Source organism: Arachis stenosperma, chromosome 6 (assembly GCF_014773155.1).
Source record: "Arachis stenosperma cultivar V10309 chromosome 6, arast.V10309.gnm1.PFL2, whole genome shotgun sequence".
In the NCBI taxonomy this organism is placed as follows: domain Eukaryota; kingdom Viridiplantae; phylum Streptophyta; class Magnoliopsida; order Fabales; family Fabaceae; genus Arachis; species Arachis stenosperma.
The window spans coordinates 122,280,819-122,352,907 of NC_080382.1; the positions used below are offsets into that span (position 1 = coordinate 122,280,819).

The window sequence follows — 72,089 nt, forward strand, 5'->3', positions numbered from 1 at the left end:
TGGGCTGCATTCTTTGTGTTGGACCATGCTTTTTGTAGCACTTATATTTTTGGGCCACTATTTTTTTTATTTTTTGTATTATCATGTTTTCAAAGATTTGAGCTGTAGTTGGGCTTTACTTGACTCATGTAAATAACATTTTAAGTGTCTTTATTCTGCCACTATGACCATAACAACAAATATTATGGTTAGTCTGACTTTGTATGAGCTATTTGGTTGGATTTTTAATATCATGACTTATATTCTTACATGCATCCAAAAGTGTTGTAATTTTTTTTGGTGTTTTGGTTCTGGGGCTATTTTGTAATTAAATGAGGTGAATGTGATTTAATTTGTCTTCGAATTAGCTTTTGAAAGCTTCCATACTGCTGATTTTTTATCGTGTATTGATTGGATGTGATAGTTTTCTTCTAAATATCACAGGCCTGTTTGGATCGCTTTATGAGTTATTTTTAAGTACAAGAACCTGTATTGTTGTTGGGCTATCTTCATCCTCTTTGGACCATGCTTCTTGTAACCCTTATATCTTCGGACCAATATTTCTTTTGTTTTTTGTATTATCATGTTTTCAATGATTTAACCTTTATATCCACTAATTATTTTTGCATTACTAAATGTCTCTATTCAACCATTATCAGTATATCAACATTTTTTATGATACTCTTCTATGCTTTATCTGTAGGCAAGTGCACTAAATAAGGTGATGAAGGTCCTATTTCCTAACCTGAATGTTTTAGGCGGGAGACCACCTCTAGCTGAATGGTACCCAAACTTTGTCCTTAGGGATTCCAAATATCAACAATTGATAAGTCATTCTGACAGTTATTGACTTTTTGTTAATATTATCTTCATTGCATCATGATGGGCTCTATAATATGATTATCCATGCATATATTATGACAAACTGTGGATGCTTCTTTGGCTCCAATTGGAGCAGTTGTTTACTTTAAATCCTGTTGGGTAGCGAAAGATTTTCTTCCTCTTAATTTTTTTTGTCTTCCATTATCTAAGCCTACTAGAGATGGCATAAGTGAATATAATATTATCTTAATTTGTCACTCATTTTTTTAGAACAATATTGACTGTATAGCTAACAAGATAAGGATGGACACTATGCTTGCATTGGCTACGAAACACTTCAATGAAATGAGAGATGAATTTTTTCAGTGGTCTTTGGTTGACTAAAATTCTCGAGGGACTACAAAAAATTTGGTCATGAGAACCTATGCTTGTTACATGCATGCCCTTTGAACCTACTTATGCCTATCTATTATAAATGTTTAATATTTTGGCTACTACCACGTATTAGTAGAAGATTTAATGTTATTAGTGCACTCTATGCTAACATGATCCGTGAACAATAGTCCCAATTAGATGCTCATTTTTTTGTTACCCAATACATTTTCAACATCTATGATGGTCATCTAAATTGGTTGAACTATGTCAAGGGATCCTTAGCATGCAAGTGCACATGTAGGTTTTGGAATTTATTCCATGTTAGTTATGCATATGTCATTGTTATTGTGATGACTATTATCAACAGCTACTAATGCTAAATATTCATATCTACATGTTATGCTAGTTTATGATCACATTATGAGACATGCATGATATAATGGATGTAGTCTTTTTGCTTATCTAATTATCCAATTCACAGAATTAGGTCAAGCATCAGAGTTATATACCATCACAACTATTGAAAGAATTATATTTGTAACCAAAGAGTGGGACTAATAAAAGCCTACGTAATTTAACACTAATACATTTAAATAAATTCATTTGGGAATCTATATTTATAATTTCTCCAAAACACATCAAATTATTATCGCTCTTATACTTATACACACAAATAGGATTTTTTTTACTTTAATTGTCACAAAAATAAAGAATCAAATGGTCCATGATTAAAATGATGCACACAAATTACCATCAACATTAACAAAGTAAAATTGTATAGTTCATTCTTCATAGAGTAAACCCAAATAAATATGAAAATAAGTATAAAGTATATCAACACATTACCATCAAAGTAAGCATGGACAATAACATCATAGGGGTACATCAAATACATAATATTACACTACTTTAAAGCTAGTCTCAGAATTCTCTTGTGGTAATCTAGGTACCATGAACAACTGTTTGACAAGGAGCTTCTTGTTTATTATAATCCTCTGGCAGTAATTCTACAAATGCATAGCAAAATTGGCCCGGGGAGGGGGGGGGGGGGAAGGGAACTCAACTTCAGTCCAGTGGAACTACACATATAACTAATAACCACACCCTAACCCACTATTTTTTTTAACTAACACAACGACAAATACTAATTATCCAGAGCATCCAATGAAATTTAGACAACATTAAAACAATAATGCAACATAAATTAATACCCCTTCACACTCATTTAGAAGCTTAGACTATCGTATTCCATCTGCTGCGTAGCCTCAGCTTCTTGTGATTCATCCATGTTACGCGATGATCCTAAGACATCTAATTTATGCGTGGTGTTGTCACGATTTTTGTTGATGCATCTACGAGCGTTATGGCTAGCCTTGCCACACTTTTTGTATCGTTTCACATGTCGGTACCTCCCACGAGCAATCACAATATGACGACCACACCCTTTATGCCTGGCTCTCAGATGATCATGTACGGACGCATCATCGCCCCCGTCTTCGGCAGTGGTGGCCAACCTTTTCCAGATCTTTTCTCTCAATGCTTCTCGTTCATTAGGTATTTTGGTCTTCACCTCGAAGTAATCCTCAAAGTAACTACAAGATAGCTTTACTAGTTCTCTACAATCATCGAGCATTGCCGCATGCATACTCATATAGGCTACATTAGGAATCTACCACTCAAAATATGGTTATTTATCGGCAGTTGTTTTGCCTTCTTTGTCCAATGACCTAGTATAAGACTATCTGGAATAACAACTATGTTAAGTCTAACAAGCACACCAACTATGTGCACACAGGAAATTTCAAAGGATTCCATGTGCAGGCAAGAGCATCTAAATTCATCATCTATCTCACCCCAAGAAACGTTCCATGATCTACCTTGATAACACATGGCCACCTCAAATAATGTACACGTGCTTGTCTTCTTCGAAGAAATTACTCTGACATTGCTAGCTAGTAATAACACCTCCCGAAATAAGACAAAGATCTCTTGTATGTATACTGTTGCTGCAAACTGCTATAACTCCTCCAATCTTGTTTTCTCAACCGGATCTCCATAAGCAGATTTGTAGTCAACAACCACTACTCCCCTACGCATGAATTCTAAATATTATTGGAAATGCTCAATAAATTCTCTCAAGTTGTAGCTGTTGTGTATAAACTACCCTATCTATATATTCAACGCCTCACACCTTGATGTTGTCTTAAACCCAACAAAGAACTTACCCCAAATGTGGGCATTCAACTACATATGTTTCTTCTCATACATATCCTTGACCCGGGAATTTTGTTGCAACCTAAATTCTTTAACTGCATCATTCCATATATCTTCAAAGTCATCGACCTCCAAATCCCCCATTAAACAAAGACGAAACTTGGTCAAAAACTATGGAATACCTACTCGAGTGGTTGCATTGCATAGTAAGTGCCAGATGCACAACCTATGATGTGCTTCTGGAATACAGCTTTGATTGCACTCTTCATGGCTTGATCACTGTCGGTAATAACGAACTTAGGAGCCTTTCCTTTCATGGCCTCGAGAAATGCCCGAAGAAAACACACATAGCTTTTCTCCCCTTCCTTTAAGAGAACTGCGCATCCAAACACAACAATGCGCATATGGTGATCCACTCTAGAGAATATCACAAGGGAACATATGTACTTATTCCTCCCATATGTCGCATCAAACTCCATAACATCTCCGAAAATACTGAAATCATACTAACTTGTGCCATCACACCAAAATATATTGTGGAGCCTCCGCTGTTCATCCAACGAATACTTTCAAAACATACAGGGGTCACGACTCTTCAACATTTGTAAATATTTTAGTGCATTATCTGTGTCGCTGGCTCCAACTCTTCTTTGCTTCTTAATTGCATTATAGATGTCTTTTTTCTCAAACCCAACCATCTCAAATCCATTATTTTGGTTTGCAAAAGCCTAAAATATTGTCGAAACTCACAAGATGGAGCTTCTTATCGTATTAATCTGGTGTAAATCACCCATTTTTATTATCCAGTGAGACCGTATCATCCCCCTAAACTTTTCCTCCAACATGTCATTGTTATGTTCATCGGAGAAGAACTCCACGTACCATCACTTGTTTCTCATGTCAACATGGACTTTTATCCACGCATTACAACCACATCGCATTATTGGTCTAGGATCCATCTTTCTATCAATTCTATGAACATGATTTGCATCTCGTTCACCTTGTCGCGTGCACATAAAAAATTGTCATATAATTTCTTCCTAAGATCCTACCTTCTTGCAACGCCCTACCTTCAACCACCTTATGAAAAATCCCTTAATTTGACCGTACTCGTTATAAAAGTCATAAGAAGTTTTCGAATCCATAAACTTTATCATCATAATCTCCTCAACTTCTAATGCATCAAAATCAGGTGCACCAAATGAACTTATTCCGTCGAGAACAATGACATCTCTTTGATCGTCTGCCTGACTAGCACCAATCGAAATAGATTCCGTCTCTACAACAAAGGTATCATTTGTCATCGGGTCCTTTTCCACATGAAATAATCCATTACCATAATAATACATAGTTGATACCAAGAGGTTATCCTAAAAATACCCTTTTTTGAATTTCGATTAACTTTACGATGATATGCTTACCTCTGGAATGACATTCTCCTAAAAATTAGATGAAACCTCTTCAGTCTCCTCCATCGTTACTCACCAAATCCCAAACCTCTAAGAACTATCTTCTTAGTTGTTTGATATTATCAAATCTGAAATAAAAAAATCCAAAGATAAGAAAACAAAGAGAAGACAACATAAATTGATATAAATAATCTAATGCCTTATCAATCCTTTTTTTATAGAAGGAATGAGAAAGGCATTGGGGCCATCATCACAAATCACAAGTGGTTGTGTTACTTATCACTATCTACAAAACCAATATCACTTATCAACTAAGAATAAAATAGATAAAAAGCTTTATTTTAATACAAATTCACAGTTACAAATAAAATTAAATATATTACTATTGTTGGATATCATTACTCAACAATGGGTTGCATCTAAATTAAGAGTTTTAGATATGTGTCATAATAAAATATTTACGTGTTATTAGGCAAGTTTAATTTGTCCAGGGATCAGAACCCTTTTTTTCATTCTCTCTTTCTTTTCCTTTGATTTTCCTTCATGGCAAGCAAGGAGCATTGTTCAAATTCGGAATCCACTGGATCAAAGCTACTTAAGAAACTCATGATTTTGTCGAATGCCAAAAGCATACTCAGAAGTTTTAGCTAAATTAGGGTAAACAAAAAGCGAATGCAAATTCGAAGCATTTGAAAGAGAATTTAAGAAAGTGGGACTTAAATTTTATTTCTCATCATAATTCATCATAACTTTTCTAACTACTATTTAAATTATTTCTAATTATAGCTAATTACTCCACTAATTATGCTATGACCAAATTATAAGTGTTACATACATAAACTTCAATAATAAAACTCAAACTTGTAAAAGTTTATTTGTAGAATCATAAACTTGTAAAATTGAGAGTTTTAATAACTTCTATAAGAGATTACCTCAATTGAAAAATTTTTCATGGACACCAATGGATGCAAGAATTTTATACTATGAAGACTTCCTATGAACCAAATTTATTGTCTCAACACTTTTAAAAGACCTTCAAAATTGGTCACCACCATCAACTACTACTATTACTTGAAAAACAACTTAATCTATGTGATCTTAATTTCAAGAAAACAAATAAGATTTGTCTTCTATTTATCAGAAGAAGATAAGGGCATACTCTTTTGTTATTATGTGTCTGTATTTATCCACTTAAATAGTGTCTTATGTATCGTTATCTCATGCTTCAATTTCATTTCTAATGTAATTATCGGTTATAGTTTGACAACTTGAGATAAAATTTTATGTCCAAATATAACTAAGAATTTATCCAGTATGTAAGTTTTACCACCCTTGTCCAATATATTGAAGTAGAAATTCGATTGCATCAAACTTAACAATTAACAATTTTTCCAATATAACTAACAGAGTAACATGGCTTTTAGTTTTAAGCAATTTTTTTAGTTAGCAAAGCCAATTCTTGGCCTAATATATCTCTTTCAATTAAATAATAAAAAAAATTATAATAAACAGTTACATTTTACAAGAGCTTTTGGAAAAACAACCCCAAACATGTATGTTTGCTCTAATAAAAGAAAGAAAATTAGGCTTTAAAGACTTGTTATCCAAAGTGCTAACCCTATAAGTCTGAACAGAATTTGCCATCAGTCTTGGATTTTTAAAATAAACAAGTTCTAAACTTAAATTTGAAGTACACAATAAAAGATACTAAAGCTAACATCAACCTAAAACATAGATAGTAGTGGGCAACGTCCTTATACTGTTGGATTGGTGACATACAGAGCACTCAATAAACATTAGGGGTTATCGTTATAAGCTTTCCCAATTCCTAGCTAAACATTCATTCACAGCAAAAAATTGCACTAATCTCGTGGATTTGAATCACTGGATCTGGTGAATGGAATGCGCGACAGAGAGATGTTGATATTAGTGTGCTAAGATTCGACCCTCGTCTGTCACAGCAAGCGGCCGAAGATAGCCATTCCTTATAGCTCTGTCGAAGCAACTTCTCCCTGTAGTCGCTCCTTTTCTTGTTCTATCATAAAGGGCTCCTCACACGACGTCGTTTTTTTCATTTTTATGTTTAGAATAGTCATCTAATTTATCAGCAAATCGATCCCTAAAAATTTTTCTAAAACAGAATTTGCCAAGTAAATTAATATTTACAAATTAACCCCTACAATTTTTTTATATTATAAAATTTCTCAGGTCCTTAAAGAATCGCATTATTCTTTTTCCACAGTAGAACCAGCCTTGTTTGTGTTACATGTGACCCATAAATTAACGTAATTGTAAATCGGATTAAATAGGATTAAAGGTTAGACCATAATGTTGATGAATGGGAATTAAAGGTTTAGTAGGTCTTAGTAGGCATTTTTTATAATAGGCTCTTTTAGATAGAAAGTATCCAATTATATTTTTATTGGCTTAGACTATTGTAAAGAAATTTATTTGATCTATTTTTTTAAATTTTTTATTTTCATCAGATGATTAAATGGTAGTTGTTTAAAGAATATATTTATTCATTGACAAAAGAAGAATATTTTTATTATAGTTAAAAAAAAGAGAAATATATATTTATAATTAAGAGTAAAAAAATTTTCGGTAAAAAAAAGAGTAAAAAAATTCTAAATCCTAAGAAAAATAGGAAAATATTTTTTTTAATCCATTTGTTATTTTGATAATAGCCGTGAAGTTACAAATGTAATATCCTCTCTTCAATGAAAAAATAAGGTTATTATTTAAGAAAAAATGAATTATTAGAATAAATCAATAAAACCAATTTTTATCACCATAAATAATATGATATTTTGTAGTGTCACTAGTTCTTTGTGCTTTAATTCTCGAATAAATAAAGAATGAAGTAATAGTGAATAATAAATTCTTCATTAATTTTATTTTGGAATAAAAAACTAATTGTAAGAAGAACACTAATTCTTTAAGAATTTGAATTAAAAGCCGTTCTAAATGTATTAGCTAAATAGATAAATATACAAAATAAAAAAATAATAATCATATTCTAATAAAATAATAATTTTTTATAAAAAAATTAAATATACGTCTTTGAAATAGGACTTAGATTACGATTTTCGATTTTGATATTTTAGAGTCATTATGCTAATTAGGCCTACAACCTATTATTGTTATTGTTGTTGTTGTTTATACCTTGGCCCAAATCCATAAAAGTCAGGCCCAGTAAGAATAAAAGGCCCAACCTAAAGAGGTGGCCTCCACCATATACTCGATCTCTTTGAAGAGGTCGGACATAACCAAGGGAGCTTAGCTCTACTTATTCAAACAAGTAACTATTTCCGCGAATCTCTCCAACTATCTCTATCTTTCGCGAAAGATAGATCCCAACAAACTCCCAAGATAAAGGAAATAGTTATTCATCAATAACGGTAGAACTACTTTAACAAAGGTGGGTATCATCTCTACTATAAATACATTGACACCCTTGAGGTATATACACGTTCTAATCTACTAAAAATCTGCCTAAAGCCCTTGCTAATTTAAGTATTGGAGTCTCTTGCAGGTACCACCCACACCTCTTCACGAAGAACCCAGATGGCAGCACCTCGGTACTCGAACAAGTCAGACGCTGCCTCAAAAAGAATCTGGATCTCACGTCTAGGCCCAAATCAATATTTCAGGTAATCCTCAGAACATTGGCGCCGTTGTCGGAAACTTGGAATTCAATCATTGACAATGGCAGATGGTCGCTACAAAGATAGTCACACGGCATCTGAGTCAGAATCAGAGCCCCACTGTAATGATCTCACACTTGCAATACCTCCACCACGAGAAAGAACACATGTTCCCCATGGAGAAGAAACGTCGTAAAATTCCCAGCCCAGAGGGATTCAATCAGAGGTGCATCCACCCGAAGATGAAGAACCTCCATATCTGACGAAAATACTCAAGTTAGTCCATGGTCATCATGGACGACTAGAACATCTTGAACAAGAAGCTGAACGACAACAGGAAGCAGAACGAGAACTATGGAGTGAGGTGCGACGATGAAAAGAACTAGAAGAAAAGCTTTTAAGATTATAAGTTAATCTTCGAAGATGGAGTAATTGAGTAGACCGAGAAGAAAGCCCACTAGGGGGAGAAGATCCATTTATAGAAGAGATCATGCGGGCCAAAGTTTTAAGAAATTTCAAGACCCCCGACATGGATCTCTATGACGAGACGACCGATCCAAGGCACCATCTCAGTAACTTCAAAAGTAAGATGTACCTAGCCGACACCTCTAATGCTATCCGTTGCAAAACATTCCCGATTACTTTGACCAAAGCTGCGATGAAATGGTTCGATAACTTACCCCCAGGTTGGTAACGTGTTTTGATGACATGAAAAGGAAGTTTCTTACCAGATTTTCAATTCAAAAGGATAAGGTAAAACATGCCCCGAGCTTGTTGGGAGTTAAGCAAGAGGTCGGAGAGACGCTTTGAGATTATATGAAAAGATTCAATAAGGCGTGCTTGAAACTACAAAACTTACCTACTGAAGCAGTTATAATGGGATTAGTTAACGGACTTAATGGGATTAGTTAAAAGACATTGAGCATCGACTACATCATGGTTGACGTCACTTCGGCATACAATGCCTTAATAGGTCAGACAACCTTGACCCGACTTGCAGCTGTCATCTCTACACCCCACCTATGCATTAAGTTTCCCACAACATAATGGATTGCCACCATAAAGAGAGACCAAAAACTAGCATGTAAGTGTTACAATGAAAGTCTTAATCTAAAAGAAAATCTTGGGAAAAAAGAGGTCAACACTATCGAATTTGGAGGTGTTCGAACTCAAGAAGAACTACGCCCCCAACCTAGGGGAAAAGTGAAAGAAGTACAAATTGGAGATCACCCTGAAAAAACAACAAATATAGGGGCTAACATGGAAGAAGGACTAAAAGAGCAACTCATCGACCTCTTAAGAAGAATGCCGACCTCTTTGCTTGGAAAGCCTCCGACATTCCTGGCATAGATGCCGACCTGATGTCTCACAAGCTCGCCGTCTACCCGGGTTCCAGATCTATTCAGCAAAAGCATTGAAAGCTTGGGCCCGAAAGGACATAGCTCGTGGAGGAACAAGTTCAAGCCCTATTAGAAGTAGGATTCATAAGAGACGTAAAGTACCCACTATGGCTAGCCAACGTAGTTTTAGTAAAGAAACAAAATGGAAAATGGAAGATGTGTGTCGATTACATCGACCTCAATAAGGTTTGTCCTAAGGATCCATACCCTCTTCCTAGCATCGATGCCCTGGTCGACTTAGCCTTCGGCTATCGATATCTGTCATTCATGGATGCCTACTCGGGATACAACCAAATCTCGATGCATAAGCCGAACCAAGAAAAGACCTCATTCGTAACTCTAAAAGCTAACTATCGCTACGTGGTAATGCCTTTTTGGTTAAAGAATGCCCGAGCCACATACTAGAGACTGATGAACAATGTGTTTTCCTCCTACTCAGAAAAAATTTTGGAGGTATATGTAGACGACATGCTTGTTAAAACCAAGGACGACTTGACACTTTTGTCCAATCTTTCCGAGGTATTTTCTACTATAAGGAAGCATGAGATGAGACTAAACCCCTCAAAATGCACCTTTACAGTAGAGGCAGAAAAATTTTTAGGCTTCATGCTAACTCAAAGAGGTATAGAAGCAAACCCAGACAAATGTAAAGCTATATTGGACATGAAGAGCCCAACCTGTTTTAAAGAAGTTCAACAACTAAATGAAAGGTTGGTAGCTCTATCCAGATTTCTAGCAGGGTCAGTACTAAAATGACTACCCCTGTACTCAATTCTCAGAAAGGAGAAACAATTTGAGTGGACCTCAGAGTGCGAGCAAGCCTTTAAAGACTTCAAAGCCTTCCTGGGACAACCCCCCATACTTACCCGACCTATAACAGAAGAAGAACTCATCCTCTACCTAGCCATGGAGAGTCGAGCTATAGCTTCAGCTCTAATTAGAGAAGAGGAGGGCGAAGAGCAGTTCGTCTATTTTGTCAGCAAAACCCTACAATGAGTAGAGCTAAAGTATCAAAAAATAGAAAAGTTCGCATATGCTCTCATCCTTACCTCCAGAAGGCTCCAATCTTACTTTCAAGCTCATACCATGAAGATCCGAACTAATCAACCAATGAAACACATTTGACAAAAGACGGACTTGGCAGGGTGGATGTTGCAATGGGTTGTAGAATTGTCTGATTTTGACTTGAAGTACGAAGCTCGGACAGCGATCAAATCTCAATATCTCACCGACTTTGTAGCTGAATACACTGAAAGTCGGGGAAGTCCAACTACATGGAGCATGTATGTAGATGGGTCATCTAATAAAGCCAGCAATGGAGCAAGTGTCATTTTAGAACGCGAGCAAGAAACTCGGATAGAACTCTCGCTAAGGTTTGAGTTTTCCGCTTCTAATAACTAAGCAGAGTAGAAGCCTTACTTGCTAGCTTGAAGCTGGCTAAAGAAGTGGGGGTAGAAATGCTGATAGTGTTCAGTGACTCTCAAGTGGTAACTTCATAGATAAACGACGCCTATCAAGCCAAAGATCACAACATGAAGAAATACTTAGATGAAGCACAAGAACAACTAGCACAGTTCTCATAAGGGAAGTCCGACATATAACTCGGGAATCAAATGCTCGAGCTGATGTCCTCTCCAAATTGGCCAGCACCAAGCCAGGAAAAATAATAGAAGCCTTATCCAGGAGACTTTACATACACCATCAATATTAAAGCGAGATGGGGGACGTCGCTGCGTGGATGTTGCGAATGTCTTCCTTGATGTTTCTTCCTTCGCGAGCGCCCTTGCGTGAATGCCAGGAAAGGTGGTTTCTTCAGCTGATTCCGTCACAGAGGAGGGGCGATAGATCTCTGAATGACGCAACAACAGCTTTCTTCCCTCCACGATAGCTCCTGCGTCAACAATAGCGTGGCTGCGGCGGACTACAATGAGAATGACGAGTGAAGGAACTTTGGAGGTTGCGGCAGCGACGAATGGCCCCACAGAGAGCTTAGGCTAAAAGGTGATGCGGCGCGGGGATTTGAGAGAGAGAGATTAGGGTTGGTCCGATTGTTTTACTCATTTGTGTACTCTTAATGTATGTGACGGCGAATTAGGTTCAAATTTTAGGTGAATTTTTTATTTTTACTTTTTTTTTTTGTAGAACTAGTTTTATCTTAAATGACTTTAGTTGGCTGGACCATTAGTGATCTCCTAAACTTTCTCTTAATTAATTAGCTAATATGTTAAAAGATGTTAAAAGAGATCATTGTTAATAGTTTTTTATAAATTTATTATTTTAAAATATAATTTATAAAACTTAAAAAAAATAAACAAATATTTGTATTCATAAAAATTGCCTATTCTAACATAATTATCTATAGAAAAATAAAATTAATTTTGTATTTATAAAATATGAAATTCTTTAGATAAAACTATCCAAAATCTAAAAAAAAATCAATATTTTTTAAACTCTCCTTTAACCTAAGTTAAGCTAACTCCAACTCAAATCATTGGCAACCCTTTTCATATTCTTTCACGTTCAAAAATAATAAATCTTGAGCTTTTGGCCAACATTTGTGGCCTCAACTCATGTCATTTTTTTCTTAATCTTTTTCTGATTCTATTGGTGGAGTTACATTTAGGTTAGAAATGAAAATTAATTATGAGTATGTTGTTGTTGCTACTTCATTTTCTACCTCTTGTGGCAGTTGTGAAATTGCTGGAGCAGCTGTATTTTTCTTCTTCCATTGAAACTCTGTTTATTGTGTGCACAAACTTGAATAATTTCCTTTTTTTTTCTTCTTTGTTACCTACCGATAATAACTAAACAAAGAAAGAAGTTTAAACTAAAGTAAAATAAATTAGCCCGATATATATAGTAGTATTTCTATGGTTATTTTTTCATCTTTGTTTCTTTTAATAATATATATTTGAATCTGTGGTGGACATATTTAGTTTTTCATAAAAATATTTATTTTTTTTATTTTTAACATTTTTTTGAATAGTAAGTTTTGAATTAGGTCAGGACTAAGTTCTGCATCTTCTCCTCCCTAGTACGACACTAGCTGTGAGTCGGTTTTTAAATTGGTATCTAGTTTGAGATCGGATCATGTGAAGTCTATTGTGAGAGAACATGGTAGCTCGCAACTAGGATCTTTATTTTTTCGCTAGCGTCTTTGTGGAAGAAGAGGTTAGATGAGTAATGGAGGGGAGGGTCCATGTTAAAGGATTTTTTTAACATGATGGAGGAGTACTAGAAGGAGATAAAGGAGTTGAGGATGAAGATGATGAAGATGGTGTGAGGTTAGAGTTGAGTTAAGCTGGCAGAAGATAATTTCAAAAACTTTAGTGATTTTTTAAGGTTTGGATAATTTTGTAAAAAAAATTGTCTTTTACAAATATAACATTAGTTTTATTTTTTATAAATAGATTTATCAGCATTTTACATATTCGTAAATAGAAATAATAGTTTATCCATTTTTAGAAGAAAAAAAAATTCTTTTTTCTTCTTTAATATATGTCTTCTGAGTTTGGATTTAGTTTGTGTATGACCATTTATATAAATATAAAGACACATAAATTACACAAATTATAAGTATTTATATATTGTGTTTGAAAATAATAAATAAGATTTATATTGTATTTGACAAAATAATAATAAAATACAAATTATAAGTATTTGATAAAATAATATTATATTTGAAAGTGGACATCATGTTCTACTACATATCAGTTCACTCACACGTAAATTAAATGGTCTAATTTTTAGATTTTTTAAGAATGAAAACAAGTTAGGTCAAACCAATCTTCATTCTTAAGAAGCTATGCTTGTAATATATTTAATTAGTCTTAGCCTCCGAACCAAGCTTATAGCTTGTTATAGACTTTATTTTAAGTATTAAGTCGATCTATTATTAAATCTGGCATGACCTAAAATCTATTAAAAAGCTTAATATATATAATTTTTTACTAAAATAAAAAAATATTTAAAAAGTTAATTTCTTTTTAAAAAAATATTTATATATGATATACTAAATTTAATTCTTATAATAATATCTAAACTTTTAAAATATTTAATATATAAAAAATATTTATAATAAAATATAACAAATTTAAAAATTTTAATAATTATTTAATTATAAAAAATATTTTTACATATTTTTATATTTTAATATATTCAGACAAATTTAATAGACCTATTAAATTATTTTATAAATTTAAATTTGATCTATTAACAAAATTAAATTTTTAAATTAATCTAAATTTAAAATTATTTTATAATAGATCAGGCCAACCCTAATTAATGTATATCAAATTACAGGCACTTAATAAGTCACTGGCCTATTTTTACTTTTAGATGTCTCAAATTGCAATGTCCTTTTGTTCAGTGACGAAACTTGAAACAAAATTTTGGGAGAAGGGGTCAGATAGAAGATAATTGTCAAAATGGTTTTGATATGGACCCCATTTAAGATAAGTCCATCTAATCTCATCTCTCTGATTTAGGTGATATTGACAAATTTGAAACTGTTTTCCAGGATTTCGTTCCAAAGAATTAAGGTCAAACTCATCAGATGCAACTCTTTGAACTTTTAAAGGTTGTATCTCACTTTTTTCGTGATTCATTAAAGTAAAAGAACTATCTACAGGTGTTGATATTGTAAAAGTTATATGTTCTCCTTCTTGAATATTAGCCTTCCTCTTAAAAAATGCATCAATTCTTTGATTTTTTATGATTATTTTATGTAAAAATTTGAATATATATCATGTAAAATATGTAAAAAAGAAGTTAGAAAGACAAATATTAAAATTTATATTATTTTATATTTTACTGTTGTTTTAATTTAATTTTTTATATAATAAAAAATATTAGAATATTCAATAAATATTGATATTATTATATTTGTATAAATTGATAAAAAAATTAAATTACATAAATAAAAAATACCTAATTTTTTATATTTAAACTTAAAGGTAGTGGGAGTGTTGCTTATTGAATAGAGAGTTGTGAAATACGAATACACTCAGTCCAGTCCAAATCCAACTGTTTTGAATGTTTAAAATTAAAAATTAGAGGAGTCCTAGGGGGCAGAGCCATCAATTAACCATTATTGGTAATTTTAATGATATGAAATTTCATCCAAAAATGTGAAATTACTTACTTTACTTTTGTTGATTAAGTGTTGGTCAGATTTCAATAAAACTGTTAGTTCTTAGACTCTTTTTTAAAAATTATTGTGCAATAAAAACAAAAAATAAAAATTAAACTTTGATATTTTAAGTTATAATAAATATTTAAACCAACTAAATTATTTTTTATCTTTTAAAAAAATACTAATATTTTTAACAAAAAATTTAAACTATGTCCTTTGTCTTAACTAAGTTCCGCCATTACTTTTATTTAAGGTAATAATATCGATTGCTTGTTGAGCATGTAAATTATGTGAAAGTAGAATACTCCAAATTGGTTGGACCGTTGGACGATCCAATTTTTTTCTGTCCTGCCCTAATGTATATCACCTCTGCAACCAAGTATGCATTTCACCTAACCCACCCCAATATTAAAAATTATTTCCGACCACTTAATATCACACTAATAAAGTTCTAATAATTTTATATTTGGTCACTTGTCTTCAAACTTTAATTTCCAACGTAAAGACAACCAAATTCCAATCATTTTGTTTCCATTATCAGATAATAATCGTCTACTCAAATCAAAATTTTTGCATTCCATAATATTCAGCTATTCTTCATTTATCTTTTTCTTTTTTATTTATATTTTTATATATATTTTATAAATCAACATTCTAAATAAATATGAATTAATATTTTTGCATCGATTCTCACTTAAAAATATTTTCATGATGATAGTCAATATATATATATAATATATATATATATATATATATATATATATATATATATTATTTAATTAAATATATTAAATTATAAGTAAAATATTATTTTTGTCCCCAACATTTGAAATAAGTCCTAAAGTTGTTCCTAACGTTTCAATCATTTTATTTAAATTCCTAACATTTTAAAATTGACTCAATGTTGTCCTGTCGTTAGGGATCCGTTAACGAAATTGACGGCGGGACAAAATTGAGACGATTTTAAAATCTTAGGAACCTAAATAGAACGAAAACATTGGGGACAAAAATGATACATAGAAATAAATTTTAGTTTTATCCTTTAATAATATCAATTTTTTACTGTACATAGTATTCAATTATTTTTTAATCACATCTAAGTAAATTACACTTAATCACATTACTTTCACTCTAAATAAATATTTTTTTTTATAATTTTACACTTAAAATTATAAGTTAATATAAAAATATAAAAAATTTTATTTAGAATGAAAGTAGTGTGATTAAGTGTAATTTATTTAGATGTGATTAAAAAATAATTAAATATTATATTCAGTAAAAAATTGATATTATTGAAGGATAAAATTAAAATTGATTTCTATGTATCATTTTTGTCCTCAACGTTTTCATTCTGTTTGAGCTCTTAACGTTTCAAAATCGTCTCAATTTTGTCCCGCCATCAATTCTGTTAATGAATCCTTAACAGTAGGAAAACATTGAGCCAATTTTAAAACGTTTGGAACTTAATAAGACGATTGAAACTTAAAAACAACTTTGGACGAACATACTTTACTCTTAAATTATTTAACTATTATGGAGTACCTTAACCTTTAGCTTGTTTATTTTTAAATTCACCTTGAGAGAGAAAGTGAAACCAACTCTTGAATTAAAGCATTGAAAGCTAAGTAAGAGGATCCATTTTCTTCCACAGCCTGCTTTGCCAACTGAGCAAGAACCTTCACTTTGTTCCTCATTTCCTCTGCTTCCTCCCCAATCATTACTCTCTTCAAAGCTTTCTCCAATGCATCGCATCCAACACATTCACCCTCCAACCTAACCCCTTTCACAGCTTCCACAGGCACTCCAATTTCAAGAACCTCGGTCACCAACTTCTCGTTAAAAAATTGCTCGGCGACAATAGGCCAAGTGATCATCGGCACCCCTGCAGCCACCGCTTCCAACGTCGAATTCCAACCACAATGCGTCACAAACGCTCCGACCGCTTGGTGCTCAAGAATCAAGATTTGAGGCGCCCAACCTCTTATAATTAGTCCCTTACCTTCCATTCTCTTCTCGAACCCTTTCGGTAGCCATTCCGCCCCGTCTTTCTCGTTTTTCTTCACCAACCAAATGAAATGTTGGCCTGAGATCTCAAGACTCAATGCAATTTCTCTAAGCTGAGAATCTGGCATGCTTATTAAACTTCCAAAGCTAACATAAACAACTGAATTTGGTTTCTTTGTGTCAAGCCACTTTAAGCACTCAAACTCATCAATTGTAGTTTCTTTTGCCCGGTTTGCCTTCTCTCCTGTGTCCTTGTTACAGAGAGAAACAGGGCCTATAGGCCATGCTTTTCTCCCGAATTCGTTCTTGTAGAAATCTGCGTACACATTCTCGAGTTCGTAGAAGCTATTGACAACAACACCATAACTCCTGGCCTGTGCTTCCTTTGCATCTTCCAAGAGCTTGACAAACTCCGTGCTGTTCTCCTTGTTGGTTATGAAAGCCGGCACGTCCTTCCTTGTCATTTTAATCTCGCCGGGAAGGCGAGGAACCAGGAAGGAATCCGAATCGGACGAGACATTCTTGTGCGGCTCGTAAAGTCCCATGCAATCGGAAGCGCACAAGGAGAAGAAACAAGTGCCGTGGAACACAATCCTCGGGATCCCAAACTTGGAAGCAGAATCTGTTGCCCAAGAATAAAATGCATCTGCAATAACACAGTGTGGATGTTGCTCAAGAAGTAGTTCTTCAAAGGGTTTTCGCAACAAACTAGTGGCATGAAAAAACGCGAGGAACAAATCTTGGGAAGGGACCGAGTCCATGTTTTCACACCCCTTGGGTAAACCTGCTTCCTCACAATGGAACTCAATGGTTTGGATTTGGATCACTTTGTGATGGTGTCGTTTTGATTTTTCTATGGCTTTGGAGATGAGTGATGCGTTGAGTGGGGTGGTGACTATGGTGGACTTAACCCCTCTTGTGGCAAATAATTTGGCCATGTCAATGGTAGGAATTATGTGCCCATGTGCTAGGAAAGGGAATAACAATATGTGTAGGTTAGGATTTGAAGTATTCATCTTTTTTCTAATTATGGGTAGGAAGATTCAGACTTATGCATATACGAGAGGAAGAAGGAAGTTGCCGTGGCTATTTGCATTGGCTATGTTAGATACTTCGTAATCCATTTATAGAAGAAAAAAGAAATAATAGTTAAAGATGCGTGGGAAGGGTATCAAAATTTATTATTTTTTTATTATTAATTAGTTATTAATATTTAAAAATATGAGATAAAGTATGTTAGATAATTAAATTAAAAAAATTAAGTTAATGATTAAATAATAATTAAAATTAATAAATTCTGATAATCTCTTAGTATTTTTTATAATTAAAATAGTCTTTGTTAAAAGTTGACATTAATTTAATTTGATACTAGAAAAAATAATCTTGTAATTTATGTACAATTATCTTTCTGTAAAGTTAATATTTTGTCAGATGATAATTAAATCAAAATTTTTAATTATTATATAAAAATAATTTACGTGAAATATACATTTAAAATTAAAAATAAAAAAATAAAAAATAAAAATCAAACCAAACACATCCTAAACGTTTTAAATTGATCTCTCAACAGTAAATCAAATTATTTATCCGTCAGTAAAACGATACACATCACAAATCAATTTATATTATATGTCATTATCATTTATGAATGGAGGAGTTGAAGGTAGGACATGGTCTTTGTCTTTGATAAGCCATACATGTGAATTGGAGATGAGCATACCCATTAAAAATAATTCTAAGGTATTTTGTAAGTAATTTTGTACTTATTTAGATGTTATTAAATTGATAAAAAATATTTTTTAATAATTTTTTTATTTTTTAGTATGTTTAATAAATTTTTAGTAATAAAAATAAAACACTAAAAAAAATATCTTTTTTGAGAAGTTAAGATTTATATTTTAAAAGATTTTTTTTTGAAAAAAAATATATTTTTTATGTAATAAATAAATAAATGAGTATTTTTATATGGTTATACCCAAATATAATTGATAAATAAAAAGATCTTTTTGTATGAGATATTTAAACATAAAATTATTTTTATTTTTCTATAAAATATTTAAAAAAAATAACTTAAAAAAAGATCTTTTCATAGAAACTCACCCAAACAAATCGTTAATACTTTTTACTCTCTAATTTATTAATTTTTTTATGTTAACATTATAAATTTATCATATTTATTGTTTAAATTTAAATATTAATAAAATAAAAATTAATCTCAAACTAACCCATATTATTGAGAAAAAATTAAATAGATTATACAAAATAAGAGTATTTATTTTCTCATAAAGTACAAAAGAGATTATCTTTAGTTACTAAATTTATATAAAGTATATAGTATTATGATTAAACTCTCTCTCTCTCTCTCACTTATCTTCTACTTGTATAAAAATCGTAGGTTTTAATCCCATGTGGCATATTCTTTTCTTTTAATTCCAAAAAAAAATTAAAAAAAAAGGAAAACGAGAAAAGAAAGAGTTTTTCAATCCTTCCTTGCATTATAACATTAAGAATATATACCCATTTTGGTCCTCAAAAAATTTTAAATCAGACATTTTAATCCTTAACTAAAATTAATTACTTGATTGGTTCCTAACAATTAATTTCGTCAGTCATTTAGGTCCTTGACTCCGTTAACTCTAACGGAAGACAAAATGGTTCCTGAAAACTCTAACATGGGACAAAATGATCCCTGACAACTCTAACAAGGGATAAAATGATCCCTAACCCCTTTATTCGAAAACGACAATGTTCTTCCCAATTTTTATCATATCTCGCATAACCTTAACATTCATACTCTCCTTCTTCACCTGCACAGTCTTCTTTTCCATCTTTTTCTTCCTCCTCTTTAGCTCCAAAATTAAGCCATGGTGTAATTGTCACACGTGTCGCACCTACTTCAACATGTCATGGACCACACACTTCCTAAATCTTTGTGACTGGTACATCCACCTCCTCTGCACTTCACCCACCAAAAGCATCCACTTTCACGTCTTTGATAACATCATCTCCAACCCCGACAACGTCCACGACATCCTCAAGACCAAGTTTCACAACTACTCTAAGGGCACGCCTTTCCCCACTCTCTGTTAAGCAATATAGATTGTTGGACATTAGGACATCATGAGAAGATTCTCCTTCGACATCATATGCAACTTCTCATTTGAAATAGACACCGAGTGCTTCATTCCTTCCTTTTCGAAGTCTTAACTAATGACTTACTGTCTGGATTCATAGGATCCATCAAAAACGACAACTAGTTTAGAGACATAGGCATTAGTTTCCTAAGTATGAATTGGTTGAGAACAAGTTAATGATTTTTTTTCTTTTTTTTAGATAATTACATCTCCACCCAATTCCAAACAAAGTGAGCATAGTTCCAGAAAATAGTAACAAAAACAGAACAATAACTACAAAGAAAACATAAAAACTAGCATAAAGCAACAAACAGGGAGCAAAAAAATATAATGATTTTAGCTCCTCCAAAGACACTTCAAGATGAACCCGATCAGTTATACAACATCAAATTATGATCATTCTCCTTCCAACTTTTACTCTGCAGAATTATTGTCCTTTTTCATAGATCAGTAAATCATGCATCAAAGATCAACTTCATATGTCTTCTTATTCACCTTAGACTTGATATTTGCACTCATAAGTACATCAATTACTCCTATATTGTCGATCTTGACACCATCAATTTGTGCATTCTACAACTTTCTCCTTTAACTTCTCTAATACAAATACTCTATTATTAAAAACAATGTTATTTCTACATCTCCATGTGCATCATATTACAGAAAAAAATAACACCATCCAACACTTCCTTCATATCTTTCCTTATCTTTCTATCCATCCACACCACAAAGCATTCTTTGGTGGTTCCTGGCCAAACCCAAATCACACTTCAATCCACCAAGATTGATCCCCACAACTTTCATATACGATCACATGAAAAAAACAAGGGATGTACCGTCTCCAATCTATCCTTACATAAGACACAAAAGGATTCCGCTTCTGGTACAATCTTAAACTTACATAATCTATCTCTAGTATTTAATCTTTTTAAAATTACAAATCACATCAGCAACTCAACCTGTGGAGGATTTTTTTCTTATGAACATTAAATTTATAGAGTGTGCATTGTGTAGTTTGAAGTTACAGTCTTAGATTGTTAATGTTATGCGAGATATGATGGAAATTGGGAGAGAACAGTGTCATTTCCGAACAGAGGAGATCAGGGACCATTTTGTCCCCTGTTAGAGTTGTCAAGGATTATTTTGTCCTCCGTTAGAATTAACGGAGTAAGGGATCTAAGTGACTGACGGAGTTAATTGTTAGGGACTAATTGAGTAATTAATTTTAGTTGGGGACTAAAGTGTCCAGTTTAAAATTCTTTGAGGATCAAAATGTGTATATACTCTAACATTAATTGCGTGAGAGTCTCTCTCTCTCTTGTTGTGTCGCTCTCACACCCAAACCCAAATTCTTCAACCCCGTTTTCCTTTCTCCAGTTTGTATTTCTCTTTAAGTTTGGTTATTCCTCAATGTTGTGGGTCTGGTCTTTATCTCTAGCAGACTTTGTGTGATGCGCTCTCTCCCGGTCTCTCCTAAATTCTAAGTTCTCAATCTCGGTATTCACATTTTGGTTTGTATTTATTTTCAATCGTCGCCATTTTTTCTAATTTTCGTTATTTCATTCAATTTGACGACAAGAAGACTAATTTGATTGTGTTTATTATGGCTCCCGTCATGAAAGATACAAAGTGGAAAAGAAAATTCAATAGAACCAATCCTAAATAAGTATTGTTAATGTTTGTTCCGTTGTTGGTTACTCTATCTTCTTTTTTAATCTAACTCGTGTTTTAGGGTAAATTGAACAAAATAATTAGGATTTAGGGTTTTTCAATTTTGAGATGTAAAAATTGTAAAGATAATAAGTTGATATAAAATTTAAGGTATTGGATATTTAGATTTAGGTGTTCTATGTGCTATTTGTGTGGTGCTGTCAGATTTTCATGATTTAAGTGTTCAATGACAATTTGAAAGTAATGAGGATATCTAATTAAAATTTAGGATAGACGACCTCTATAGTTAATTATCTTAAATTTAATGTTCTCCTTGAGAATGAAAAGGATGCTCGAAGACTCATAAGGGAGGCACAACATTACACGTTGGTCCATAATATCCTATATAAAAGAGGGATATCAACACCTCTTTTAAAGTGCATTCTGACATCTAACACAAAGTAGGTCCTAGAGGAAGTAAACAATGGCATATGTGAAAACATTTGGGAGCTCGATCACTAGCCAAGAAGGTGATTCGGCTCAATTTTTTTTGGCCAACCTTACAAAGGGAAGCGGCCGAGTTTGTTAAAAAGTGTTTACCTTATCAGAAACATGTCAACTTCCATGTTGCACCCTCTGAAGAGATTATTAGCATTATCTCGCCATGGCCATTTGCAAAATGGGGCTTTGATCTCCTCGGACCATTTTATAAAGTTCCGGGACAAGTCAAATACCTTATAGTAGGGATTGACTATTTCACTAAGTGGATCGAGGCGGAGTCACTAGCAACTATCACTGGCCAAAGAAGTAAAAAATTCCTCTACAAGAACATTATCACAAGGTTTGGCCTTGATAAAGCACCAATTCACATCGGTGAAACATCCTTAGGCCAACGGACAAGTTGAAGCAGTAAACAAAGTCATACTAACTGGGCTGAAACGCCAACTACAAGAAGTAAAGGGAGCACGGGCAGACGAGCTCCTTCAAGCCTTATGAGCATATCGGACAACTCCTCATTCCACAATAGGGAAGTCACCTTTCCAACTTGCCTATGGAATGGAAGCCATGATTCTCATAGAAATCACTGAAGAATCGCCCCGGGTTATATTCTACAATGAAGGACTAATACCCGGGCACACAAAGAAGAGCTCAACCTCCTCCCTGAAGTTCGAGAATAAGCTCAGATTAGAGAGGAAGGACTAAAACAGAGGATGTCCCCGAGATATAATCAAAAGGTGATCAAAAGAAGCTTCGCTACCAACGACCTCATACTGATCCGAAATGATATTGGAGTCTAGAAGTCAGGCGAAAGGAAGTTAGCAGCAAATTGGAAAAGACCCTACAAGATTATTGAGATCTTAGAGAAATGTTACTATAAAGTGCCCGACCTGTAAGGACGGGAGCTCCCGAGGTCTTGGCACGCATGTAAACTAAAGAAGTATTATAGTTAGGAAGTAAGCCTTGTTCCTTAGTGTACTCTTTTTTTCAACCTTAAGATTTTTTCTTAAAATGGGTTTTTCCTAAAAGGGGGTTTTAACGAGGCACCACAACAAGGGCTAAGGGCAAACAAAACTGTTAGTAGTAGGTTTATGTAAAGGAATTTCTTATCCATTAATAAAAATTCCATTTTCTCTTAAAGAAAAGTTTCATATAAAATGCATTAATTTAAACTCGACAAACCGCAAAAATCATTACCCGACCTAAAATGAAGCGACGTGGTACAAATTAATGTAACAAGTTATGTAAACAACTCGTGAAAACTGACCTCAATTATAAGGCGGAATAAAAACGAAGTGTAGAAGTAACTTCACAAAGTCTAACTACACGAAGTCGGAACTTCAAAAGGAAATCCATATAAACGAATTCATTTCTTAAATTCGGCAAAGAAACTGCATCGAAAATGTTGCTAATGTAAACCTCGGATGATTAGTAAATAATTAACCAATAAATTAATTATTATTCAAAGGAATTAGAAAATTAAATTTGATAATTTAGAAAGGTAAAAATAATTAAAATATAAATTTTGACATTAATTTTAAAGGTTTTGAGCCCAAAAATGGGCCAACAGGCCAAACCGATTAGACCGAACCCAAGGCCCAACATATAAAGCATGCAATGTCAGCCTCCTTCCCTTTATAATTGAAGGAACACGTTGGATTGAGGAGAAGGGTGAAATCAAAGAACCCTAACCCTTGCTTCAATTTCAATCCCATGTAACTTTCAATCTGGAGCTCCAATTGACGAGCCGTCAGCAGCCACATATTTGTCTTAGAATTCTATACAAAACCTACTAAACAATTTGGTAAGAAAATTGAATTTTTTCACCAAGCCTTCCCCTTTTTTAGTTTCAAAAAATCTAGGATTTTGTGTATTGAGAAATTGAATAATTTTGATAGTTTAGGTAAACTCTAGCTGCAGATAATCACTCGATTTTGCCCAATTGTCCATGGATAATGATAAGGAACTTGAAACTCTTGTGAATTCTTTAATTATATGACGTTAGGTATTAAATTTGTGAATATGGATGTAATGATGTGAATTAGGTGGTATATGTGTAAATTGGAACCAAAATTGGTGACATTGGAAGCTTGAGTTGAGTGTTGGGTGCTGAAAATTCTTGTGGTGGAGGCTTGAAGCTTGTGAATTAAGGAATTTGAGACGTTCTAGGCATTAGGAAGGAATCGGCCAAGATATGGTTTTAGTTTCTCGTAGATAATGTGTAATGTACGTGAAAATGTAGGCTAGTCAACCGTAGGATAAGTTGGATTACGTAAACTTGATAAGGTTTAGTGAGTCTTTATGTAAATATTGAACTTGTGATGTGAATGTAATGAATTATTGATATTGATGCAAATTGATGATGAGATTTGATAATGAATATGAGTTATGATAATGATATATGGATGAATTATGAATAATGTTGTTTTGATTATGAATTGTTTGGATTGGAATTGATGAAATTGGATATTGGTGTGTTGTGGAAGGGATGGAGAAGATATAGATATGGTTTGAACACAATTGATGTTGTTTTGGGGTGTGAGACTGGTTTAAAATTGAAAATTTGGAAAATAGAGGTTTTGAACTCTTTTGGTAAAAACTTGACTTTTAACCAACTTCGATGGTCCCAAACATGAGTCTCAGATTTTAGATTTGAGTAGATTTTCTTTCAAAACGAAGATAATTTCAAGAGATTTAAATCGGTTTAAATTTTGTGGAAATCAAAATTTTGTAGAGGGAGTTATGGATGTTGGAAGTTAGGTACAGAAAATTGAATTTGGCTAAGTTATAAAGAACTTGAAATTCTGGTGTGCGTGCGTACGCATGCTATCATGCACACGCACATACCAGAGTGTGTGTTTGAGCTCGTGCATACGCACGAGGGGGTGTGCGTAGGATTTGGAAGTTGTGCGTACGCATACTATGAAGCGTACGCATAGGCTGGGAAAGATGTTTGGTGTGTACGTATGCATAGTATTGATACGTACATGCAACATCCTGTTTTACATTAAAACTCTGCTTTTTACTGTTTGACCTTTCCGACAAGCATGTAAAGCTCCGAAACCACTCTTTTGATAAAAATTCACTAATTTAGAACCATCAGCTATTTTCTAAGTTTTCCAAACCTCTAAAAACTTTGTTTAAGGTTCATTAGTTAAGTTTTGGGTTACGAAGTAAGGATTATTGAGTGAAAGAAGATAAAATTAGTATCGGAGGAGTTTAAAGAGGGGATAATTTATTTGATGAGATAATGAATGTGATGAACGAGGCAATTTTGAGAACAATGCAATGTTGATGGATGAGATATGACGAGATATGATGATGGTAATGATGAGAATTATGTGTTTGAGCAATGAATATTAAGAGGTAGTGTTATGATGGGAAGAATGTGGATGATTATGTGATGATTGAAAGTGATTATGAGAACTATGATTGTGATTGTGAAATGAGACTGTATATTTTGTTTCATTTTTGTTGCATCACTTAATCTCTGTTTGTAAAGTGTGTCGGACACTATATCCCATGAGTGTGGCGGGCACTATATCCCAAGATTGTGGAACACTTTATCCCGGAAAATGTAGCGGCACTATATCTCATGAGTGTGACGGGCACTATATCCCAAGAGTGTGACGAGCACTATATCCCAAGAGTGTGGATGCATGTCAGAGAGATGAGATCCGAGTTAGCTACTGGGTGTGTCAGGTTCTGGCAAAGTAACCGACACGTGAGCTCACAGCCAGTAGGACAGGCATGCATCATGTGCATTTGTATGATTTATTTAAGTATGTAATTTGTTTTAGTTTTTCTAAGTGCTTATCTGTGACTAACTGCTATCTGATTTACTTGCTAAAAATGCTATCTATATCTGTATTTTTCTTGTCTTTTATTTGTCATTGTAACTGAGAGATCCTTCGTGTGGTGGAGGCGTGACGAGGGTTGTTTCCCGGTAATTCAGAGGGTTAGGAGGAGATAGAAGGCAGGGTGTTAGGTTAAAGATGGATATATGACCTAAATAACTTAGACAACCACCCTAACTTATGGTTTAGTATATTTCATTAAGTTTTAATCTAAGTGTCGGAGTTATAGGATTGCCTTTGGCTTTTTCGGGACCTTATACATTATGTACGTTGGCACTTTTATCATACTAAGAACTCCCAGTTCTCATTCCATATATATATATATTGTTGTTTTCAAATGCAGGACGCAAGGCACCGCACTGAGCATTCTGGAGACTCTTGGAAGAGAAGAACTATCTTGGGACTTGGTATTTGTATTTTGTTTATGTTTATATATGTATATAGATTCTCCATCATGTATATATTATGTTTTGTCCCTCTTAGAGGTTGACTTGGAGAAACATGTGTTTTGTCATATATTTTGGGTTACTCTTTGGGATTATATATATATATACACTATACATATGGATACTCTGGTCGGCCTTTGCTTCACAGGCCGAGCCTAGAGCTTGTTATTTGTATCTTTGGAACTCTGATCTTATATATACATTATCTTTTCCGCTCGATCTTATCTACCTTTCTACATTGACCCGATCAAGAGTGATGCACTTTTCTGTTGGTGTTTCGTTTAACTTTTTCTTCAAGGCTCCTAGATAATTCCCTTTTTTTTCAATATACCTATATACGTTTTTTTTTTTCTTTTAGAGGTCATAGCACCTCGCCACCTTTGATTTACATTCTAGGCGTAAAACTCTGTGTGGTTGGGTGTTACAACTAAGGTATAACACCAAACTAAGCAGACGTTTAAAAGCTAATTCCAACTTCTAAAAAGACCTAGCTTCATTATTTAAAGAGAAGAAAGGCTCTTCAAATTTCAAAAGTTATATGAATACGACTTCAAAAAGATGTTAAGACTACAATTGTTATAAAGTAAAGTGTTTGAAAAACTACTAGCTATTACAAAAATAATTTGTTCAAAGACCCACAAGTCGGGCCATCCAAAACACCACAAAAGTAAAAACTACAAAGAATTTTGAAGAAGGGCCAAGCAATGAGTTAAGATCTTCCACAGTAATGACGTCTTTGCCTTGGGTAGGAGGGGTCGAAGGATGGATATAGACCAGCACAGTAGGAATGGCACCAAGAGGCGAAGGAGGGGTTTGACATCAACTACCTCGGGATGAGACCTAAGAGCCTGAGAAGTTTGACCGACTCTAGTATTCGAAGAATTCGGGTCGGATAAAGGTCATTCATCATCATTCTCGGGGACTGGGACGATCTTCCTATCAACCACTATGTTGTCATGGCTGAACAAAGAGAGATCGACCCCGGGAGCAAGGACTTTGACTTGAGCCTTCAAGTTGTTGAACATTTCGTACATCCCTTCGACTACGGACTCTTTAAGTGTGGCGTATCTTCCTGGAGATTAATCTTCTTCCCATAAACTCGGTGTAACTCTCCTCCGCCCTCTTTTTTACCCCCTCTTCCATGGTCGCAACCGCCTCGGCCTTTTTTACCTGGGACCAAGCTTTTCCCAGATTGGATGCCAGTCTAGCTTTCTCTTCCTCCAGCTCCTTCTTTATCTCTTTCAGTATCTCCACCTCAGCTTGGGCGGCTACCAAATAGTTGTGAGTAGCGTTTAGGGGAGTCTTCTGCAACTCCTTAGCCAAGGACGTGCATACTCCAGCTATCCAAATTTCATTTCGGGATATAAACTGGAGATGATTCTAAATAGCCACATCATCCATGCTAATATATCTTTGAGGGAGAATGTTTCTTTCGCTCCAGGAAATCCCATCAAACCCTTTATCGTAGATACTTCCTTCTTCAATACCTTTTTTTTCCTTTTGGGAGGAGGTTCTAATGATGAAGGAGAAGGAGGAATAACCGAGCTTTTTGGAGGGGAGTCAGGGGGGATCAACCGACTTGTGGGAGTATGTTTGATTTTCTTTTAGGACAAAGTCCCCAAGTCCGATTTCTTTGGGAAAGATCAAGCAGAATTACCCCTGGTTTCTTTCTCTTGGATACTTTGGGCCACAACAATTTTTATGGTTTGTGCAGTTGCTTCATTGCTGCAGACTTCAGAGCCATGTTCTCTGCAAACAAAAATAAAAAGCACCTTAGTTAAACAAATCACAATTAAAAAACATAAAGCTAAAAGGTCAGAAAGCTACCTAACTCGGACTGAAGCTGACTGGGGTCCCCTAGAAACTTTTTAGTATCCAAGTGAGAAGCCGGGCCCCAACTCTCTTCCAACACGTCTACAAAACACTTCTCAAGCTTGTCTAGGGCATCTACACTATACTTGGTTATTACGGGTTTTTCTTGCCAATATAACGGAAAGGAAGGTTCATCGTTCTCATCCATATAAAAAGTTCGGACACCCTTTACAACCTGAACTTTGAAGAAATAATTTTTGAAGTTATGGAAATATTCATCAAAAATAGAAAAAACCTTCCTACCCTGAACAGCGCGAAAAGAAAATCAAGACGACTTCCTTTTTGAAGATCCAGATTTGGTCAGGACAAAAAGGTGAAAAAAGACCTTAAGAGAAGGTCGGACATTAAGTTCTTGGCACAAACGTTGGTACACTTTGAGGAAAGCCCAAGAATTCGGGTGAAGTTCGGTAGGAGCGACGTTACGAGTCCAGAGGATGTTCGTTTAAAAGTCAGAAAAAAGGAGTTTAATACCTAATTTTGTAAAAAAGTAATCATATGCATAGAAAAAGGGGTGTTTCGAGTTGTCTAAAGGAGGAAGCACGCTTTCTCCTCAAGGTCTGACACTACCAACTCATAATTCCGCTAATCTTTCCGATTTTCACATATCCTATGGTGTCTACGTAATACATCAATATATTCTTTGTCAACTACGGGAACAGGGAGAAAGACAATACTATCTACCCAAGATAACAAAGAAGGCGGGACCTTTGATGACATGTTGACAATTACATACTGGGACATAAAAGCTACACCTACAAATACAAAATAAGCAAGTCATCATAAAAGAACTCGGACACCAGTAAAGCAAATCGGGTAAAAGAAACTAAAATACAAAATATAATTTGAAAACATCTTTTTCAAAACCAAAAAGTGCAGAAATGGTATCTCTCCTGCACTAACAGCAGCGACACCATTTGGGACAACATAAACACATTCATCAAGTCACAAAAGACTACAGTCTTTTAAAACTCCAGAAACATAGTTCAAACATATCAAAGGAATGACAAAAACCAGTTTCACCAAGGAGTTCTTTATTAGAAGACAAAGCAACAACAGCCAACAATTTTTCAAAGAAAAGGTTTCAAAGATAAAAACAAAACCAACAATATGAAGAACCTCTACTATTACCCAAAAGGTCGCCTTAATGCAAACAGATTAAAAAAAACTAACAAATAGTTACGCAAAAAGGAGCCAATAGTCAACAGTACCAGTCTTGATGAAGAATTCGAATAAGAAAAGGGGCACATCAAGCAGCAAAGACACAGACGATCCTCTTCACCAAACGCTCTTTCGAATGAGTCAAGATAAATAAAATCTTGAAAAACCCCAAACGATAGTGAAACAAACAAAGAGAGGGAATTTTTGCGAAGAAGGGAGCAACGGAAGCTTTTCATAAATAGGAAAAGAAGAAGAAGAAGAGCATGAAACGTTTTTATAAGAGAAGAAGGGCAAAATAGTCCTTTTATCCCCTCTTTAAAGACGTGTGCGAATCCCTAGGGAACTGCAGCGAAACGTGCGCCCCTCATAAAGAGGCAACATTCAAATTTTAAAACACATCGAGTACCCGACCTCTTGAAGGCGGCGTACCCGACATTGAAACCGAAACCACAAAATGCTTGAACCCGACCTCTTGTAAAACTCGGACTCAAGCAGAGGCACTATTCATAACTTGGCCTAAATCGCATAAAAGCCAAGCCCAGTAACGGAAAAACGCCCAATCCAAAGAGGTGGCCTCCACCATATATCCAACCTCTTTGAAGAGGTCGAACACAACCAAGGTAGTTCAGCTGTACTTGTCCAAACAAGTAACTGCCTTTGCGGATCTCTCCAACTATCTCTATCTTCCCCAAAAAGATAGATCCCAACAACTGATAAAGGGAACGAGTATCCATCAATAAATGTGCAATGGAACTATTTCAACAAAGGTGGTTATCATAAATACACTGACACCCTTCAATTATGTACACGTTCTAATATACTAAAACCTTTGCTAACTTAAATATCAGAGTCGCTTACAGATACCACCCCCCACTTCCTCACGAGGTACTCAGACGGCGGCACCTCGGCACTCGAATAGGTCGAACGCTGCCTCAGAAGGAATCTGAATCTCACGTCCAGACCCAAATCAACGTTTCAAGTAACCCTCGAAATATTATTATTATATATTATTATTATTATTATTATTATTATTATTATTATTATATTGGCAATTAAAACAATGATAATAACATTAATAATTGTAATAATAAGAATAATAGTAATAATAATTTTAATAATCAAAATAACACTAATACTAATTATAACAATAATAATGATAATAGAGATATTATAATAATAACAGCAACGATAATAATGACACTAATGAAAACAATAACAGCAATAATAATTAGGTGAAATAATAATTACAACAATAATAAGAAAGAGCAGTATAATACTAATAGACAAAAAAAGACAAAAAAAAAAACAATATAAAAACAAAGGTTATTTCACGAATAATATTAGCTATGATTATTGTTAAAAATAAGAGACTAAACTGCAGAAAGGATTTGTGTGTAGTTGTCTAGAATGATACAATATAAAATGATATTTATAAGTACTAAAAGAATCGTAATAATAAAGACGTAATATCCTATAATAAATATCCAAATATGCTAATTGATCCTAATTGATTCTAATTATATTCTAACAACTATAAGATTAACTTATATTTAAATTTGTCCCAACTCCTAATTACTATAATTTAATATTTACAAATCGATCCTATATTTAAGTACATTTATTTATTACTTGATCCTTTAAAGTTCAGATTTTTTTTTTTTTTTAAACCGAAGAAAGCTCCATGATATTCAACACAAACTTTGAATGGGTCACTGGTAAACCAAATCGAATGATAAGAATGGATTTTTTTTGTTTTTAATTATGATTTTGAACAAGCCTTCCACTTGTGCACTATATGACAACATGCATGCCTAAATATAAATTCTCTAAGACAAAATATACCATTTCTTTATAAAGGAAAAATGATAAGAGATTAAGAACTAATCTATCTAATCTAATATTCTAAATCATCAAAAATCAATCAGTTCTTTTAGTTAGGTACTACTATGTTTCAAATGAAAATTCTAAATACCAGTGTCACTCAAATTAATCTAATTGATATAATTCATAAATCACAAAACACTAGTTCACAAATTTATTATTTGACAATTTACTTTGCATTACCATAACACAACATCCGCAGTAGCACTTTGGAAAGCATCAGACATTGAACTTCCAGGTTCGAATCCTGGCTGCGGAAGTTTTATTTTGATGTTTAAATTATTGTTATGGATTTTAGTTTTAAGTTATTGTTACGACGAACAAGGCCACAAAATGAATGACTCAAAAACCAAAACGAATGGTAAGAATGCACATTTTAAGTATATTAAATTTTTTTAAAGGAACAAAATCATCCAAAATGCCAGAGGGTTGAAGTCCAATATTATTATTATTTTTAGCGAAAGAAATTTAGATGAGATTGTAGTCAAGATGAAAGTTACGTAATATGAAGCATAAAATTGTAATGCATTATTATTAGCTCCTAGAATCTATGAAATAGTGTTTATTTTTAAAGATCGAAATTATATTAAATATTGCATTTATAAACACAATTTTTTTTTAAGTTAAAAATAAGACTGAAATCCAAAATTTTTAGGTAACAAAAATTTCAATCACTTTAAAATTTCTAAAAAATAAAAAACACAAAGAATTAAAATTTGTAAAAACAGAGCATAAAATTTTAATAATATCTTTTTTTTAATATTCTCACTCAACTGTTCAAATTTTAAGTCTAATTCCATCTTGTCTTTCCTCTCAAACCATATTCCTCTCTCCGGCAAAACTGAAAGGCCTAAGTACATTGAAACTTCAGAAAGCAGCGAGAAATCTTGAGTTCCTATTGTGGCAATGACAAAAGAAATAAAACAAAATGGACCAGGGTGCCTCCAAAGGAAGGTTATGATGCTAAAAATCTTGCCATAGAGAGGAGGATAAACAAGATAAAAAATGGCCTTTTTACTTTGAGGTGTCTAGTGCTGAAGATAACCAAGGTCGACCTAACAATTTAGCTCCAGGGCATGCATATCATAGTTTTGATTCTTGATTTTTCTTAGATCTAATCTGCTGAATCTTTTTTAGGGCTGATGGATAGAGCATCAATTCTTACAGATGGATAGAACATACCACAATCGATTTTGTCAACAAGTAAAGAACAAGGAAGAGTCAGAATTCTCCTTATTAAGCTCAATCGATTCTGATGATGATTCTTAGAGAGAAGAGAAAAGGGAAAAGGAGAATGAAATTAGAGTTTATTGTTTTTAATTAATAAAAATATTTAAATAATTTTGATTGTTTTAGTCTTTATGCTGTTATTTTGTTTTTTTTTAATTAAGAAAAATATTTAAATAATTTTGATTTTTCTTAGTTTTTATATTATTTTAGTTATAATATTTTTTTTCAATATTTTCTTCTCTTGTTTGATTTTTTTTTCATTCTCTTTTCTTATTATAATCATCGTCGTTTTTTTCATTATCTCTTTTTTATATGTTTTAAAAATTATAGTTATATAAATCGTGCTAGGGGAATGTGATTTATATAATATATTAACCATTACACCCTAAAACGATTTATGCATGAATGACTTCTGAGCAATAACACATAAATCGTTCTAAGGTTGCCAACTTTATTAATTGTATGTAAATCGTTTCAGGTTAGGAGGATTTACGTGGTTTCAGGCAAAGCCACAAGACCCTGCCACGATTTATGTGTAAGTTATAACCCCAGCACCCTATCACGATTTATTTGTCAGCTATAATCCCTAACATCCTGCCATGATTTATGTTCGAATATCACACCTTAAGACCCAACCATGAGTTACCCATAACTCTTAACGTTACACACAAAAACATACAAAAACCTCCATTTTCACTCTATCTAAGCATTTAGTGATAAGGTTAAAGAGAAAGAGAGCCCGCAGCGATGCGAAAGAGGCATTGAGTGACCGCATCTGGCATTAAGAATATCAAATTAAATAAAAACAATACTAAAAGAGAATACTAAAAAATTATAATTAAAATTTTGACACATAATTTTGTTTAATAATTTAAATTTTATATATTTTTTACTTAAATTTATATTACTCAAAAATACATGAATTTATATTAAGCAAAATTATTTTTTTTTCAACATTTTTTGCTCTTAATTTAAAAAAATAAATTATATGTTAAAATTTAGTATCTTTTATTTAATTTGATCTTTCAATTGAAATAAATAATTTATATTATAAACAAATGACAATAGTAAGTAAAGTACATACTAATTTAAGAATATACAGTGAAAATATACAAAGTTAAAATAAAAAAATAACAAATTTTTGTTTATAGAAAATATGTATAAATAAAAATAATTAAAAAAAATTATATGAACAATGAATATTAAAAATTTTATATTAATTTTTTTTATAAATTTTAAATCCTAAATTTTCTCTTAATATTTTAATATTAAAAAATTTTAATTTTATTTAATTTTAATATTCTCTTTTAATATTTTTTTATTTAATTTGATCTTTATAATGGAATAAGTAATTTATATTAGAGCCAATGAGTTATAATTCAAATGGCATAGTCTCCCATATTCAATTAAGAGGTTGCGGGTTCTGAGTCTCCTATCTTTGGTAAAAAAAAAAAGTAATTTATATTATAAATAAATAACAATAGTAAGTAAAGTACATATTAATTCAAGAATATACCGTAAAAATATACAGAGTCAAATAAAAAATAACAAATTTTTGTTTATAAAAAATTTGTATAAATAAAAATAATTAAAAAACTATATAAATAATAAATATTAAAAATTTTATATTATGCAAAATTATATTTTTTAACAACTTTTTGACTATTTTTTTTAAAAAAATTAATCTATATATTAAAATTTAGTACTCTTTTGATTATAATTTGTCAGTACTCTTTTTTTATTTAATTTGGTCTTTCTAACGGAATCAATAATTGAAATTATAAAAAAGTATATTTTTATATTTTAAGTTAAAATTTAAATAGATATAATTTAAATTAAAAAATTAATTAAAATTTTTAATTTAAAATTTAAATAGATATAATTTAATTAAATTTAAAATTTAAATTATCTCTATCTAAATTTTAACTTAAAAAATAAAAATATACCTTTTTTATAATTTCAATTATTGATCCTATTAGGAAGACTTTTTTTATTTCAATTATTTTTATTTATACAAATTTTTTATAAAAGAATTTGTTATTTTTTATTTGACTTTGTATATTTTTACGGTATATTCTTGAATTATTTTTATTTAATTTGATATTCTTAATGTCCATTCTCCCACTGCTGTATGCCAGATGCGGTCACTCAATGCCTTTTTCGCATCGCTGCGGGCTCTCTTTCTCTCCAACCTTATCACTGAATGCTTAGATAAGGTGAAAATAGAGGTTTTTGTATGTTTTTGTGTGTAACGTTAAGAGTTGTGGATAACTCATGGTTAAGTCTTAGGATGTGATATTCGAACATAAATCATGGTAGGATTGGGGATTATAGCTGACAAATAAATCGTGGTAGGGTGCTGGGGTTATAACTTACACATAAATCGTGGCAGGGTCTTGTGTTTTTGCCTGAAACCACATAAATCCTCCTAATCTGGAACGATTTACATATAATTAATAAAGTTGGCAACCTTAGGACGATTTATGTGTTATTGCTCAGAAGTCATTCATGCATAAATCGTTCTAGGGTGTAATGGTTAACATATTATATAAACCACATTCTCCTAACACGATTTATATAATATTAGGATTAGGGTATTTACGTATCAAAAATTGATTTAGGGGATTTGAGTAATTTTAGAACTTGTTTAATTTATTTAAGTAAAAAAGCCTTATATCTATTTAAATTTTAACTAAAAAAATAAAAATATATTTTTTTATAATTTCAATTATTAATTTTATTAATAAGATTAAATTAAATTAAAAAAATACTAACAAATTATAATAAAAGAATACTAAATTTTAATACATAAATTTAAGTTTTTTCTTAAAAAAAGTCCAAAGATGTTAAAAAATATAATTTTGAATAATATAAATTTATGTTGTTTTGAGTAACATAAATTTAAATTTTTATGAAATTTTTAGTATTCGTTCATATGATTTTTTTAATCATTTTTATAGATGCATATTTTTTATAGAATTTTTTTTGTCATTTTTTTATTTGACTTTGTATTAATTTTAATTATTTTTTATAATTTTAATTATTAATTTCATTAAAAAACCAAATTAAATAAAAAAATACTGACAAATTATAATAAGAAGGGTACTAAATTTTAATATATAAATTTAAGTTTTTTTTTTAAAGTCAAGAGGTGTTAAAAAATATAATTTTACATAATATAAATTTATGTGATTTTAAGTAACATAAATTTAAGTTTTTATAAAATTTGTAGTATTTCTTGCTCATGTAATTTTTTTAAATAGCTTTTATGAATTCATATTTTTTTATAATTTATATATTAAAAAATGACAAAGAAAAATTCTATAAAAAATATGCATCGATAAAAATTATTTAAAAAAAATTACATGAATAATGAATACTAAAAATTTTATAAAAACTTAAATTTATGCTATTTAAAATCACATAAATTTATATTATGCAAAATTATATTTTTAACGCCCTTTGAGATTTAAAAAAAACAACTTATATTTATGTATTAAAATTTAGTAATCTTTTTATTATAATTTGTTAGTATTTTTTTATTTAATTTGATTTTTTTAATAGAATTAATAATTAAAATTATAAATAAATAATTAAAATGTATACAAAGCCAAATAAAAAAAGACAAAAAAAATTTTATAAAAAATATGCATCAATAAAAATGATTAAAAAAATATATGAACAACGAATATTAAAAATTTCGTAAAAACTTAAATTTATGTTACTTAAAATATGAATTTATATTATGCAAAATTAATATTTTCTAACACCTTTTGACATTTTTTTTAAGAAAAAATTTAAATTTATGTATTAAAATTTAGTACTCTTTTTATTATAATTTGTTAGTATTCTTTTTTTAATTTAATTTAATCTTATTAATAAAATTAATAATTAAAATTATAAAAAATATATTTTTATTTTTGAAGTTAAAATTTAAACAGATATAATTTAAATTAAAATATTATAAATAAAAGTACCATATTATACATAAATCGTGCCAAACTTGAGAGGGTTTATTTTAAACGTTAATCGTTCCAAGCCTTTGTGTTTTAGCTCAAAATCACGTGAATCCTTATAGGGTGGGACGATTTATACGTTATCTATAATCCTGTGTGTCCCGCAACGATTTACTCTTTATCCTCCTAGGCTATCTATGCATAAATCGTTTCTGGATGACATGGTTAACATATTATTTTTTTTTTGAAAGAAAGCTCAACACTACAAGTGGAGCATAAAGACGTCTGACCATAAGAACAAATAAAAATAAACGAACAAAGAAAGACAACCACCTAACTAAGAACAAGGATAACCCATTGTCATCTCCGGCATAGCCATCAACAACAAAAGGGATCTACACCAATCCACTCCCTGTAATTCATAAAGCACCTGTTGATTATCTCCTCAATCCTACTGCCTTTATTCTGGAAAATTCTTCTGTTCCTTTCCAACCAGATGTTCCAAATTATAGCACAAAAGCACACCATCCACCTCTTACACTCCTCCTTCCTAGTATGTAACTCAGTCCAGCTTAGAAAATGCTCCTTTAAGGTACCCGGGTAAGACCATTGCCTACCAACATAAGACATCCAAGCACACCAAACCTGCCAAGAAAATCTACAGACAAGAAACAAGTGGTGCCCATTTTCAACACCTTCATTACACAAAGCACAAAGATTATCTTGTTGGTTGATGATTCCAAGCCGTCCTAGTCTCTCTTTAGTGTTGATCCTGCCAGTCAAAGCAAACCAGACAAACAATTCCACTCTTGGAGGCACTAGGCCTTTTCAAATAGACTTGGTAAAGCTATAGCTTGTGACTTCCTCTGGGGCCAATTCCGCTTGCAGCACCTGCACAAAGGAGTTAGTTGAAAAAACACCTTGATTATCATATTTCCAAACCACTCTATCCTCTCTACCATATGCAAGTTTAACCAGCCTTAATGTATCATGCAGCTGGTTTAGCATATCCAATTCCCATTGGAACAAATCTCGCCTCCATAGAAAGTTCCAATTCCACTCAAGCCCATCCCAAAACCCACAGTTCCCTATCATTGATCCCCTTTGGTTTGAAATCGAGAAGAGTTGTGGAAAACGATCTTTCAATGAACCTCCCATAAGCCAGACATCCTCCCAGAATCTTGTGCCTCTCCCATCGCCAACCTCCATAGACAACCCTGTGATTAACTTCTGTCTAACTTGTTGATCCATGCCTTGTAAGTGACAGATATCCTTCCACGGACCTCCCTTAACCGGTAAGGCTTGGGTGGACAGAAGCTCATTTGGATTCGGGTTGTTACATGAGCATACCACCTTTTTCCACAATGGACATTCCTCCTTAGAAAAGCGCCACCACCACTTAAACAAAAGCGCTGCATTGCGTACCAAAGCATCCCCAACTCCTAAACCGCCTAATTTTTTAGGAGCCTGCACAATATCCCACTTAACCAGAGCCATACCGTTCCTCCCATCCTCCTTACTCTATAGGAATCTTCTCTGCAAAGTGATCAGTTTCTCTGCAACACCTTTAGGCATCTTATACAAGCTCAGATAGTAAACCGGAAGGCTATTCAACACCGACTTGATGAGAACCAACTTACCGGCCTTATTGAGAGCCTTGGCTTTCCAGAGACTAAGTTTTTCCTCCACTTTGTCTATTATTGGCTTCCAAGTCTTCACCAGCCTTGGATTTGCTCCTAGTGAGATTCCCAGATATTTGACTGGAAGAGAGGCTGCCTTACAGCCCAGCACACCACACATTCCTTGTACCCACGACTCTTCACAATTAATAGAAATCAAGCTAGATTTATCGAAATTGATGCTTAAACCTGACATTAGTTCAAAGCAGCGAAGTAGCCTCCTGTAATTCTTGATGGTCTCTTCCTCCGGTGGGCAGAACAGTATAGTATCGTCTGCAAACTGAAGATGAGACAACTCGATGTGATCTCTTCCAACCAACAGCGGAGATATGCGACCATTTCTAATAGCCTCACCAATCATCCTATGTAGGACATCCACCACGAGGACAAAAAGGAATGGAGACAGAGGGTCACTGATGAGCGGATAATTTGTATACTTTTTGGCATTGTTTTTAGTATGTTTTTGATATCTTTTAGTTAGATTTTAGTACATTTTTATTAGTTTTTATTTAAAATTCACTTTTCTGGACTTTACTATGAGTTTGTGTGTTTTTCTGTGATTTCAGGTATTTTCTGGCTGAAATTGAGGGACCTGAGCAAAAATCTGATTCAGAGACCAAAAAGGACTGCAGATGCTGTTGGATTCTGACCTCCCTGCACTCGAAGTGGATTTTCTGGAGCTACAGAAGCCCAATTGGCGCGCTCTCAACGGCGTTGGAAAGTAGACATCCAGGGCTTTCCAGCAATATATAATAGTCCATACTTTGTCCAAGATTTGATGGCCCAAACCCGCGAAGCAATCCGGCCTCAGGAATTCCAGCGTTAAACGCCGGAACAGGAATAAAAGTTGGAGTTAAACGCCCAAACTGGCATGGGAGCTGGCGTTTAACTCCAGAAAAGGTCTCTACACGAATTTCCTTGATTGCTCAGCCCAAGCACACACCAAGTGGGCCCGGAAGTGGATTTTTATGTCATTTACTCATTTCTGTACACCTTAGGTTACTAGTTTACTATTAATAGGACCTTTTACTATTGTATTAAGAGACTTTGGTAGCTATCTTTGTTTTATGCTATCTTAGACCTCTGGGAGGCTGGCCATTCGGCCATGCCTAGACCCTGTTCTTATGTATTTTCAACGGTGGAGTTTCTACACACCATAGATTAAGGGTGTGAAGCTCTGCTGTACCTCGAGTATTAATGCAATTACTATTGTTCTTCTATTCAACTCCGCTTGTTCTTTATCTAAGATATCACTCGTTCTTCAACCTATGAACAAGGTGACTGACAACCATTCTTGTTCTACAAGCATTCGAGGCTTTAGTGAATATCTCTTGGATTTCTGGTTGCACGATGCATGGTTGATCGCCTGACAACCGAGTGCTCGTCTGACAAACGAGCCAGCCATTCCGTGAGATCAGAGTCTTCGTGGTATAGGCAAGAACTGATGGCAGCATTCAAGAGAATCCGGAAGGTCTAACCTTGTCTGTGGTGTTCTGAGTAGGATTCAATGATTGAATGACTGTGACGTGCTTCAAACCCTGAGGGCGGGGCGTTAGTGATAACGCAAAAGAATCACTGGATTCTATTCCGGCCTGATTGAGAACCGACAGATGAATTCCGCTATGCCGTGACAGGACATATGCAATCGCTTTCACTGAGAGGATGGGAGGTAGCTGCTGACAACAGTGAGACCCTACACGAGCTTGCCATGGAAAGGAGTAAGAAGGATTGGATGAAGGCTGTAGGAAAGCAGAGAGACGGAAGGGAAGGCATCTTCATACACTTGTCTGAAGCTCTTACACCAATGAATTACATAAGTATCACTATCTTTATCTTTTATGTTATTTTCGTTCATCACCATATACATCTGAGTTTGCCTGACTAAGATTTACAAGATGACCATAGCTTGCTTCAATACTAACAATCTCCGTGGGATCGACCCTTACTCACGTAAGGTTTATTACTTGGACGACCCAGTGCACTTGCTGGTTAGTTGTGCGAAGTTGTGTAATGCCATGGTATTGAGCCACCAAGTTCTTGGAGCCATTACCGGGGATTATTTGAGTTGTGAAAAAGTATTGTTCACAATTTCGCGCACCAAGTTTTTGGCGCCGTTGCCGGGGATTGTTCAAGTTTTGAGCAAGCTTTTGGTAACATCAGTGCCAAGATCCGGCAACAACATCAAGTTCTTGGTGTTATTGCCCGGGATTGTTTAGGCTGGACAACTGACGGTTCATCTTGTTGCTTAGATTAGGTATTAATTTTTTTTCGAAATTCTTGAAGGTGAATTCTAGAGTTTCATGATGATTTGTTGAAATCTGGCTGGCTGAGAAGCCATGTCTAATCTGATTGGACCGAGGTTTCAACTTATCACCACAAGAGCTTGTTGATTCTCATCAATTTTGCTCTTGGAGCAGTGATCTGCTAAAGATTTGGCTGACCTTTGGTCATGTCTAGTGTTTTGGACCGAAGCTTTCTTTGAAAGCTTGGCTGGCTGTGAAGCCATGTCTAATTCCTGGACCGGAGTCTTAGACTAGCATTGCACTGATTCCTAGAATTCTCATTAAGAATTTTGATGTTTTCACTTAAATTTTCGAAAATCACAAAAAAAATTACAAAACCATAAAAATCCAAAAACATTTCTTGTTTAAGTCTAGAGTCTCATCTTAAGTTTGGTGTCAAATGCATGTCTTTGTTATATTTTTCGAATCCATGCATATATTTTGTGTTCTAATCTTTGAATTCTATTGACTTGAAGTATTTTTTTTTGTGTCTCATATGCATTCTCATATTGTTAGTGTCAGTAGTACACAAACTGCTAAGTTTGGTGTCTTGCATGCATTGTTATTTGATTCTTGTTGCATTTTGATTATTAAAAATCCAAAAATATTTTTAATTTGTGTCTTTTCAAGTCAATGATACAAAGAATTGAAGATTTAGAACATACTGCAGAGGAATTATACAGAAAAAGCTGAGCATTCAAAAATGCCCAGTGAAGAAGGCAGACTGGCGTTTAAACGCCAGCCAGGGTACCTGGTTGGGCGTTTAACGCCCAAAGAGGTAGCATTTTGGGCGTTAAACGCCAGAATGTATACCATTCTGGGCGTTTAACGCCAGGATGGTGCAGGGGGAAGATTTTGTTTTCAAAATCAAATTTTTTTAGTTTTTCAAAATCAAATCTTTTTCAAATCAAATCTTTTCAATCAAATGTTTTCAAAATCAATTTCTTTCCTTTTTAAAAAATACTTACTAACAATTAATGATTTGATTGAACATCTCAAATTTGTTACCTTTTCTGTTGAGAAAGGTTTTTAATGTTTGAATCATATCTTTTCTTGTTAGGCAAGTCATCAATTTGTAAAATCATATCTTTTCAAATTGTTTTTAAAATCATATCTTTTCAAATAGTTTTCAAATCATATCTTCTCAATCACATTTTTTTTTCATATCTTCTTAACCACATCTTTTTCAAAATAACTTTCAATCAAATCTTCTTAATTTCTAATTTCAAATTCTTTTTCAAAAATCACTTAATTTCTTTTCCACTTTTATTTTCGAAAATTAATTAATGTTTTTCAAAATAATTTCAAAATTTTTCACTTGATTTTCGAAAATAAACTTCCCTCCTTCCCACATCCTTCTATTTATGGAGTGCCGCTCCTTCTCAATGCACAATTCGAACCTTATCTAACTAAAGTTCGAATCTATCTTCTCCTTCTTCTTTCTATTTCTCTTTTCCTCTGACACTTAAAGGAATCTCTATACTGTGACATAGAGGATTCCACATTTTCTTGTTCCCTTCTCTTTCATATGAGCAGGAGCAAGGACAAAGGCATTCTTGTTGAAGCTGATCCTGAACCTGAAAGGACTTTGAAGAGAAAGCTAAGAGAAGCCAAAACACAACTCTCTTTAGAGCACCTGACCGAATTCTTCAAGGAAGATGAACAAATGGCAGCCGAAAACAACAACAATGCCAACAATGCAAGGAAGGTGCTTGGTGACTTTACTGCACCTACTCCTGATTTTTATGGGAGAAGCATCTCTATCCCTGCCATTGGAGCAAACAACTTTGAGCTTAAGCCTCAATTAGTTTCTCTAATGCAACAGAATTGCAAGTTCCATGGACTTCCAATGGAAGATCCTCATCAGTTTTTAGCTGAATTCTTGCAAATCTGTGACACAGTCAAGACTAATGGGGTTGACCCTGAAGTCTATAGACTGATGCTATTCCCTTTTGCTGTAAGAGACAGAGCTAGAATATGGTTGGACTCTCAACCTAAAGAAAGCCTGGACTCTTGGGAAAAGCTAGTCAATGCCTTCTTGGCAAAGTTCTTCCCACCTCAAAAATTGAGTCAGCTTAGAGTGGAAGTCCAAAACTTCAGACAGAAGGATGGAGAATCCCTCTATGAAGCTTGGGAAAGATACAAACAATTAATCAGAAAATGTCCTTCTGACATGCTTTCTGAATGGAGCATCATAGGTATTTTCTATGATGGTCTCTCTGAACTATCTAAGATGTCCTTGGATAGCTCTGCAGGAGGATCTCTTCATCTGAAGAAGACGCCTACTGAAGCTCAAGAACTGATTGAAATGGTTGCAAATAACCAATTCATGTACACTTCTGAAAGAAATCCTGTGAACAATGGGACTAGTCAGAAGAAAGGAGTTTTTGATATTGACACTCTGAATGCCATTTTGGCCCAGAATAAAATATTGACTCAACAAGTCAATTTGATTTCTCAAAAGTCTGTCTGGAATGCAAAATGCACCAAACAGTACTAAGGAAGCTTCATCTGAGGAAGAAGCTTATGATCCTGAGAACCCTTCCATGGAAGAGGTAAATTACCTAGGAGAACCCTATGGTAACACCTATAATTCTTCATGGAGAAATCACCCAAATCTTTCATGGAAGAATCACGAGAGACCTCAACAAGGTTTCAATAACAATGGTGGAAGAAACAGGTTTAACAATGGCAAGCCTTTTCCATCATCTTCTCAGCAACAGACAGAGAGCTCTAAGCAGAATAATTCTGACTTAGCAACCATGGTCTCTGATCTGATCAAAACCACTCAAAGTTTCATGACTGAAACTAGATCTTCCATTAGGAATTTGGAAGGACAAGTGGGTCAGCTGAGCAAGAAAATTACTGAACTCCCTCCAAGCACTCTCCCAAGTAACACTGAAGAAAATCCAAAAGGAGAGTGCAAAGCCATAAACATGGCCTAATTCTGGGAGGAAGAAGAGGCAGTGAACGCCACTGAGGAAGGCCTCACTGGACGTCCACTGGCCTCTAATGAGTTCCCCAATGAGGAACCTTGGGAATCTGAGGCTCAGACTGAGACCATAGAGATTCCCTTGGACTTGCTACTGCCTTTCATGAGCTCTGATGAGTATTCTTCCTCTGAAGAGGATGAGTATGTCACTGAAGAGCAAGTTGCTAAATACCTTGGAGCAATCATGAAGCTAAATGACAAGTTATTTGGAAATGAGACTTGGGAAGATGAACCTCCCTTGCTCACCAAAGAACTGGATGACCTGTCTAGGCAGAAACTGCCTCAAAAGAGGCAGGATCCTGGGAAGTTTTCTATACCTTGTACCATAGGCACCATGACCTTCAAGAAGGCCTTGTGTGACTTAGGGTCAAGTGTAAACCTCATGCCCCTCTCTGTAATGGAGAAATTAGGGATCTTTGAGGTGCAAGCTGCAAAAATCTCACTAGAAATGGCAGACAACTCAAGAAAACAAGCCCATGGACTTGTAGAGGATGTTCTGGTTAAGGTTGAAAACCATTACATTCCTACTGATTTCATAGTCCTAGAGACTGGGAAGTGCATGGATGAATCCATCATCCTTGGCAGACCATTCCTAGCCGCAGCAAAGGCTGTGATTGATGTTGATAGAGGAGAGTTGATCATTCAAGTGAATGAAGAATCCATGGTGTTTAAGGCCCAAGGATATCCCTCTATCATCATGGAGAAGAAGCATGAAGAGCTTCTCTCAAAACAGAGCCAAGCAGAGCCCCCACAGTCAAACTCTAAGTTTGGTGTTGGGAGGCCACAACCAAAAACTAAGTTTGGTGTTGAAACCCCACATTCAAACTCTAAGTTTGGTGTTGGGAGGTTTCAACAAGGTTCTGAGTGTTTCTGAGGCTCCATGGGAGTCCTCTGTCAAGCTAATGACACTAAAGAAGCGCTTGTTGGGAGGCAACCCAATGTTTTATAATTAATTATTTCTTTTGTTATTTTATCTTTTTTGTAGGTTGATGATCATAAGAAGTCACAAAAACAATGAAAAAAGCAAAAACAAAATGAAAAACAGGAAGAAAAACAGCACACCCTGGAGGAAGATGCTGCTGGCGTTCAAACGCCAGTCAGCCTAGCAGTTGGGCGTTTAACGCCCAGTCTGGCACCTTTCTGGGCGTTTAACGCCAGAAAAGGGCACCAGACTGGCGTTAAACGCCAGTAAAGGGCAACAACCTGGCGTTAAACGCCAGGAATGGGCACCAGCCCGGCGTTTAACGCCAGAAATGGGTCAAAACGTGGATTTTGATGCCATTTGGTGCAAGGATGACTTTTCCTTGACACTACAGGATCTGTGGACCCCACAGGACCCTACCATCACTCTCTCTCTTCTTCCCCCATTCACCAATCACCTCAATACCTCTTCCCCAAAAACCATTCACCTATCAAATCCCATCTTTCTCTTCACCACTCACATCCATCCTTCATAAAACCCCACCAACCTCACCCTTCAAATTCAAACCACTTTCCCTCCCAAACCCACCCTCAAATGGCCGAACCTTTACCCCCCTCTCTCCTATAAATACCCTTCTTCAACCCTTCATTTTCACACAACCTAAAGACCACTTCTTCCCCCTTTGGCCGATTACACTACCACCTCCCCTCTTCCTCATTTCTTCTTCTTCTACTCCTTTCTTTCTTCTTTTGCTCGAGGACGAGCAAACATTTTAAGTTTGGTGTGGTAAAAGCGTTGCTTTTTCGTTTTTCCATAACCATTATGGCACCAAAGGCCGGAGAAACCTCTAAAAAGAGGAAAGGGAAAGCAAAAGCTTCCACCTCTGAGTCATGGGAGATGGATAGATTCCTCTCAAAGGTGCATCAAGACCACTTCTATGAAGTTGTGGCCTTGAAGAAGGTGATCCCCGAAGTCCCCTTTTTACTCAAAAAGGGTGAATATCCGGAGATCCGCCATGAGATCCAAAGAAGAGGTTGGGAAGTTCTCACCAACCCCATTCAACAAGTTGGAATCTTGATGGTTCAAGAGTTCTATGCCAATGCATGGATCACAAAGAACCATGACCAAAGTGTGAACCCGAATCCAAAGAATTATCTTACTATGGTTCGGGGGAAATACTTGGATTTTAGTCCGGAGAGTGTGAGGGTGGCGTTCAACTTGCCTATGATGCAAGGAGATGAGCATCCTTTCACTAGAAGGGTCAACTTTGATCAAAGGTTGGACCAAGTCCTCACAGTCATATGTGAAGAGGGCGCACAATGGAGGCAAGACTCAAGAGGAAAGCCGGTCCAATTGAGAAGGCATGACCTCAAACCCGTGGCTAGAGGATGGTTAGAGTTCATACAACGCTCAATCATTCCCACTAGCAACCGGTCCGAAGTTACCATAGACCGGGCCATCATGATTCATAGCATCATGATTGGAGAAGAAATAGAGGTTCATGAGGTTATAGCCCAAGAACTCTATAAGGTGGCGGACAAGACCTCCACCTTGGCAAGGTTAGCCTTCCCTCATCTCATTTGTCACCTCTGTTATTCAGTTGGAGTTGACATAGAGGGAGACATCACCATTGATGAGGATCAGCCCATCACTAAGAAAAGGATGGAGTATACAAGGGACCCTACTCATCATGAGATCCCTGAGATTCCTCAAGGAATGAGTTTTCCTCCACAAAACTATTGGGAGCAACTAAACACCTCCCTAGGAGAATTGTGTTCCAACATGGGACAACTAAGGGTGGAGCATCAAGAACACTCCATTATCCTTCATGAAATTAGAGAAGATCAAAGAATCATGAGGGAGGAGCAACAAAGGCAAGGAAGAGACATTGAGGAGCTCAAGCACTCCATAGGATCTTCAAGAGCAAGAAAGAGCCGCCATCATTGAGGTGGACCCATTCCTTGATTTCCTTGTTATTTATTCTTCTGTTTTTCGAATTTTATGCTTTATGTTATCCATGTTTGTGTCTTATGATCATTAGTGTCTTAGTGTCTATGCCTTAAAGTTATGAATGTCCTATGAATCCATCACCTTTCTTGAATAAAAATGTGCTTAATTGAAAAAGGAAGAATTGCATGAATTTTGAATTTTATAATAGTTTAATTATTTTGATGTGGTGGCAATATTTTTGTTCTCTGAATGTATGTGTAAACAGTGCATATGTATCTTGAATTTGTGGTTCATGAATGTTGGCTCTTGAAAGAATGATGAAAAAGGAGACATGTTACTGAGGATCTGAAAAATCAATAAAATGATTCTTGAAGCAAGAAAAAGCTATTCAAAAAAAAAAAAAAAAAAGAGAAAAAAACCGAAAAAAAAATCGAAAAAAAAGAAAGAAAAGAAAGAAAAAGAAAAGAAATAAAGTTGTGATCCAAGGCAAATAAGAGTGTGCTTAAGAACCCTGGACACCTCTAATTGGGGACTTTAGCAAAGCTGAGTCACAATCTGAAAAGGTTCACCCAATTATGTGTCTGTGGCATGTATGTATCCGGTGGTAATACTGGAAGACAGAGTGCTTTGGGCCACAGCCAAGACTCAATAAATAGCTATGTTCAAGAATCATCATACTTTACTAGGAGAATCATTAATACTATCTGGACTCTGAGTTCCTAAAGAAGCCAACCATTCTGAATTTCAAGGGATAGATTGAGATGCCAAAACTGTTCAGAGACAGAAGGTTAAAAGCCCCGCTCATCTAATTAATACTGATCTTCACAGATGTTTTGGAATTCATTGCATATTCTCTTCTTTTGATCTTATTTGATTTTCAGTTGCTTGAGGACAAGCAACAATTTAAGTTTGGTGTTGTGATGAGCGGATAATTTGTATACTTTTTGGCATTGTTTTTAGTATGTTTTTGATATCTTTTAGTTAGATTTTAGTACATTTTTATTAGTTTTTATTTAAAATTCACTTTTCTGGACTTTACTATGAGTTTGTGTGTTTTTCTGTGATTTCAGGTATTTTCTGGCTGAAATTGAGGGACCTGAGCAAAAATCTGATTCAGAGACCAAAAAGGACTGCAGATGCTGTTGGATTCTGACCTCCCTGCACTCGAAGTGGATTTTCTGGAGTTACAGAAGCCCAATTGGCGCGCTCTCAACGGCGTTGGAAAGTAGACATCCAGGGCTTTCCAGCAATATATAATAGTCCATACTTTGTCCAAGATTTGATGGCCCAAACCCGCGAAGCAATCCGGCCTCAGGAATTCCAGCGTTAAACGCCGGAACAGGAATAAAAGTTGGAGTTAAACGCCCAAACTGGCATGGGAGCTGGCGTTTAACTCCAGAAAAGGTCTCTACACGAATTTCCTTGATTGCTCAGCCCAAGCACACACCAAGTGGGCCCGGAAGTGGATTTTTATGTCATTTACTCATTTCTGTACACCTTAGGTTACTAGTTTACTATTAATAGGACCTTTTACTATTGTATTAAGAGACTTTGGTAGCTATCTTTGTTTTATGCTATCTTAGACCTCTGGGAGGCTGGCCATTCGGCCATGCCTAGACCCTGTTCTTATGTATTTTCAACGGTGGAGTTTCTACACACCATAGATTAAGGGTGTGAAGCTCTGCTGTACCTCGAGTATTAATGCAATTACTATTGTTCTTCTATTCAACTCCGCTTGTTCTTTATCTAAGATATCACTCGTTCTTCAACCTATGAACAAGGTGACTGACAACCATTCTTGTTCTACAAGCATTCGAGGCTTTAGTGAATATCTCTTGGATTTCTGGTTGCACGATGCATGGTTGATCGCCTGACAACCGAGTGCTCGTCTGACAAACGAGCCAGCCATTCCGTGAGATCAGAGTCTTCGTGGTATAGGCAAGAACTGATGGCAGCATTCAAGAGAATCCGGAAGGTCTAACCTTGTCTGTGGTGTTCTGAGTAGGATTCAATGATTGAATGACTGTGACGTGCTTCAAACCCTGAGGGCGGGGCGTTAGTGATAACGCAAAAGAATCACTGGATTCTATTCCGGCCTGATTGAGAACCGACAGATGAATTCCGCTATGCCGTGACAGGACATATGCAATCGCTTTCACTGAGAGGATGGGAGGTAGCTGCTGACAACAGTGAGACCCTACACGAGCTTGCCATGGAAAGGAGTAAGAAGGATTGGATGAAGGCTGTAGGAAAGCAGAGAGACGGAAGGGAAGGCATCTTCATACACTTGTCTGAAGCTCTTACACCAATGAATTACATAAGTATCACTATCTTTATCTTTTATGTTATTTTCGTTCATCACCATATACATCTGAGTTTGCCTGACTAAGATTTACAAGATGACCATAGCTTGCTTCAATACTAACAATCTCCGTGGGATCGACCCTTACTCACGTAAGGTTTATTACTTGGACGACCCAGTGCACTTGCTGGTTAGTTGTGCGAAGTTGTGTAATGCCATGGTATTGAGCCACCAAGTTCTTGGAGCCATTACCGGGGATTATTTGAGTTGTGAAAAAGTATTGTTCACAATTTCGCCGACCAGTCACCTTGTCGCAAGCCCCTTTCCATTTTGAATGGCTTAGAAGGCGAGCCGTTTATCAATACTAACATCGAGCACGTACTGATGCATTCCAGAACCCAACCTCTCCATCTTCGACCGAACCCCATCTTTTGCAGGACAATGTCAACAAAATTCCACTTGACTCTATCGTATGCTTTCTGGAAATCTAACTTTATAATTGCTGCTTGCTTCTTCTTCAGTTTGATCCACTGAACCGTTTCACACGCAATTAAGGCCCCATCATGTATCTTCCGACCCTTTACAAAGGTGCTCTGGGTCTCTCCTACCAATCCTGGCATGACTGTTCGCATTCTCCTTACCAGCATCTTCGAAATTACCTTATACACACACCCCACCATGCTGATTGGCCGCAAGTCTTTGATTTCCTTGGCACCAGTAAACTTGGGGGCCAACGCCACCCAAGTGACATTAGCATCTGCAGGTAGCCTGGATGATTGGAAGAAATCCATAACTGCAGCAGTAAAGTCAGCACCAATTTCGTCCCAACACTTTTTAATAAAATTCACGTTGTAGCCATCACTACCTGGCGCCTTGGATGATTCACAATCCCAAACTGCCTCTCTAACCTCCTCGAGTGTCGGTAGCCTCTCTAGAGCCAGTGCATCTTCCTCACTGATCTTGTTTACCAAACCATCTCTGAAACCCATCTTGGGAGACTTCTCTTGGTGATACAACTCCTTGTAAAATCCCCTAATGGCAAGTTTAATCCGAGCTTGATTCCTTATCAATCTTCCATTAATAACCAGCGCGTCGATCCTATTATTCCTCCTTCTTGCAGACGCTAAATTGTGAAAATATCTCGTGTTCTTATCCATATCCCTCGCATGCCTAGATCTTGACATCTGTTTCCAGTGTAATTCTTTCCTCACATACCATTTCTCACAACATGCCACTAGTGCCCTCCTTCTTGCTTCCACCGTTCCATCATACTCCCCATCCCCCACCCTATCGTCTATCTTCTTGATCTCTTCCTCAAAATTCATGATTTTGTTGTCCATGTCACCAAACTTGTCTCTATGCCATCTTTTCAGCGGATTAGACAAAGCCTTTAGTTTATCCATGAATTGTACCTCTCCTATGCTTCTCCATTCCTCCTTGACCATCCTTAAGAAATCTCCATGTGTAAACCACGAATCCAAACTTCGGAATGGTCTTGGACCGTCTCTAGGTCTCTTATCTTCCACAATTATAGGACAATGATCTGAGAGACCCCGTGGACCCCCTCTCAATCGAGTCTCCGGAAACACATCAAACCATTCTAAGTTAACTAGTGCTCTGTCAATTCGACTGCATGACCGTCCTCGAAACCATGTAAACTTCCGGTCAGTAATCGGCAAGTCCACCAACCCCATGTCGTTTATCCAACTCTTAAAATCTTCCGCTGACAAAGGTAGTCTATCAGAACCTCGCCTCTCCTCCAGTTGTACAATTTCATTAAAGTCCCCCAAGAAGCAACAGGGACCCTGGCACAGTCCAGCTACGTAACTCAACTCCTCCCACACAATATTTTTCGCATCTCGAGTGTGGGCACCATAAACTAAGAAAAACACACAGCTACTACTATTTTCTGCCAGTACTCCCTCAACGCACAGCCATCTCTCTCCCTTGTAGCAGTTTCTCTTTTTAAACCAAACATCATCCCATATTAGCACCAGTCCTCCCGACGCTCCAATAGACTCTACATACTCCCACCCTGCATTATTTCCCCATAATTTCAACACATCAAATCTCGTTACTGTCTGCCTTTTCATCTCAACTACACCTAACATATTCAGTCTGTGTTTTCTCCTGAGATCTTTTATCATTCTACACTTCCTATCTCCTCTTAACCCCCTAACATTCCATGAACAGATAATCATTTTAAAACATTATTACACACCTTTTTATGAGTTTTGGGCCTGCTTCGTCTTGCCTTAGCCTTCAACTTTGCCATCCGTCTTTTTCGCGCAATTTCCTCATTTTGTTCTTGTAGAATAGACATGATGTCATCTTCTTCATCATATAACAATGCTCCAGATTCCTTTGCTAACTCCCAAGTCTTTAAGTTTTCTATCCGCTGCTCTTCCAACCTTGAACAATTACTGTCCCTCTCCTCTTCATCAATACCGTTTCCTTCTTCCTGCAGGTAACCTTCCTTATCACCAAATCTGCCGTCCGAAAGGTTAGTTTCTAGACCTTTGTTGGCTGAATCTTCGTTAACCTCCCTGTTCTCAGAATCGGCTTCATCAAAAATACCATCATTGTCCCCTGAGTTTACCTCCCCAACCCGTTGCAGTCCCTCTTCCACTATCACTGCTCCATCAACGCGTTCATGGTGTGTACCAACACAATAAACCCTCGCCATCTCATCACCGCTCCTTCCTGCTACTACTCGTTCACTGTCGGCACTACCCCTAGTCGGCGCACCACCGAAGGCAAGTTGCGTGGCTTCTCCCTGCATCGCCTCCCGCGGCGTTTTGGCTGTGTCCTCGTGGGCTTCTCTGTCTTCCTCAACCCTGGTGGCCAGTGCACCTGTCTTCGCCACAGTCCCTACCGCACTGCTCCGATGGCGCCGAGAAGCCATCTCATCGGAGAGCACCAGACGGCATTCACCGTCACAAGTCTCATCCCCGTCAGGCCTGTCGCACTCAGTCCCTCCCACTTGATGTATCACTTGCGGCGTAGGCTGGATGACTAGCCCGTTGCTTCTGTCGGGTCCCTTGCCAACCCGACCCAGCTTGGAGTGACCCAGCCCAAGACTCCTTCCATCAGCGCCCTTTCTGGACCTTTCTTCGTTTGGGCCACATTGGGCCACATAGCTAACATCATGTTTATTAATATAATGAGCCCCAACAGTGCTACTTTTATTACCATCATATATTGATTCGATCTCCAGGCCTTTATGAGTACAATTATAGCACCAAGAAATTGTACACTCAGAATCAGCTTCGTTACTCTCCTCAGATCCCACCAAATCTGCCACACGTTCCTTATTACCATAAGTTGGCTGATACGTTATCAAATTACTTTGAATGTTTCTTGAATGCTCATAATTCCACTCATTCAAAATTGATTCAGAAATTACCACCCTACCCTTATCTTCAACCTCCTCTCGCACCACTTCCATGACTACTGATGCTGCCTGATCTCCATTGACTAGCAAATTTGTAAAATCTTCTGACTTTTTAAGAACATTCTCACACTCCCTTGTTGATACGTCTTCACAAGGATTCCTGCTTACTGTATCTCTTGCTGAGTTCTCCATGCTACAACTCATACTATATACTTCCTGGCCTACCTCTTTAACCAATACGTCAAAGCCACTGGTGCCTATTGTGACATGGATCCATTCTTTTATCACATCCATGGCACAGGTATCAATTAGGATACGACCAACACTGAATGAACTACACAATTCCGTCTCTCTGTCACACCCAACCACCTCACCCCATTGACTGCCTATCATTTTAAAAGTATCTACTGACCAAGCATGTAACGGTACCCCGAAGCATTCTAGCCACACTCGTCTGGATTCACTTTTCTCCGACTCGTCCCACCTCCAGACGTTATGAAATATCTGTAAAAGACTATTCATTTTGAACGTGTATGTCTCCTCAGCATTCAACAGGCTATCGAAGGTCAAGATAGCTTTATACGCTCCCATTTCGCGTACTTGAATAACATGAGGCAAGCTCTTTGCAACCATATCCCGTAAGGACCTGAAGTCAATAGCCGTCGTCATCCCACCTATAATGCTTTTCTGTAACCAGATCAAGTTTTCTTTCACCACAGCAACCTCTAACTTTTTCGACCACCCATTCCCGTGTAGATCTTGGACTTTTCCATCTTTTCGCATGTCCTTAGAGCAGTTAGCTATGGAATTTTGGGCTTTCTCTCGTTCTCTTTGTGATTGAGTTATCAACCCTCCTGGCTGTTCCTTCATCATGTCCTTTGCATCCGACGTCCTCCTGTATTTTGCTTCTCCAACAGACACAATCTTACCCCTCAATCTCATTCGGTTCATTTCTGTTATAGCCTTCAACGCCCCTCCCTTAGTAGTATATCTTATGAACGCAAAAATGTACATATTATCACCTTTTTGTTTGCGTGATAAATATATATCGTTTATGCGTCCAGTCCAGCTGAACAGTTGGAATAGTTCTCTCTTCGAAATGTCTTCTGGGAGATTATCCAAGAAGATTGAGAAGGACTCATTCTCTAGCCGCCGATACTCTTCTCGATTCCAGACTCTAGGATCCTTGATCCGATACCTAGTTCTATCCCTCTCTGTGTTTCCCCCCCACACTCTCTCTCGCCCTCTCTCTCTCATCTCTCTAAGATTATTTTTAACAAGTAATTTTTTTTTTATGGTTAACATATTATATAATGCTCATGCCCCTAAAACGATTTATATAATAGTAGAAAGAGGATATTTATGTTTCAAAATTTGATTTAGGGGAATCCAATAATTTTGGTATTAATTTATTTTATTTACGTAAAAAACCCATTAATTTATCTAATCTAATATTCTAAATCATCAAAAATATTTATCAGTTCTTTTAGTTAGGTACTTCTATGTTTCAAATGAAAATTCTAGGTACGAGTGCCACTCAAATTAATCTAAATGATATAATTCATAAATTGCAAATCACTAATTCACAAATTCACTATTTAAAGTTTACTTTGCATTACCATAACACATCATCTGCAGTAGCACTTTGGAAGATGTCAAAAGCTGAATTTCCAGGTTCGAATCCTGGCTGCGGAAATCTTATTTTAGTTTTAAATTATTGTTACGAACAAGCCTCCCACTTGTAAGTAAATAAATTTCTAACGCAAACTTAACGGATGACTCATACACCAAAACGAATGGTAAGAATGCACATTTTAGGTATATTAATTCCTTTTAAAAGAACAAAATCATCCAAAATGCCAAATGGTGGAAGTCCAATATTATGTTTTAGATTTGTACTAACTTGATTATAAAAATATTTGTATATATGGTATTATTGTGATTTTAAATTAAATTAAATATAATACTAAAATTTAATCATATACATTTTATATTAAATATAATATAAAAATTTAATTTATTATTTAATATAAAAATTTAATTTATTTTTTGTTATTCTATTTGAGTATCTCATGTCATTTTTAAATGATTTTTGTGTACTAAGAATTAAACTTTTTTTTTTAAAAAAAAAATTTATTAAGTAAATATACATTTAAGTTCACATGATCAAATTAAGATTCTGTCCAAATGATACTAATGAAAATTTCAAATTATTTCATTGTCCAATCAGTCTCTTTGGCCATATATTAAGTAAATAATTAAATTAATTTTTGACAAATTGTATGATCTCTAATTTGATCTTTAAACAAATTTTTTAATTAAATTCATCTCCACAATGATTTTATAATTTTAGTTTAGTCACGTTAGTCATGAAAACTAACCTGGCAGGTTAAGTGATAGGTCAACATTGAAACGACATCATTTTTTAGTGTGACAGACAGTAGTTCAAATGATGCTATTTTGGAGTCCCTATTTCAATTAGTAAGATTGACCACAATCTCTCTCACTTCCATCCACTCTCATAGTAACACTGAGACTGTGTTTTTCTCATAAGACTCTCTCTATCACTTCCGTTTTGACGTCGCTGAGGAGAAGACAAATGAAAGCATCCAGTAGGACTTGTTCGCAAGACAAACACACCATCAATGGGTTATTTAAAAAAATTTCTGTTTAAAAATTTCTTATGTAGTGTTGCAGAAACCACTACAATACCTAAGACAAACACACTATCAATAAGGCACTTCCATTAGAACCAACCCATGGCACCACCAGCACGGGAACCGACACTGGCACCAGCACTACTCCATGCATAGTACAAACCATGTACTAGGAGGGATTGACAGTGGTGGCATGGGGTCTTCTGGAGTTCGTATGAACAATGAGAGTCACGGTGGGGTTAAACTTGAATTATTTGCTCTCTTTTTCTGCATTTTTTATGGTTGGTGGAGTTGATAGAAAGGCAGAAAAAATGGCCATGATTTTAGTCTTAGAGTTTTGTTTTTGATGATTAAACATTTTTGGTACCTCAAAGTTTATCATTAACTAATTTTTTGGATTATTAAAGTAATTACGGTATATTGTGTCAATGAAATTGAGTTAATAGTCAAAATCGTCCCTGAAAGATACCCCGATTTCCATTTTAGTCCTCGAAAGATAAAATTAATCAAAGTCGTCCCCGAAAGTTATTCACGTTGGTCGAGTTTGTCCTTCCGTCCTCTGAGGTAGTGACGTGGCTAACGTTTGGTGAGGTGGAACGTTAAGTGCCAGCGTGGAGAGGTGCAAAACGACGTAGTTTCATACCCTCAGCCCAAAATCAGTGGAACGACGTCGTTTATGAGCCACATGTGGATATTCAAACGTTCTCCCCTTCTCTTCTCTCGTAACAAACCTCTTCCACTTTCGCTCCAAAATCTCTCGTCTTCTCTCTACCCTGGTACTCTGCCCAAAGATCCTTTGATCAGAACTTGGTGGCGTTATCGAGCATTCGTGTGTGCGAGGCTTGTAGAAGAGTAGGCCCTGCTACGTTGGAGGAGGTCGCGGAGGAGTTTCGTAGTTGGAGGAAGGAACAGTAACTGCCATAGGTAAGGCTTAATTTTTTTCACAGTTTCTGTTGATTTTGCAATGTTGGTGTCCGTTGGTTTAGGGTGACTTAGTTCTAAGAACCATCTACTGAGGCTAGGGTTTGGATTAGACTGAAGATATTCTGTATGCGTTTGTTAGGAGTTTTCTGGTCCTTATGTGGTGGGTTTTTCTGGGGAGTTGAGGGTTTGAGATGGTTATGATTATGTAGTTTGCTGTGTGTTTACATGCAGTTGTAAGAGAGGAGTTGTTTTAGATGTTGATGTTGACTACATTTATTTATTTTTGCACTTGTAGATGGAGGGTCCTCCGATGACTTTTGTATTTCACCATGGTGGGAAGTTTAAAAAGGATGAGGGTGGATATCTGTACTATGAGCCGGATCACACAGAGGTGTTAATGGGAGTTGAAGCTGACACACTTGACGTGTTCTTTGTGAGGGGGAACTATGTCGAACTGGGATATGCTGAGGCTAGGGAGTGCTGGTGGAAATCTCCAGGAGTTCCCCTTGAATATGGGCTGAGGAGGCTGGCCACAGATGATGATTTGGTTGCAATGGTGAATGATTGCAGGAGGAACTTCAACTTGATCAACCTGTATTTCGAGCATGGTGTTTCAGAGCCATGTGTGGTTGATGAGCAGGAAGAAGATGTGCCTAAAATTAACCCAACCCAGACCAAGAGACATCAGTCTCAACCCACCAAGTTACCATCCCACCAAAAAGCATGCTCTGAGTCCACGAAGGCATCAGCTGAAGGAAGCAGATTATCTCAGCCTTCAAAGTTGCCTTCTCAGTCCAAGAAATTTTCTACCCAATCCACAAAGGAACCAAGTCAGCCCAGTAAACTGCCTACCCAGCCCACTAAGCAACCAATGCAACCCACTAAGGAGCCCACTAAGCCCACTGGACCATCATTGAAGCCCACGGGTCCATCAGCTAAGCCTACTAGACCAACCACTAAGCCTAGCAGACCATCATCTCAGCCCACCAAGAAGTCACATGAACCTGTGCAAACTTCATCACAGCAGAGAAAGGCCTATAGTCAGCCTACCAAACCTACCCCTGCTACAGCTCAGCCTAAAGGTAAGGCCAAGGTCACTACCACCACAAGGGCAGGCAGGCATGTGAAGACAATAGAGGTTGAGGAAGACAGTGACTCTCATGACTCCTATGAGAGTGCTGAAGATAGCCTTTACAAACCTCCAAAGGTACTAGTAGATGATGAATCTAGCAGTGACAGTGATGATGGTGTCAACTCTACCAGGCTGAACAAAAAAAGGGAGGTTAAGGAGAAGCACAAGCCTGCTAAGACCAGATTAGCAGAGAAAGAAATAGAGACTGACGATTCAAGCTATGAAGCTTCTGAGAGTGAGGATGAAAGTGACTCAGGTATTTGGTTAAATCAATTGGTTTGTAGATGTTGATTTAATTTTGGTCACATGACTGATTACTTAATTTGTGGTTTCTATCTGGCATACCTAGAGGATAATCCCCTTGAGGACAATGATTCGGATCTCAACTCATGGCACTCGGAGGACTCAGGCCAGGAACTAGACTCTGATGAGGAATCACCAACCGTCTATCCCTAGTATAATGACAAAGAAAAGTTCGGGGACCTCAAATTTGAGGTTAGTATGATATTCAAATCAAAGGAACATTTTATGCATGCAACTAGGGACTACACAATCCAGTTAGGTAGAAACATATTGTTTACAAAGAATGACAATGTTCAGGTTAGGGCTGTGTGTAAGGCTGAGGGTTGTCCTTGGGTAGTATATTGTGCACGTGGTAAGCAAGACGGGTTGTGGCAGATTAAAACCCTGGTTGACAACCATATCTGTCCTAGAAGGCGAAAAAACAGGGCAGCCACCCAACAGTAGACACTAAGCAAACTTGTTCCAAAACTTAGGAAGCATCCTACAATGAGACATTGTGAAGTGTATGAGTGGTTTGTGAGGAAGTGTAATGGTGGACGAAATTGCATCTCTTTATAGAATATAATAATAGAATATGGTCCAAGATCAACTTCGTTCAACTGACCAGCAAGTGTACTGGGTCGTCCAAGTAATACCTTACGTGAGTAAGGGTCGAATCCACAGAGATTATTGGTTTGAAGCAATCAATGTTTATTTTATTTGTCTTAGTCAGGATTTCAAGAAAATTGTTTGGGCTACTTGAACAACAGAGTTATTTGTTTATAAAGGATTATGGAATATATTGGAATAATAAAGAGTACTAGCGTTACTTGTTGTGCAGTAATGGAGAATATGTTGGAGTTTTGGAGATGCTTTGTCCTTTGAATTTCTACTCTTCCTTGAAATCCTCTTCTCACACGCAGGTTCCTTCCATGGCAAGCTCTATGTAGGGTGTCACCGTTGTCAATGGCTACTTCCCATCCTCGCAGTGAAAGCTATGCACGCACTCTGTCACAGTACGGCCAATCACCGGTTGGTTCCCGCTCCTACTGGAATAGAATCCCTCTTTTGCGTCTGTCACTAACGCCCAGCAGGTTAAAGTCTGAAGCACGTCACAGTCATTCAATCCCGGAATCCTACTCGGAATACCACAGACAAGGTTTAGACTTTCCGGATTCTCATGAATGCTGCCATCAATCCGGCTTATACCACGAAGATTCTGTTGGGGAATCTAAGAGATATTCATTCAATCTGATGTAGAACGGAGGTGGTTGTCAGGCACACGTTCATGGGTTGAGGAAGGTGATGAGTGTCACGGATCATCACCTTCTCCACAGTTAGGCGCGAATAAACATCTTAGATAAGAACAAGCGTGTTTGAATGGAAAACAAAGGACTTGTATTAAATCATCGAGACGCTGCAGAGCTCCTCACCCCCAACAATGGAGTTTAGAGACTCATGCCGTCACAAAGTATGTAATTCAGATCTGAAAATATCATGAGGTACAAGATAAGTCTGTAAAAGTTGTTTAAATAGTAAACTAGTAACCTAGGTTTACAGAATATGAGTAAACTAAGATAATTGGTGCAGAAATCCACTTCTGGGGCCCACTTGGTGTGTGCTGGGGCTGAGACTAAAGCTTTCCACGTGTAAAGGCCTTTCTTGGCGTCAAACTCCAGGTTTTGACGTGTTTTGGGCGTTCAACTCCGGATCATGACGTTTTTCTGGCGTTTAACTCCAGACAGCAGCATGTACTTGGCGTTCAACGCCAAGTTACGTCGTCTATCCTTGCGCAAAGTATGGACTATTATATATTGCTGGAAAGCCCTGGATGTCTACTTTCCAACGCCGTTAAGAGCGCGCCAATTGGACTCCTGTAGCTCCAGAAAATCCATTTCGAGTGCAGGGAGGTCAGGATCCAACAGCATCAGCAGTCCTTTTTCAGCCTAAGTCAGATTTTTGCTCAACTCCCTCAATTTCAGCCAGAAAATACCTGAAATCACAGAAAAATACACACACTCATAGTAAAGTCCAGAAATATGATTTTTGCCTAAAAACTAATATTATTTTACTAAAAACTAACTGAAACATGCTAAAATCTACATGAAATTACCCCCAAAAAGCGTACAAAATATCCGCTCATCACAACACCAAACTTAAACTGTTGCTTGTCCTCAAGCAACTAGATGAATAAAATAGGTTCTAACAGAAATTAAGAAGTAATATATATTTTAGAGTTTTAAATGAAGCTCAGATTCTTATTAGATGAGCGGGGCTTGTAGCTTTTTGTCTCTGAACAGTTTTGGCATCTCCCTGTATCTTTAGAATTTCAGAATAATTGGCATCCTTAGGAACTCAGAATTCAGATAGTATTATTGACTCTCCTAGTGTAGTATGTTGATTCTTGAACACAGCTATTTATGAGTCTTGGCCGTGGCCCTAAGCACTTTGTCTTCCAGTATTACCACCGGATACATAAATGCCACAGACACATAACTGGGTGAACCTTTTCAGATTGTGACTCAGCTTTGCTAGAGTCCCCAGTCAGTGGTGTCCAGAGCTCTTAAGCACACTCTTTTGCTTTGGATCACGACTTTAACCACTCAGTCTCAAGCTTTTCACTTGGACCTTCATGACACAAGCACATGGTTAGGGACAGCTTGATTTAGCCGCTTAGGCCTGGATTTTATTTCCTTGGGCCCTCCTATCCATTGATGCTCAAAGCCTTGGATCCTTTTTACCCTTGCCTTTTGGTTTTAAGGGCTGCTTGGCTTTTATTCCTTTTGATTGTAATTATATATATATATATATATATATATATATATATATATATATATATATATATATATTTTTTTTTTTTGACTGCTTTTTCTTGCTTCAAGAATCAATTTCATGATTTTTCAGATCATCAATAATATTTTTCGTGTTTCTCATCCTTTCAGGAGCCAATATTCATCAAATTCAAAATACAATTTATGCACTGTTCAAGCATTCATTCAGAGAACAAAAAGTATTGCCACCACATATAATTAATTATAAATTTTATTATTAAGAACTCGAAAAATATAGATTACTTCTTTATTCTAAAATAAAATCTACTACTTTATTCATGCCTGATGATGATGAGAAAAATAAACTATAGCTTAATTGGAGATAAAATCAAATAGATACTAATTACTACTAAATATCTCCTAAGGTGAATTTCAAATAAAAAAAAATGCTATCACTAAATTAAAGCAGGAAAATTGGAACTCAGCAACCTTTTGTTTTGAGGAAGGACGTGTTCTTCTAATCTCTGGGGTGTTGTTCAAGGATTAATTTTTGGCGCTTCAGCTCCCTTAGATCACGCCCTTGCTCCTCCTGTTCTTTGAGCAGTTTGCAAAGCATGCTACTTTGATTATTCTGTTCTTCCTTTATTTGATCCATAGCTTCTTGCAATCTGAAAATAGAGGCTTCAAGATGTTCCCAATATTCGAATTGAGGCAGTTCTGGGAGAGCTTCTTGTGCTCTCTTCCTGGTTGAATCATCTTGTTGCTGTCTGACCATTGATATTCCAGTAATTGGCTTTTCAACTGGGATGTACTCTGTTATTCCCATCTTCACTCCGGCATCTTTGCAGAGCATAGAAATTAAGCTTGGATAGGCCAATCTGGCGTCTTTAGAGTTCCTGTTTGCTACTTTGTATAGCTCGCATGAGATCAGTTGATGGACTTCTACCTCTTTTCCCAACATGATGCAGTGAATCATGACAGCTCTTTTGATGGTTACTTCAGAACGGTTGCTGGTGGGCAATATGGAACGCCCTACGAAATCCAGCCAGCCTCTGGCTACTGGTTTTAGATCCTCCCTTTTTAGTTGAACTGGGTCGCCAGTTGTGCTGGTAGTCCACTTGGCTCCAGGAACGCATATATCTTCCAAGATCCTGTCCAATCCTTTATTGACCCTCATCATTCTCCTATTAAAGGAGTCTGGGTCGTCTTTTAGTTGAGGAATCTTGAATATCTCCCTGATCCTGTCAGGATTGGTATGAATGATCTTTCCTCTGACCACAGTTTTATGATCAAAGATAGCAGCTCCAACGATTCTTTGCCTTTCTGTCTGCCATAGATTAGCATAGAACTCTTGAACCATGTTTCTTCCCACTTTTGTTTCAGGATTGGCCAGAATTTCCCAATGCCTGTTTCTGATTTGCTCTTGGATCTCCGGATATTCATCTTCTTTCAAATCAAATCTGACTTCCGGGATCACTGATCTGTGACTCATTATTTTATAATAATGATCTGAATGTTCTTTAGATAAGAACTTCCCTTGATTCCAAAGTGGCTTTGGAGCGCTTTCTTTCTTGCCCTTTTGGGTGGGTTGTTTTCCTCTTGGGGCCATGAATTTGATGATCACGGATATCCACACCAAACTTAGAGCTTTGCTTGTCCTCAAGCAAAAAGAGAAGAAAGAAGAGGGATAGGAGGAGAGCAGTTCGGATGATGAGGAGGGCGCCGAACACAAGATATAGGGAGGGGGTGGGTTATTTTTCGAAAAATAAGAAAGGGATAAGATAAAAGATATGATTTTAAAAGATATGATTAGAAAAAGATATAATTTTTAAAAGAGAAAGATATGAATAAGAATTTAAAAGACAAATCTGAAAAATTTAATTTTGAAAAAGATTTTTTTTTAAAAAAGATAATTGAGTTTTGAAAACAAATTTTTAAAAGAGTTTGATTGGATTGAAAATTAATTTGTCCTTTATGGATTAAGATACCTTTGATATTTTGAAAAAGAGATATTAGAAATTAGGATTTTTAGAACTCTAATTTGGGATGAGAGATGATAATTTGAAATATGTTGATGCAAGAAATCATGAATTGAAACATAAAAATTTGGAAAAAATATAAAGAAAAACGAAATTGTACCTCCTCCCACCATCCTGGCGTTAAACGCCCACATGGTGCATGGTTTGGGCGTTTAACGCCCATGTGATGCTTCTCCTGGGCGTTCAACGCCCATGTGATGCTTCTTTCTGGCGTTGAACGCCAGGAAGTCCTTCTTTACTGGGCGTTTTTCTAAACGCCCAGAATGCTAGCAGATTGGCGTTAAACGCCCAGAAGGTGCATCTTTCTGGCGTTTAACGCCCAGAAGATGCTCCTTTCTGGCGTTTAACGCCCAGAAGGCTACCCTCACTGGCGTTAAACGCCCAGTGGGTGCTTCTTTTGGGCGTTTAACGCCCAAAGTGTTTCTTACTGGCTTTTTCATGCCAGTGAACTTCCAAATTTCTCTGTAACTCTTGGGACTTCAGTTAATTTGTTATTTCACCTTTGAAGATACTTAGACCTAAACCTGTAAAGAAAGAAAATTTATTTAATTAGTAATTAAACTTTGTATATGGCTGGGTTGCCTCCCAGCAAGCGCTTCTTTAATGTCATTAGCTGGACTATCACTGATTCTTCAATTAAGTCTCAGTCTTGAGCATTCTTGCTCAAAATTGCCTTCAAGATAATGTTTAACTCTTTGTCCATTGACAATGAACTTTTTGTTAGAGTCATTATCTTGAAGCTCTATGTAGCCATATGGTGATACACTTGTAATTACATATGGACCTCTCCACCGGGATTTTAATTTCCCGGGGAATAATTTGAGCCTAGAGTTAAATAGCAGAACTTTCTGCCCTGGTTTAAAGACTCTGGATGACAATTTCTTATCATGCCATTTTTTTGCTTTTTCCTTGTAAATTTTTGCATTTTCAAAAGCATTGAGTCTAAACTCTTCTAGCTCATTTAATTGGAGCAATCGTTTTTCTCCAGCTAATTTGGCATCAAGGTTCAGGAATCTGGTTGCCCAGTAGGCCTTGTGTTCCAGTTCCACTGGCAAGTGACACGCCTTTCCATACACAAGCTGGTATGGAGAGGTCCCTATAGGGGTCTTGAATGCTGTTCTGTATGCCCACAGAGCATCATCCAAGCTTCTTGCCCAATCCTTTCTGCGGTTAATTACAGTCCGTTCCAGGATTCTTTTAAGTTCTCTATTTGAGACTTCTGCCTGCCCATTAGTCTGTGGGTGATATGGAGTAGCCACCCTGTGGTTGACTCCATAACGGACTAGAGCAGAGTAGAGCTGCTTATTACAGAAATGAGTACCCCCATCACTGATTAACACTCTGGGGATACCAAATCTGCTGAAGATATGTTTCTGGAGGAATTTTAACACTGTTTTAGTGTCATTAGTGGGTGTTGCAATAGCCTCCACCCATTTGGATACATAATCCACTGCCACCAGAATATAGGTGTTTGAGTATGATGGTGGGAAAGGTCCCATGAAGTCAATACCCCATACATCAAACAACTCAATTTCCAAGATTCCTTGTTGAGGCATAGCATAACTGTGGGGCAGGTTGCCTGATCTCTGGCAACTATCACAGTTAAGCACAAATGCTCGGGAATCTTTATAGAGAGTAGGCCAGTAGAAGCCACTCTGGAGGACTCTTGTGGCTGTTCGTTCACTTCCAAAATGTCCTCCATACTGTGATCCATGGCAATGCCAAAGGATCTTCTGTGCTTCTTCTTTAGGCACACATCTACGGATTACTCCGTCTGCACATCTCTTAAAGAGATATGGTTCATCCCAGAGATAGTATTTTGCATCTGTGATTAATTTCTTTGATTGCACCTTACTGTACTCCTTGGGTATGAATCTCACTGCCTTGTAGTTTGCAATGTCTGCAAACCATGGCACTTCCTGGACGGCTAGTAATTGCTCATCCGGAAAGGTTTCAGAAATTTCAGTGAGAGGGAGGGACGCCCCTTCCAATGGTTCTATTCGGGACAGGTGATCTGCTACTTGATTTTCTGTCCCTTTTCTGTCTCTTATTTCTATATCAAACTCTTGCAGAAGCAGCACCCATCTGATGAGTCTGGGTTTTGAATCTTGCTTTGTGAGTAGATATTTAAGAGCAGCATGATCAGTGTACACAATCACTTTTGATCCTACTAAGTAGGATCTGAATTTGTCAATGGCGTAAACCACTGCAAGTAGCTCTTTTTCTGTGGTTGTGTAATTCTTCTGTGCATCATTTAGCACACGGCTGGCATAGTAAATGACATGCAGAAGCTTGTCATGCCTTTGCCCCAACACTGCACCAATGGCATGGTCACTGGCATCACACATTAGTTCAAATGGTAATGTCCAGTCTGGTGCAGAGATGATTGGTGCTGTGACCAATTTAGTTTTCAGAGTTTCAAATGCCTGCAGACACTCCTCATCAAAGATAAAGGGCATGTCTGCAGCTAGCAGGTTGCTCAGAGGTTTGGCGATTTTTGAAAAATCCTTTATAAACCTCCTATAAAACCCTGCATGTCCCAGAAAACTTCTGATTGCTTTAACATTAGCAGGTGGTGGTAATTTTTCAATTACTTCTACCTTAGCTTGGTCCACCTCTATCCCCTTGTTCGAAATTTTGTGCCCAAGGACAATTCCTTCAGTCACCATAAAGTGACATTTTTCCCAGTTTAAAACCAGGTTAGTCTCTTGGCATCTTTTCAGAACAAGTGCTAAATGGTTAAGGCAGGAGCTGAATGAGTCTCCAAATACTGAAAAGTCATCCATGAAGACTTCCAGGAATTTTTCCACCATATCAGAGAAAATTGAGAGCATGCACCTCTGAAAGGTTGCAGGTGCATTGCATAAGCCAAATGGCATCCTTCTGTATGCAAATACTCCAGAAGGGCATGTGAATGCCGTTTTCTCTTGATCCTGGGGATCTACTGCAATTTGATTATAACCTGAATATCCATCCAGAAAGCAGTAGTATTCATGACCTGCTAGTCTTTCTAGCATCTGGTCTATGAATGGTAAAGGAAAATGATCCTTTCTGGTGGCTGTATTGAGCCTTCTATAATCAATACACATACGCCACCCTGTAACTGTCCTTGTAGGAACCAGTTCATTTTTTTCATTGTGAACTACTGTCATGCCTCCTTTCTTAGGGACAACTTGGACAGGGCTCACCCAGGGGCTGTCAGAAATAGGATAAATAATCCCAGCCTCTAGTAATTTAGTGACCTCTTTCTGCACCACTTCTTTCATAGCTGGATTCAGCCGCCTTTGTGGTTGAACCACTGGCTTGGCGTCATCTTCCAACAAGATTTTGTGCATGCACCTGGCTGGGCTAATGCCCTTAAGATCACTAATGGACCACCCAAGAGCTGTCTTGTGCGTCCTTAGCACTTGAATTAGTGCTTCCTCTTCCTGTGGCTCCAAGGTAGAGCTTATAATTACAGGAAAGGTTTCACCTTCTCCCAGAAATGCATATTTCAGGGATGGTGGTAATGGTTTGAGCTCGGGTTTTGGAGGTTTCTCCTCTTCCTGAGGGATTTTCAGAGGTTCTATTATCTTCTCTGACTCCTCCAAATCAGGCTGAACATCTTTAAAGATGTCCTCTAGCTCTGATTCGAGACTCTCAGCCATATTGACCTCTCTTACCAGAGAATCAATCATGTCAACACTCATGCAGTCATTTGGGGTGTCTGGATGTTGCATGGCTTTGACCACATTCAACTTGAATTCCTCCTCATTGACTCTCAAGGTTACTTCCCCTTTTTGGACATCAATGAGGGTTCGGCCAGTTGCTAGGAAAGGTCTTCCTAGAATGAGAGTTGCACTCTTGTGCTCCTCCATTTCCAGCACCACAAAGTCAGTAGGAAAGGCAAATGGCCCAACCTTGACAATCATGTCTTCAATCACGCCTGATGGGTATTTAATGGAGCCATCAGCAAGTTGAAGACATATCCTGGTTGGTTTGATTTCTTCAGTTAAACCAAGCTTTCTGATAGTAGATGCAGGTATTAGGTTGATACTTGCCCCAAGGTCACATAAAGCTTGCTTGGTGCAATTACCTTCTAATGTGCATGGTATCATAAAGCTCCCAGGATCTTTAAGCTTCTCAGGTAAGCTTTTTAGAATGACTGCACTGCATTCTTCAGTGAGGTAAACCTTTTCAGTCTCCCTCCAATCCTTCTTATGACTTAAGATCTCTTTCATGAACTTAGCATAAGAGGGTATTTGCTCAAGTGCTTCTGCAAACGGAATCTTTATTTCAAGAGTCCTGAGATAGTCTGCAAAGCGGGCAAATTGCTTATCTTGTTCCGCTTGGCGGAGTTTTTGAGGATAAGGCATTTTGGCTCTGTATTCCTCAACCTTAGTTGCTGCAGGTTTATTACCTACAGAAGTGGGTTGGGAAGCCTTGTTATCAGCACTTGTATGTGACTGATTCCCTACTGGCATTTGAATGCCAGAGGTAGGAGCTGGAGTGGCGTTAGACGCCACTTCCTTGCTTGTTACTGGCGTTTGAACGCCAGAACCATGCTCCTTTTGGGCGTTCAACGCCAGATTCAAGCTTGTTTCTGGCGTTGAACGCCAGGAATCAGCATGGTCTGGGCGTTCAGCGCCAGCTTTATCCCTTTCTGGGCTCTGCTTGTCCTCAGAGGGATTTTGATTAGCTATTCGTTCATGTCCTTGCTTCTTGCTGCTTTGAAGTGAGGTATTTAATGTTTTCCCACTTCTTAATTGAACTGCTTGGCATTCTTCTACTATTTGTTTTGACAGTCGTTTTTCTGTTTGCTTTAATTGCACTTCCATGTTCCTGTTTGCCATTCTTGTTTCCTGTAATATCTCCTTGAATTCGGCTAGCTGCTGAGTTAGAAAGTCTAATTGCTGATTAAATTCACTAGCCTGATCCACCGGACCGAGTTCTGCAGTTACTGTTTTAGCTTCTCCTTTCTTAGAAGATTCACTGCTTAGATACATATGTTGATTTCTGGCAACTGTATCAATAAGCTCTTGAGCTTCTTCAATTGTTTTTCTCATGTGTATAGATCCACCAGCTGAGTGGTCTAGAGAAATCTGAGCTTTTTCTGTAAGCCCATAGTAGAAGATGTCTAATTGCACCCATTCTGAAAACATTTCAGAGGGGCATTTTCTTAGCATCTCTCTGTATCTCTCCCAAGCATCATAAAGGGATTCATTATCTCCTTGTTTGAAGCCTTGGATGTTTAGCCTTAGCTGTGTCATCCGTTTGGGAGGGAAATAGTGATTCAGGAATTTTTCTGACAGCTGTTTCCATGTTTTTATGCTGTTCTTAGGCTGGTTATTTAACCACCTCTTAGCTTGATCTTTTACAGCAAATGGAAACAGTAGTAATCTGTAGATATCCTGATCCACTTCCTTATCATGTACTGTATCAGCAATTTGCAGAAATTGTGCCAGAAACTCTGTAGGTTCTTCATGTGGAAGACCAGAGTACTGACAGTTTTGCTGCACCATGATAATGAGCTGAGGATTCAGCTCAAAGCTACTAACTCCAATGGAGGGTATACAGATACTACTCCCATATGAAGCAGTAGTGGGGTTAGCATATGACCCCAGAGTCCTCTTGGACTGTTCATTCCTACTTGCTTCCATGATTGAATACAAGTTGAGAATTTATAGTTTGAAATATGGTGATGGAATAAATAAAAATGGAATAAATAAAAAAAAAAAAATCAAAAAAGTAGTTGGAAAATATAAAATTTTTTTTTAAAAAAAAAAATAAAAACGAAATTAAATAAAAGAAAGTGGAAATATTTTGAAATAGAAAATTGAATTTTTAATGTAAGATTTTCGAAAAAGTAGTTTTAAAAAAAGTTAGAAAAATAAAAATTTTTGAATTTTGAATTTTATGATGAAAGAGAAAAACACACAAAAGACACAAGACTTAAAATTTTTAGATCTAATGCTCCTTATTTTTCGAAAATTTTTGGAGGGAAAACACCAAGGAACACCAAACTTAAAAATTTTAAGATCAAAACACAAGAAAAACCCAAGAACACCTTGAAGATTCACAAGAACACCAAGAACAAAAGAAAGAATACCAAACTTAAAATTTTTAGAAAACTTTAATAAAATTTTCGAAAATTATGAAAGATTAACAAGAAAACACCAAACTTAAAGTTTGGCACAGATTAAACCAAGAAAAATTATTTTTGAAAAAGATTTTCAAAAGAACTGGTGCCCAATTGCCAAGAACATAAGCCAACACTATAACCAACTGAATTAAAAATGTAATGTATTTTAAAGATGTATTATTTTTATGGATAAACTAAATTTTTGAAAACTAATGTTTTGAAAAAGCACAAGAAAAACAAGAAAAGACACAGAACAAGAAAAACTCAAGATCAAACAAGAAAAATAAGCAAGAACAACTTGAAGATCAATGAAGAACAAAGAACACAAGTCGAAAATTTTAAAAGAAATTATGAGATATGCAATTGACACCAAACTTAGAACAAGACACTAAAACTCACGAAAATTGGCAATTAATTAAGAGAAAAATAATAAATTTTGAAAAGAAATTTTTTTGAAAATAAACTATCCTATCAAGATTTAATGACTCTATAACAATAAAAAAAAATAAAAATAAAAATAAATTATTCCTAATCTAAGAAATAAAATAAGCCTTCAATTGTCCAAACTCAATAATCCCCGACAACGGCGCCAAAAACTTGGTGGACGAAATTGTATCTCTTTATAGAATATGATAATAGAATATGGTCCAAGATCAACTTCGTTCAACTGACCAGCAAGTGTACTGGGTCGTCCAAGTAATACCTTACGTGAGTAAGGGTCGAATCCACAGAGATTATTGGTTTGAAGCAATCAATGTTTATTTTATTTGTCTTAGTCAGGATTTCAAGAAAATTGTTTGGGCTACTTGAACAACAGAGTTATTTGTTTATAAAGGATTATGGAATATATTGGAATAATAAAGAGTACTAGCGTTACTTGTTGTGCAGTAATGGAGAATATGTTGGAGTTTTGGAGATGCTTTGTCCTTTGAATTTCTACTCTTCCTTGAAATCCTCTTCTCACACGCAGGTTCCTTCCATGGCAAGCTCTATGTAGGGTGTCACCGTTGTCAATGGCTACTTCCCATCCTCGCAGTGAAAGCTATGCACGCACTCTGTCACAGTACGGCCAATCACCGGTTGGTTCCCGCTCCTACTGGAATAGAATCCCTCTTTTGCGTCTGTCACTAACGCCCAGCAGGTTAAAGTCTGAAGCACGTCACAGTCATTCAATCCCGGAATCCTACTCGGAATACCACAGACAAGGTTTAGACTTTCCGGATTCTCATGAATGCTGCCATCAATCCGGCTTATACCACGAAGATTCTGTTGGGGAATCTAAGAGATATTCATTCAATCTGATGTAGAACGGAGGTGGTTGTCAGGCACACGTTCATGGGTTGAGGAAGGTGATGAGTGTCACGGATCATCACCTTCTCCACAGTTAGGCGCGAATAAACATCTTAGATAAGAACAAGCGTGTTTGAATGGAAAACAAAGGACTTGTATTAAATCATCGAGACGCTGCAGAGCTCCTCACCCCCAACAATGGAGTTTAGAGACTCATGCCGTCACAAAGTATGTAATTCAGATCTGAAAATATCATGAGGTACAAGATAAGTCTGTAAAAGTTGTTTAAATAGTAAACTAGTAACCTAGGTTTACAGAATATGAGTAAACTAAGATAATTGGTGCAGAAATCCACTTCTGGGGCCCACTTGGTGTGTGCTGGGGCTGAGACTAAAGCTTTCCACGTGTAAAGGCCTTTCTTGGCGTCAAACTCCAGGTTTTGACGTGTTTTGGGCGTTCAACTCCGGATCATGACGTTTTTCTGGCGTTTAACTCCAGACAGCAGCATGTACTTGGCGTTCAACGCCAAGTTACGTCGTCTATCCTTGCGCAAAGTATGGACTATTATATATTGCTGGAAAGCCCTGGATGTCTACTTTCCAACGCCGTTGAGAGCGCGCCAATTGGACTCCTGTAGCTCCAGAAAATCCATTTCGAGTGCAGGGAGGTCAGGATCCAACAGCATCAGCAGTCCTTTTTCAGCCTAAGTCAGATTTTTGCTCAACTCCCTCAATTTCAGCCAGAAAATACCTGAAATCACAGAAAAATACACACACTCATAGTAAAGTCCAGAAATATGATTTTTGCCTAAAAACTAATATTATTTTACTAAAAACTAACTGAAACATGCTAAAATCTACATGAAATTACCCCCAAAAAGCGTACAAAATATCCGCTCATCATGTAACGTAAACCTGAACAGCACCTGCATCACTAGAGCATTGAAAGCTGCTAGGAAAGTGGTAGAGGGTGATGAAGTTGCTCAGTATGGACTAATTTGGGACTATGCGAATGAGTTGCTCACAAGTAACCCTAGGTCTACAATTCAAGTTGGTGTAATCCCAATGCCAGAGGGTCCTCCTCAATTTGAGAGGTTTTATGTGTGTCTTGATGCCTGTAAAAAAGGATTTAAGGCTTGGTGTAGACCGATGATAGGATTGGATGGGGCTTTTCTTAAGACCCTGCACGGTGGATAAATATTGATGATGTGTGCTCAAGATGCCAATAACCACATATTTGTTGTTGCCTATGCAATTGTGGATGTGGAAAACAAGGACAACTGGAAATAGTTTCTGGAGCTGCTGCAATCAGACCTTGGCAACTTCAATGGTAACAACTTGTGCCTCATTTCAGACATGCAGAAGGTGAGGACTAAATTGATTTAATTAGTTATACTTCTAGGACTAAATTGATTTAATGATCATAATTGAGGGATTCATTTGACTAACAATCTTTTCGGGTTTCTTTGTATCTGGCAGGGACTCATTCCAGCAGTGAAGGAAGTCATGCCCTTGGCCCAGCACAGGTTCTGTGTGTGGCATCTGTGGTGGAATTTTTCAAAACAATGGGATAGCACGGAGTTGAAAGACCTGGTTTGGGAGTGTGCTCGATCAAGGACACGTAATGAGTTTGAGAGGAACATGAAGAGAGTAAAGGTCATCAACGAACAGGCTTGGCAGTATCTTGAAAAGTGGCCGAAGGAGGCTTGGACTAAGGCTTACTTCAATGAGGATCCTAAGAATGACAATATTTGCAACAATGCTTGCGAATCATTCAATGCTAAGATAAAGCATGAGAGGACCAAGCCGATTTTAACTTTGGCTGAAGAGGTGAGGAGAATAATCATGAAGAGCATGGTCGATAACAAGCTGAAGTTGAGCACTTATCAAGGAATTTTACCCCCGGTTCAGCAAAGCAGACTAGAAGCCATGACAAAGTTATCTAGTCACTGGGCTCCCCAATGGTGCGGGGATGAAAAAGAGGAGTTGTTTGAAGTACATGGCTGGCCCACAAACATGGTGGTCGACTTGGGAAAGCACACTTGCACCTGTCGATTCTGGCAACTCACAGGTAATTCATTCGGACCCTATAACTCCTTCCTTTAGCCTGAATCAGTCAGAGTTGCTTTTGATTTTGTCATTACCTTTGTCTGTCTACACTTGGCACAGGAATGCCATGTATGCATGCAATTTCAGCAATTCAAGACAAAAATGGTAAGAGAACTGAGGAGTATTGCCATGAGTTGTTGACAATGGAGGTGTATAAAAGGACATACTGTTTCAATGTTAACCCGGTTAAAGGACAAGATCTGTGGGAGAAAACATCTTCACCTGCCCCTGTCCCACCTCCAATTAAGCCTAAACCTGGGAGGCCTACCAAGAAGAGGAGAAAGGACAAAGGAGAGCAGCCAGTTGGGTCAAGCACCAAGATGAAGAGGAAGTACAACCCAATTAGGTGCATGTTTTGTGGTGAAGTTGGACACAACAAGAGAAGCTGTGCAAAGAAGAAAAAGGAGGATGCTGAGGAACAAGCTAGGCAAATGCAACTTCAGCTTGCCCTTGCTAAAGGGCCTGCTTCCCCTACAGATGACCCAAACACCAATAATGAAGTTCAATCACATTCTCCCTGGTGCACGAAATTGTGATCATCAATGGCGTCATAAACATGGTACGCTCAATTGCAATCT

The 72,089-nt window shown here is 36.4% G+C and overlaps 2 protein-coding genes and 1 non-coding gene across 3 annotated transcripts; all 3 read right to left on the reverse strand.

Moving 5' to 3' along the window:
* Nucleotides 1-16,207: 16,207 nt before the first annotated feature.
* On the reverse strand, nt 16,208-18,061 carry LOC130935855 (UDP-glucose flavonoid 3-O-glucosyltransferase 7-like). The gene has a single exon (XM_057865761.1). It carries the CDS (start codon nt 17,998-18,000, stop codon nt 16,552-16,554), a length of 1,449 nt encoding a protein of 482 aa, XP_057721744.1. The 5' UTR covers nt 18,001-18,061; the 3' UTR covers nt 16,208-16,551.
* A 20,126-nt stretch (nt 18,062-38,187) lies between these two features.
* Nucleotides 38,188-38,706, reverse strand: LOC130934510 (uncharacterized). The gene has a single exon (XM_057864073.1). It carries the CDS (start codon nt 38,704-38,706, stop codon nt 38,188-38,190), a length of 519 nt encoding a protein of 172 aa, XP_057720056.1.
* A 3,993-nt stretch (nt 38,707-42,699) lies between these two features.
* On the reverse strand, nt 42,700-42,805 carry LOC130938575 (small nucleolar RNA R71). Its single transcript, XR_009069736.1, has one exon. It is a non-coding gene; the product is annotated as a small nucleolar RNA R71 (small nucleolar RNA).
* Between the last annotated feature and the right edge of the window lie 29,284 nt (nt 42,806-72,089).

Coding starts and splice junctions, on each gene's coding strand:
- LOC130934510 (XM_057864073.1), bottom strand. CDS start 38,706: ATGATTGGTGAGGCTATTAGAAATGGTCGCATATCTCCGCTGTTGGTT.
- LOC130935855 (XM_057865761.1), bottom strand. CDS start 18,000: ATGAATACTTCAAATCCTAACCTACACATATTGTTATTCCCTTTCCTA.